The following is a 72,089-nucleotide window of genomic DNA, read 5'->3' as shown; positions in this document are numbered from 1 at the left end:
CAAGAGTAAACACTTCTTAATGCAAATAAACTTAAAAATGATTTAGTTATATTGTGTAGATAAGGACACTTGGCAAAGAGAGTAATATTTCAGGGAGTAGAATGAGTTGGCAATTTGTGTGTGTGTGTGTGAGTGTGTCCATGTGTCTGTGTTTGGTCAGTTTCCAGATGACATTTGATCTTTCCTGTCTGAGGTACTTGGTTAGGATAGGAATAGCAATTAAAAAAAGTATTCTGGGCTCTGCTCTCAATGTATTAATCAGCAGATAAATAATCAGAATGAAGTTGGGAAGTTAAAACAATATATATCTGGAAAGTAGTAGCTTAGGATGCAGGCCAAACAGCCATCCTGACAGTGAAGATTTTGGGAATTCCGAGCAGGGGCTGTCACTTCTCAGTAGGTCACCTCTGGTCACACTGGCCTCCTTACTGGGCTCAGCACCCATCCAGGCAAGCTTCTACCTAAGGGCTCTTTGGACTTGCTTTTCTCAATGCCTGTAAGACTCCCCCCTCAAGTGTCTGCCTGCCTGTTTCCTCACCTCTGCAGGTCTCTGCTCATAAATCCCCTTCTCAATGAGGCCTTTGCTGACTCCTCTGTTTAAGATGACAGCACTATCCACCATCCACTCCCTATTCTTCTTTCCTATTGACTTTATTTTTCCTACAGCTCTTATTACCATCAGTGGTATGGTACGTGTTCTCTCATTAATCTGTTAATTTTCTGTCTTTCCCACTGGAATGTAGGTTCACCAGGGCTGGATTTTCATTTGTTTTGTCCCATGTTCTACCTCTAGTCCTAAGCATAATTCTTATCTCACAGCAGAGACTCTGTACATATGTGCTGAGTAAATCGTTACTTTACATGCTCTTTCTCTTATTTTAGTAGAACACTGCAAGCTGGTTATTTTTTGCATTTTGGGGGTGGAGAAGCTAAAGCATGGACAGGCCAAGTACCTGTCCACAGAAGCTAATAAGTGACAGACACAGTATTTGAAGCTGACCTCCCTGAGTTCCAGGTTTTTATGTGACTACCTGCTTGGTGAAATGGTAGTGATACTATCAGAAACGGTACTTGTGGCATCAGAAAGATCTATGCTCCTGAAACCTTTGAAGTTTGCTGAGTGATAATGGTAATAAAATAGTCTTTGACTGTAATGAGGCAACTCTGCCCCAACCTCCAGCAAGGGGAGAAGGACTAGAGGTTGAGTTGATCATCAGCGATCAATGATTTAATCAGCCCAGCCTATGTTATAAAGCCTGCGCAAAAACTCCTCAGCAAGGTCATGGAGTTTCTGAGTTGCTGAACATGTGCTGGGAGAATGGTGTATCCCAACTCCATGAGGACAGAGGCTCCTGGGTTTGGAACCCTTCTGAATCTTGCCCCGTGTACCTCCTTGTCTGGCTGCTTATTTGTATCCTTTGTAATAAGTTGTAAATGTAAGAAGAGTGGCTTCCTGAGTCCTGTGAGGAGCTATTCTAGAAAATTATGGAAACTGAGGAGGGGGTTATTAGGAATCCCTGATTTATAGCTGGTTGACTGGAAGTATGGTGACTTGACATTTGTGATCGGCCCCTGAAATGAAAGCAGTCCTGTGGGACTGAGTCCTTAAACCTGTGATGTCTGATACTAACTCCAGGTAGCTTGTGTCAGAATTAAATTGAATTGTACGACACCTAATTGATGTGGGAATGCTGGAGAAGCAGTATTGGAAAAGATAACACATGTTTAGTGTCAGAAGTGAAAAAAAACATTCAATGCCCAAGACTGAACTGTGGATTCTCAGTCATACCCCTTTGATTCTTCTCTGTTTCAGAAAATGCCACTTCTACACACCCAGTTGCTCTAGCCAAACACATTGGAGCCTTTCTCAATTCCTTCCATTCATGCATTTGATCCATCAATAAATTTGGCTGATTAAATTTCCAAAGTTATTCCCAATCCATACACCTCTCCCAAAACTGCCCTGGTGCAAACTCCCATCATCTTGTCTATGGGTTTTTCCAATAGTCTCCTTAATCAGTCTCTCTGCCTCCTCAGTTGTCCTACATCACAGAAAAAATATTACAAGAAGCTGTTCATTGCCCATGATGGCAAAATGAACAGGAGTTTTACTTTCACAGTGCAGTTTCTTGAATGCTCAGCACATCTTTTGTGGTGTTGCTTTCTCTGCAAGGACACCATTATTCCAGCTTCTAACTTTTCATGGTATCTTACTCTAGGCTTCTAAGTAAATAAACCTCTAGAACTTTTAGCCAAATTTTTCTTTTTAGATGAACCTCATGTCTTGTTAACTTTGGAGGAGGATCCCATCTATCCAGAGCACCTTGATTGCTCTTGTGTCATCATAAAATGCAAAATAAAATGATATCAAACTTGTTACTCAGAAGCTAATTGTTTAATGTGTTGTAAGTTGTTTTCTTTAGCTACAACTGTGGTTATAGTTTATGTTTCTGTTACAAAACCCTAAGGACTGAGTGGCTAAACCCTGAGTGGACAGGGCCAGCACCTTTACTGGATTAGGGAATATTTTGATGAGTAATTAAACAGTTTTTTTCTTTAGCTTTATGACTTTGGTATTGTCGGACTAGAAGTAAGTGTGTGTGGTGTAATGGAGACTAGGGAATGATGTGGAAAAGAGAATAAAATAAATTCCCCTTTATAAAGAAGGGCAGGATTTGGGGTGAGCTAGAGGCTTGATTGGGCTGCCGTCTGTGGGATCGCACAGAGTCAGACACGACTGAAGCGACTTAGCAGCAGCAGCAGCAGCAGCAGCAGAGGCTTGATTGGGCATGACTTTATTCTTCGATGCAGAGTGCTCATGAGTGGCTGGAGAATGTCATTTGTGCACGGGCTCTCATGGCTGGGCTGGGAACTCCTGTGGGGCTGATTTTCCAAAGCACTTTCATAATTGCCTAGTGCTTCACAGGCATGGTCCATCATGTGAAGAGGGACCCTTAAGCAAATCTTCTGAAAAGGGCAGTAGCGCAGAGAGTCTTTCGTCTAATGGGTGGCTTACCTCAGTCTGTTAAATCACCTCTAACTCACTTAACTGGCTCTGGAGAGGTAAAATCAGTGGTCCTCAAGCCTGGCTGCACATTAGAATCATCTAGGGAGCTTTGCAAAATATCCACCTCAGGAGAATCAGATTGAATTGATCTGGGTGGACCTGGGACTCAGCATTTTAAAAAAATTTCCCCAGATGATTGTAATGTGCAGTGAGGGATGAGAACTGCTGGTCTAAGTAGTGTTTCTCAAATGTGTCTGATGGTTAGAATTACCAGTAGAATTACCAGGATTCCTGTTAAAATCCAGACTCTCAGACCCTTTTTGCTGACTTGGACCTTGCAGGTGAAACATAGAAATCTGAATATGTGATAGGAGCCCATGTGGGTAAGCGCTATGTTTGTGACTTCATAATAGAAGGAAATTTCAGAGTCTTTGGAGCATGCTCATGGAGCACTCTTTGAAATTTTAATGCTTCTTTGCTGAAAATAGGTTTTGAAGGACAGCCCTTTGTTAAATGTATTAGATTTATGTTTGGAGATAGCATTTATATGGATCACATATGTGATTTTGTTGTATACCAATTAGCATGTGGAAATAAACCTTTGTAGATGACAGGCATGAGAATGGCTCACTAAAGGATTGTCATTGTTGTTGTTCGGCTGCTAAGTCACATCTGACTGTTTGCAACCGCATAGACTGTAACCTTCCAGGCTCCTCTGTCCATGGCGTTTCCCAGGCAAGAATACTGCTGCTTGTGCTTATGCTTAGTCGCTCAGTTGTGTCCAACTCTTTGCAACCCCATGGACTGTAGCCTGCCAGAATCTTCTGTCCATGGGACTCTCCTGTCCATGGGTCTCTCCAGGCTAGAATACTGGAGTGAGTTGCCATGCCCTCCTCCAGGGGATCTTCCTGAACCAGGGATAGATCCCACATCTCCTGCATTGGCAAGCAGATTGCCACTGAGCCACCAGGGAATTATATCCAGGTGCTAATCCCCAGAGTCTGAAGTGTTTACTTTATCTGGAAAGAGTCTTCACAGGTGCAATTTAAATTAAGGGTCTTGAGACAAGGAGATTATTTTAAATTATATCACAGCTATCCTTATAAGAGACAGAGCAGAGAGAGATCTGACATGCCTCTTGTGAAGATGGAGGCAGAGAGTGGTTACAGATGAAGAAGCCAGCAGCCACGAGAAGCTAGAAGAGGCAAGGGACAGATTCTTCCCTCAAGCATCTGGAGTGGGGGTGGTCCTGCCAGTACCTTGATTTCAGTCCAATGAAACAGATTTTGGACACCTGCCCTCCAGAAGTGTGAGAAATTAAATTTCTATCATTTTCAGCAATGAAATTTGTGATAATTTGTTATAACAGCGACAGGAAACTAACATAGTAGGGCTTCTTAAATTTTATAGTGCATGTGAAAATCCTAGGAAATGGTGTATAACTGGAAATCTTATTCAGTGGGTCTAGGGTTTTGCTTTCGAAGTGGTAGCATTTCTTAGAAACCTCCCAGATGGCGCTGATGCTGCAGGTCTTTGGCTCACACTTTGAAGAGCAGGTTTAAGAGGCTAAATGCCAAAGAATTGATGCTTTTGAACTGTGGTGTTGAAGAAGATTCTTGAGAGTCCCTTGGACAGCAAGAAGATTAAACCAGTCAATCCTAAAGGAAATCAGTCCTGAATATTCATTGGAAGGACTGAGGCTGAAGTTGAAGCTTTAATACTTTGGCCACCTGGTGTAAAGAACTGACTCATTGGAAAAGACCCTGATGCAGGAAAGATTGAAGACAGGAGGAGAAGGGGACGACAGAGGATGAGATGGTTGGATGGCTTCACCGACTCGATGGATATGAGTTTGAGCAAGCTCCAGGAGTGATGGACAAGGAAGCCTGGCATGCTGCAGTCCATGAGGTCAGAAAAAGTCAGACATGACTGAGTGATTGAGCAACTGAACTGAACTGAAATGATAGTGAGAGACGGACATGAATGTGTTCATAGAGGAGAGAAATCAGGAAGTTTTATGAAAGTTTTCTAAGCCCATTCTTGTCATGTTTAACTTCTCCAATCATGTTTTATTTTCACTGACAAAAGGGAGATCAGAATTCAGGCAGTTTCCCAGATAATTGGGATAAAATGAATTAGACCATCACCTCATTTCCCACTCTGGCAGTGAAGACCTGGCTAAAAATGGTGTGTGACCATCTTAAAGTAACAAGGAATAATTGCTTCAGCAATCACATCTGTAGAGTGTCATCATTTTCTGAGTGCCAGTACCAATTTCTGTATCTATTAGGCATGAATGTGGGTGCAGAGGGTTCTTTTAATTTAAAAATTCATGAAAACTGAAAATTAAAAAGAACCTCCTTCCCATGAGTAATTCTTGGTAGGTGTTTGTGAAGTTTTAACTCTGTAGTCTAGGACTGATTTAGCAGCAATGTTGAGTTTAGCATTAGCCTTGGGGTGGTTTTTAATTTGGTGTATATCTTCAGTTATTGCGGTACAGAGCAGTGAAGGAGGAAGAATCAATCAATTTATTTAAATTGCAGGCTCCTATGATAAGGGACAAGGTACAAATGAAGAGGGAAAAGAATAATTATGACACTTGGATGATGCTGAAATATACAGCTTCCCTTAGAGAACTATTCCTAGTCTTTTTGGAGGTGGCACTGTTTTTGGAAACTTGATTTTGGGCTTTCTCGTCTTTCTTCTTTAACATTCCTCTCCAGAAAACCTTGAGGATGTACAGTAGCATTTTATCTTTTTAAATAATTGTGGCAAAATATACATAACATAGTATTTACTATTTTAAATATGCATAGTTCATTAGCATTAAGTACATAATCACTGTTATACAACCACCATCACTATCTTTTTCTAGAACTTTTTCATCATCCCAAGTGGAAACCTGCCCATTAAACAATAACTTTCCATTCCCCCTCCTCCTAACCCATGGTAACCACTATTCTACTTTCTGTCTTTATGAATTTTCTATTGTAGGTAAATCACATAAACAGAATTATACAATATTTGTCCTTTTTTTCTGTCTCATTTCACTTAGCATAATGTCCTCCAGCTTCATCCATGTTATAGCATATATTAGAATTTCGTTTTATGGCTAAATAATACTCCATCATATTCATAAACCACATTTTGTTTACACATTCATCCATTGGTAGACATTTGGGTCATTTCTACTTTTCGGTAATTGTGGATAAGCATTCTATCTTTTAAGATTAATATTAATCATGGTAAAATGATTTTTGAGAATTCCTGTCTTTCTTTTCAAGATAATGAAAGAATTTCCATGAAAACAGGGTTGAGAATCATTAAAATAGGACATGTGCATTCTTTATCAGCATTGCAGGTGAAGAAGTCTTAATGAATAGGCTTTGTCAGCTGGGAGTTGATACTTGGAGGTAGAAAAGAACAAATATTCATGGGGAAAACTGCCCTTAGACCTGAGCTATGGGGTCGCTGTCCCGGGCCTACGCTTTAGGCCCCACTCTGACCCTCTTGCAACATTTTCCCCTGCAGGGATAAATGCCTATGCCCATGTAGAGTGTGCCCCTTTTTTAGAGACCCCAAATTCCCTGCCCCTAGAGGTCCTGAGCTCACTTCCAGGCTCTCTTCTCTATGCTTGACACATGTGCACCTGGTTCTAGAACTGAGAGTAGCCAAGGGGCACTTGTTTACTCTTAGTAGGGGGGGTGGGTGGTACCTGCAGACAGACCATCTCATTGCGATGACTTCTCTTGGTGGACCCTAGAGCACATGGGCTTCAGTAGTTGCAGCATGTGGGCTTGATAGTTGCAGCTCATGGGCCCTAGAGCTTGGCTCAGTAATTTTGGCACCCAGGCTTTGTTGTTCCACAGCATGTGGCATCTTCCTGGACTAGGGATCAAACCTGTGTCCCCTGCATTGGCTGGCAGGTTCTTATCCACTGCACCATCAGGGAAGTCCCTAGAAGGCAGAGTTTGATATTTGCAGCTTTCCCATTCTTGCCTACAGCCTCACACAGTGGAGACCTCCCACTCTGGTGTGAGAGTGATTTAAAAGCCTAGTGTAAAACTTGAGAACTGACTCATTTCTTGGAACACAGAGTCAAGAGATTTTGGTCTGAAGCAGCATATTTCCTAATGAGTGGTTGGAATCTGAGAAAGGACCAACATTTTTAGACCATGGTCTCCTTGTGTTTTTAAATACAAGGTAGGGATATTCCTACCTGCTCTGCTTACAATCTATTTACACATCTATTATGAAAATAAAATGGTTTGGAAACATCTGAAATGGCATATACAGGAAAGATGTTAAGGAGAATATGAGCAATAGTTAGTTCAGTTGCTTAGTCGTGTCTGACTCTTTGTGACCCAGTAGATTGCAGCACACTGTCCATTGCCAACTCCCGGGGCTTGCTCAAACTCATATCCATCGAGTCGGTGATGCCATCCAACCATCTTATCCTCTGTCATCCCCTTCTCCTCCTGTCTTCAATCTTTCCTGCATCAGGGTCTTTGCAGATGAGTCAGCTCTTTACACCAGGTGGTCAAAATATTGGAGCTTCAGCTTTAGCCTCAGTCTTTCCAATGAATAATCAGAACTGATTTCCTTTAGGACTGACTGATTTGATCTACTTGTGATCCAAGGGACTCTCAAGACTCTTTCCCAGCACCACAGTTCAAAAGCATCAATAGACCAACTCTCACATCCTTACATGACTACCGGAAAAACCATAGGTTTGACTATACAGACTTTGTTGGCAAAGTAATGTCTCTGCTTTTTAATATGCTGTCTAGGTTTGTCATAGCTTTTCTTCCAAGGAGGAAGCATCTTTTAATTTCATGGTTGCAGTCGCCATCTGCAGTGATTTTGGAGCCCAGGAAACTAAAGTCTGTCACTGTTTCCATTGTTTCCCCATCTATTTGCCGTGAAGTGCTGGGACTGGATGACATGATCTTTGTTTTTGCTGAGCAATGGTGGGGGATAAATTCTTGCAGTTCTTTGGTTTGGAAGTATTGTACTGCTTATGCAGGAACAGTAGGGAGACGGTAAGATTCTGATTTACGTTTATGTATGCTCATCTTTCTCCATCCTTTCCCTCATTTCTCTTTCCATCCTTTCTTTGTCATATCAGTAGGCGAGAGGGAAGGGTTTTGTATGGGAGCTACCTGTGCTGGACTGGAGCAGCAAGAACCTCTGCTAAGAAGTCTGCCTGAACTGGGGCAGGCTGACAAGGCAGCCTGACAAATGCATCCTGATGTCTCAATCCACTGTCAGTATGCCAAAGGCAGAAGTTTGGGTGATTGTCAGCGACATTCCAGCTGCCACCAGAGTTGAAGGCACAATGACAAAGTGGGACAAGTGTGTATGTAATGGCCTTCTGTTTCCCTCTCAGGATCCTTATCCTATTCTCTTTTATTCTCTGGTTTTCCTTTCCCCCATCCCAACTCTGTTCTTTAGTCATCCATTTGCTGTGTTATGAATGTCCAAAGTTTTTGCTTGCCATCAGCTTCATTCCTAAAAATAGTGAAGTCGCTCAGTCATGTCTGACTCTTTGCTACCCTGTGGGCTGTAGTCCACAGGCTCCTCCATCCATGGGATTCTCTAGGCAAGAATACTGGAGTGGGTTGCCATTTCCTTCTCCAGGGGATCTTCCTGACCCAGGGATCAAACCTGTGTCTCCTGCATTACAGGCGGATTCTTTACTTTATGGTTTTTAGTGTTAGTTGCTCAGTCATGTTCAACTCTTTGTGACCCCATGGACTGTAGACATCCAGACTCCTCTATCCATGGAATTCTCCAGGCAAGAATACTGGAGAGGGTAGCCACTCCCTTCTCCAGGGGATCTTCCTGACCCAGGTATCAAACCTAGGTCTCCCACATTGCAGGCAGACGCTTTAACCTCTGAGCCACCAGGAAAAAGTCTTTTAAAATAACCCAGGTTGGATGCATGAGACAAGTGCTCGGGCCTGGTGCACTGGGAAGACCCAGAGGGATCAGGTAGAGAGGGGGAGGTGGGAGGGGAGATCGGGATGGGGAATACGTGTAAATCCATGGCTGATTCATGTCAATGTATGACAAAAACTGCTACAATATTGTAAAGTAATTAGCCTCCAACTAATAAGAATAAATGAAAAAAAATATATTATCTACACATAATTAAAAAAAAACAAATAAAAAATAAAATAACCTTGCTCCTCTATATTGAAATCATAACACTAAAATTTCAAACTCTGAAAGGTACTGTCATAATTTAAATAGATTGTACAAAGGTGGAAATTGATAAGCTTAACGTACACAGAGGTGACTTGCTTTTATAATAAGATTGTTGAAACAACAGAATCTCTTATTGGTATATGACTATAGAAGAAAAAAGTGTTTTACAGGTAACTTCCTTCTTCCTCCTTTGTTTCTACCCACATCTAACATAGTGGGGAGAGATGGGCATCTAGCGGGAGCTTTCTATCATTCACACATCAAGCACTTGTCATGTGTCATCTTGTTTAATCTTCATGTGATCCTATGAAAAAAATTATCATTCACATTTTATAAATAGGGAAACTGAGGTCTGGAGAAGTTAAGGGATTTGCCTAAGTCACATAGTTTGTAAGTGGTAGTGTTGGACTTAAACTTAGCATTCTCTTAGGTTTTCAGATGTATCATAGCTCCGTGTAAAGTACTAGGACCTGGAGTTAGTTCTGGGTCCTAGTCTGCATTGTAGGAGCAGAAGCGTTGGAAGATGGGGCTGGAAGTGAGGGTTGGAGGTAGACTGTGGGAACCTTATATTCTGTTAAGTAATGACTTTTACCTGGTTAAGTAAGTAGATGGCAAGTACCTAATGGACATCAGTATCTTTTTCTTCAACATGTAGGATAACGCCCTGCACATGGCAAAAGCTGATGTCATTTTTGTGTGCCTGTGGGTCCTAGCCCTGCTGCTTTTCCACAGAATCCTGATAGGTGACATAACTGTCTGGGAGGAGAGTAGGTAACATGACTGGAAGGAGAGAGAAGATACAGGGAGTAGACAAACAAAGAAGAAATATTATTCATTGAGAACAGAGCTTCCTGGGACTCTGGTTGGAGTATGAAAGCAAAATCAAGCCTCCTTGTTACCATTGGCACTGATGCCTTCCTATGTGCAACTCCAGGGGAAAAGAGAACTTGGAAATGGAGTTCAATAATGAACAATTAATAAATTTCACGTATTCTTAGTGCTTTAGATTGTCACTGGTTGCAAAGGCCCAAAAGTCAGGGAAGGGAAATTGAAAAGCTAAAAGTAACCTGGTCACCAAAGAAAGAGTAACAGTTCCTTTTCTTCTGATATTTTAATTGTTGTCATCGCTTTATGCAATGGAGGGATTTTCCCTTCCAAGTCTTTTGGTGAACGGTGATGTTCGCAGGAAGGGCTGGGACTGGCTCATCGTGCAATGTGACTGTGATAAGACACTAGAAATGAGATCTATAATTGGCCTCCTGTACATGTCACTTCTCATCTTGTGCTCTGTGCTATGTTCATGAACAACTCATTTTTGTAGTACTTAGAATTACCTTCTAATCATCCCTACATTGTCATTTACTTCACAGCGGCACTGAACAAGCTGAAATTCCTGCAGCAATCAGGTCTCTCATTTTGATTTCCTGCTTTTTCTTGTACCTTGATTTCTCTCACCTCCTCTATTTTTGGACACCGTACTCCTCTTCAACTCTTGTGGTTCATACTATACAGTGATACTTGCTGTTTATTGAATATATAGTGTAGGCCAGGTGCTTTCTCTATAGAATCTCCAGTACTTGCAGTGGTGATGTGTTCTCTATTTTATGGTTGAGGAAAATTGAGGCTTAGAAACAAATTCTTTTGTTGATGTCTATCCAGGTGGTAAGTGACTGAGCTGGGGCATAAATCCAGGCCTACCTGACTCCAAGGCCACTCTTGTCTGGAGAATGAATTGTTTCTCCCAGCACTTTGGGTTTAGGGGAAGGTGGGGAGATGGTGGTTATAATTGGGGAATGCACACAGTACCGAGACTGGCCTCTGAGAACCTGTCTCTATTTATACTCTCCTGTCTTCTGCATGGACATCATTTAAAAATCCCTGGGTTACAGGACAGCTCAGAGGGAGTCCCATTGCTCATGGGTGTTCCTAGCCACACCTAAGAGCAATCTGAATTTCCTATTTCTCCCATAAAGCAAAGTCAATCTTCCATTGTTCTATTGCCAGTAGCACAATCTGACCCTCATGTTGGAAGCCGATTATGATAGTTGGGATAGGTTCACAGGGCTTATTATTTTCTTATTGGGAACTCTCAAGTTTTTCTAATACAGGTGTTTAGTTGGATGCTTGTGACTAGGAAACCTGAAAATCAGAGAAATAGAATTGATGAACATAAAATGAACTTTTGGTGGCAAAGCCTATTTTTTCATCCTACTTCCTTTTTCAACAATTTTTGCTCTACCTGAATGCCCCTCATAGTAATTAATTTCCATTTTAAAAAAATCCGAGGAAAGACAACTAACATTTATTAAATGAAACTGCATTCACTTAATCCTTATTTTGTCTCTGAGAGGGAGATCTACTTATCATGTTAACGTGCAGCCCTGAAGAATAATGTAACTTGATTAGGCTCACCTATCCATAGACCTTGAGGATTCCAGGTCAAACCTAGATAATTCCAGTCCCTTTGCATCAGAGCACACAGCCTGATAAGAGCCAATAAAGGAGGCTGACCTATGTACAGAGTAAAGATGGCCAGTGGTGCCAATTAGACCAACTCAGAAACTTGAGTGTGGAGGGCCTGCCGGACACTGGAGCTTTTATTAGAGGAAGGGGATAAGACAGACATGGGCCAATGGAAACAGCAGTGCAGGATATATCCACTGAGTTCACATGTGGTGCCTGGCTTTTGGTAAGTAAGTTTATTATCATGTTTCACCTTGCTGTCCATCCTGTGAGTAGAAAATCTTACTTCATCTTATGGATGAAGCAACTAAAATTCAAAGAGGCTAATATTTGCCTTTGGTTGCAAAGTTAGGTCGTGAGAGAGCCAGCCAGTGAGAGTCTAATGTTCATGCTTCTGACTAGTGTGTATGATACTTGGACAGAATATATTTTTAATGCATTAGCCTCCATCTCACCCCTTCATCCTCTACGCCCAACCACTAAACTTCAGTAGAAAAGGAACATTGAGACATTTTGTCACTATCTTCTCAAATTCTTCACTCAAAGGAAAAGAAGGACCAAGTTGAAAAACTGAATTTTCACACTAAATTGGAGGGTCTTGGAGTCCAAGGATACCAAAAATTGAATATTTATTTTTGGCCACACTGCATGGAATGTGGGATCATAGTTCCCTGACCAGGGATCAATGCCCCCTGCATTGGGAGTGTGGAGTCTTAACCACTGGACCACCAGGGAAATCTCACAAAGAAGTAACAGAATTCAAAATTGGGTGGGAAAGAAAATTCATCTATTTTCCCTAACTGGAATGCATTTCCTTCAGTTAGGAATAGAATAATATTACACATTGTTACCCACAAGAATTATAAATGGTTTCACTTTCACATTCAAACATTTCAGTGTTTGACGAATCTCTCAATACTATGTATACTTATGGCTACTTCAAAATCAAGAAAGTTATTAGACTCGCTGTTATATTTTGTTATTTAGTACATTAATAAAAAGTGCTATATTACCATACACAATGTTAAGAAAAAATTGCCAACTTTAATTGCATATAATCAATTTTTTTTGTAATTCTGTGGATTTTATTTTATGTATTTAAAAACTTTATTTTTTATTATTTATTTATTGGAGGATAATTGCTTTACAATATTGCATTGGTTTTTGCCACATACATCAACATGAATCAAAAATTTTGTTTTGAAAAAAGACCTAGGGGTGTCACAAGTGTTCATGGGTTCATGGCCCCAGAATAATTAAGACCTTGAACAAAAGTATGGTTCACACTCTCTACAGGAGTGCTAGAGTAGGGTGGGTCTCTGCCCTCTAGGATACCATGGTGCAAAGGAAAGAAGGAATGAGAGCTAATGAATTCATTTGTTCATTCATTCATTCCTGATTTCATTCATTCATAAATACTCATTGGGGGCCTAGGATATACCAGGCACTGTGCTAGGCTCTAGGGATACAATAAGGTCCTTGCCTCATAGGAATCATGTTCTAATGTTGAGTGACAGCTATTAAACAATAGGCAATAAATGATATAGCTTGGTGATCTGAATGAGAGAGTACCTACTGGGGAAGGAGCGAAAGTTCCAGGCAGAGGGATCAGCAAATGCAGAAAGGGAGAGTGCTTTCCTGAGATAGTAGAGAGGAACAGAGAGGCTCTTGAGTGTTTTAAGGTGCTAGAGTTGGACTGTCCACTATGTCAGCCACTGGTTACATTGAACACATGAAATGTGGCTAGTCCAAGTTGAGAGGGTCCATGAAGATTGCATGTACACTGTATTTTGAAGACAGTAACAACAACAAAAGATTAGAAGATCTCATTAATAACTTTTAAATATTGGTTATATGTTGATAATATTTGGATTAGATTATTAGAGCCTTTTGCTTGATTCCTTTTACTTTTTAAAATGTGGCTACTAGAAAATTTAAAATTTCAAAGGTGGCTATTACTAGTATGTTTCTGTTAGATAGCACTATGCTAGAGTGTAGGAGAGGAAAGAATTTTTGTAGTGATTGCTGTGAATTGTACATTTAGACACCCTTCGATGTTTTTCTAATGCTTCCCTGATAGCTCAGTTGGTAAAGAATCCACCTACAATGCAGGAGACCCCAGTTCGATCCCTGGGTCAGGAAGATCCCCTGGAGAAGGGATAGGGTGCTCACTCCAGTATTCTTGGGCTTCCCTTATGGCTCAGCTGGTAATGAATCCATCTGCAATGTGACCTGGGTTCGATCCCTTAGTTGGGAAGATCCCCTGGAGAAGGGAAGGGCTACCCACTCCAGTATCCTGGTCTGGAGAATTCCATGGACTGTATAGTCCGTGGGGTCGCAAAGAGTCAGGCACGACTGAGCGACTTTCACTTTCAGTGTTTTTCAGAGATGAGATGTGAATAGAGACTGGATTTTATATCTCTTTTATCCAACAATTACTTATTGACCATCTAGTAGGTGCTGGGTTTTTTTTTTTTTTTTTAACGGAGATGTGTGTGATAAGAAACAAACAAGTTACATGAGATAATTAGGGATTGCACTGCATGATGCTGAAAAATAGGGTGAGTGGGCGCACCTGCTTTAAATGGGATTGTAGAGAAGGCCCCTCTGACATGGTGTCATTAGGTTTTGAGGAGGAGCCCACTGTAGGAAGAGGATCAAAACCCCACTCACAGCTTCACAGTCCTTACTGCTTCTGATTGAGTTCAGCTCTAAAGCTGGCTTCTCACTGCAATGTAAGCCTTTTCTAATTAGTTTTTATTTTCTTCTTCTTTCTGAAAGGATGTGGCAACTTCTCAAGTTTGTCACATAGGGCGGCAGAGATGGCAAGGATGAGTACACTACCAATCCCCTGCTGACTATGTTCCAAATGGATCTGGGGGTTGTTAAAGGGGAATTCCTGCAGTGGTTGGTTTGCAGTGCTATTCAGCTCCCTTGGCATTTATTGAACTGCTTGCGTCAATGGGATGCTTAAAAAAGCGCCATCCGTCTAAGATGGGTTTTAAGATCCTGTCTTGCAAATAGGCCTCCTCTTTTCATAAGACAATTCTGAAAATGTCAGACGTCTGCTCTCTGGAGTTGTGCTGTTATGGCTCAGTTTTAAATGTTATCTTCTGCTTTAATTTTTAAATGATGTTGATGATTACAATAAAAATAATGGGCTAGCATTAACTAAGTGCTTACTGTGTACCAGGCTCTATGCCAAAAATGCTTTATGTGCCTCATCTCATGTAATCCTTAAAACATGAAGAAGTTTTATGAATTGGTAGTGAGACACTCACTGATGGCTTGCTTTCAAGTCTCAGTTCTGTTGTGTGAAACTGGACAAGTTACTCAACTCTCTGTGCCTCATTTACTCTTCCACAGATGGGGAGAATGACAGGTCCTCCTCAGCCTCTCCCATGGAGCTGTGGAAAGGATTAAATGAGTTAATACATGTCAGATGCTTAGATTGGTGTCTGGTCTGTGTTAAGTCTTATATAATGGTTAGCCATTACTGTTATAAAGTAATACCACTATTAGCCTGGTTGAGCACATGAAAAATGTAGTTTAAATTAAGTCACTTGCCCAAGGTTATCTATCAAGGAAGTAACACTGTATCCCACTGCTGTATCTGTCAGTGTACAGTTCCCCTAGATGTGAGGGGTTCTGAATAATAAGTGATACAGACTTGTTTTTGGCCCTGGGCTTCATAGGACCATATGCTATAGTGGGCTGGGGAACTTTGATTTTTGGCAATTCCAGCCTGAAACTGTAAAATAGACCTTTTTCTGTTAATGGCATCTTTCCAGGCCCCATTTTTCAGTATGAAATGACAGTGTGGACAGGATAATCAGAGGCTTAACAAAGAGATTAGTTCTTTGGCCTTGGAAATTGTTTCCTAAGCCTCAGAGAAAGAAAAAGACCATCTGTTAGGTTAATTTTCTGGAAACTTGTTGCCTGGATTAGGATAAGGGCTTTGGGATAAGCCAAGCCTGATTTTTCATCAGGTATTTGCATTCTCTTGTCGAATGATCTTAAGTGAGTCCTTCAATTTTCTGAAACTTAGTTTCTTTGTGTGTAAAATAGGCACAGTCATCATGACTGGCTCACAGTGTCCTTGAGGACTGACTGAGAACTTGTATAACAAGATAGGTAATACCAACTGAGGCCTGTATTAGCATAGGCCTCTGTTAACAAAGATTACTTCCAGATTGCAGATGTGTAGGGCTTATCACATAGTGTTGTGTCAGGTCAATAAACAGAAGCCGCCGTACTTCAACTCTACCGTGACCTGTGTACCTTTGGTTTAATAAGGCAGTATCTCTGCTGTTAGAGAGCCCATAATAGATCAGTGGTTGCCTGTCACTAGGTGCATGGGAAGGCCTATTAAGAACTTTAAGCCTCTCTGCTTTTAGGATATTATGGCACTTCTTATCATGCGCTTTGCACGCTGCCCACCATGCTGGCAGCAGTCTTTCCCCAACCTTCTTCCATGATCGCCACTTCAAGTCTCAGTCCACATATTTAAAATATCTCTTTCAAAGGGAAGTTTTCCACAACCATATCTGCCTCCCAACCCAACTAAAGTTTATGTTATATGTTTATAAGCCCCATGCAAATATTCACCACACATATGATCATTAGCTTACTGTCAGTCTTCTTTGCTAGAGTAGTAGATCCATGAGGGTTTTAAACGTTTTGTTTAAACCAGAAGAGCCTGTCATTCCATGTCTACTTCAGTTACTATAATTTACTTTTACAGAGAATGGAGCCCATGGAGGGGGAGCTTTCAATTTCCTAGTATGTAAATTTGCTATGAATATAACTGGGCAATTTAGTTCTCCTAAAAATGTATTCATTTATATGCAGCAACTTCTTTCAGAAGGTCAATTTGTTCAGCTGCTCAGGTCTTTTCCCTTTAACCATTCATTCATTCATCTTTTATGTATTGAACATTTTAACATGCCCAGAACTATTCTGGATGCCAAGGCTATGGATGTAAACAAGACAGGCAGGACCTCTGCCCCCAGGAAGCTCCCATTCTAAGGTTAGGATACAGATTGTAAATCTGTAAGTAAACAAATAAGATAATCCAGATACTAAGTGCTAAAAAGAGAATAAAATAATGTATGCGGCTATGCTAGGTATTTTAAACTGGGCATGGCTGGCAAGACCTCTTAGAGGAAGTGACATTTGAATTAGGACCTGAGTGATGAGGCAGTCACATGAAGTCATTCATTAAGCACCTTCTATATCCTAGATACTGAGAATAAATAGTAAACAAAATAGGCAATAAAAAGATTAATAAGTCAAGTATACAATGTGTCAGTCAGTAATAAATACCTTATGGAAAAATAAAGAGTGAAAAAAAAAATCAAGAGTGGAGGGGGGTTAGGAAGTGCGTGCATGTGTGTGTATGTGTGTGTATGTATATGTGTGTATGGGAGCTGATATTTTAGAAAGGGTAGTGAGGAAAGTCTTCACAGGGGAGGTGACATTTGATTGAACACCTGACCAAAGGAAAGTAGAAGCCACACAGAAATCTGGGGGAAGAACATTCTAGGCAGAGGGAACAGCAAGTCCAAAGGCCCTAAGGCAGCATATGCCTGGGTATCACAGGAACAGCAAGGAGGCTGGAGCGTTTGAACAAAGTGAATGGGGGTGGGGGGAAGAGAACAAAAGAAGATAGACTCAGCCAGTTAATAGACACCCCCCTTATGGAAAGGATTTGGATTTTATTCTAATTCTGTGGCAGGCCACTGGCAGGTTTTACGTAGGAGAATAACACAGTCTGTTCTCTAGTTACTTGGGGAAGATGACTGGTAGGAAGGCAAGTCAGGGAAACAGGGAGCCAGACGTAACTTAAATCTCTGTTTTGGAACAACTTAATTATACTCTCTCGGATCTGAGGAAACATTATGAAGTCTATTGTCAGGAATTAGCCATTAGAGGATTTTTATTTGCCCAATTCTGTCAATATGCAAAACCTTATGTTACATTAACTGATAGTGATAATGTTAGCCTCAATAAAATAAATAGTGGATCTCAAACATCTTAGTGGACAGACACTATGTCCTCTTTCAAATGCATGCTATAAGCACTCCTGACAACTAGCTCTTTTATAGGTAGCTGAGGTACGCCAGAAGGAACCTCCCCTCCTCCTCTGTGCCCTCCTCCCCCCTGTCCTCTGAGTACATGTCGCCTTCTCCTTGCCTGAGCAGCCAAGTCCTCCAACGGCCCACCACAAAGCAGTTCTTCAGCAAATATTAACTTGACACCAGGATGGGAGAGAAAGTCTGTAGTTTTGCTCTGATGAGGAACTGGGTGTGGTGTTTGCCCAGCCTCTGTTCTGTTGATGTATGATCTTGCACAGTCACTTTCAGAAAAAGACAGTTTGTTTACAATACTGAGTCTATGGTCTTATGTTCCACAACACCTAGGCCAGGAGTCTCCCTGAGTCTACACAGAAAAGAAATCCAGCACAAAGCTGGAGGGCTAGGACTTGACTGAAGCTTCAGGCAGCAGAAGCCTCCTCAGACTGAGGCTACGACCTTTGCATTGGGTGTCCTACTAGTTGGAGTATCTTGTAGGATCCCCAAAAGTAGGGCATGGTTATTATGACCAAGGCTGAATTCCTGCCAGCACCCGGGGGTGAGTGTACAGAGCAGTTTATGTTTGTTTAGAGAGCTGTAGAAATGTGACATTTAGAATATCTCAAGTGTTGCGTGGAGTTACATCGATGCCTACTATGGTGGCGTGGCTTCTCTGGCAGAACTGGCTGAGTTTCTATTTACAATCCACAAAGTTCAGCAGTCACCTCAGGGGTGTGACTGGACGGCTGTGCCTTGCCAGGTTCCTGGGGCTCAACACACATCATGGGGTTGAAATGCTGCCAAAGTCATTGCTTTGTTTTGACAGTAATGAGAGGAGATGAAGGTTCTGGGCCTCCTTGCTTCCCTAAAAGTTCAAACAGCACAATCTTATTTTAGGTTCTATACAGTAACAGGGGGAGTGAATGGAACAGATCTGGCAGAATGAAATAGAACTTTTGTAAAAAAAAAAAAATACTAGCTGACATGTGCACTGTCCTTTAGAGCTGTTCTAGACTGTCTCAGTTGGTACTCACACTGAGGTGAGAGGGGTAGGTTTGTTATTGTCATCCCACTCTGACTGATGGGACATCCATAGAGAGGCTGAGACATGCCAGATTACACAGATCTTGAATGGTAGAATAGGGCTGAAACCCACTAAACTCAATGAAAGTCATCTCTAACCCCTGTATAGCTTTTCTTCTCAACCCCACTTTATACTTTAGGAAAGTGTATACTTTCCTAAAAGTGTATACTTTTGTCTCCAGAATCCATGTTCTCAGTGAATGTTTGGGCTTCAGAATGAGGCAATCTTATTGAAAAATATATTTGAAATGTGCTTTTTTTTTCTTTTTGCTTTATGTGCGTCTATAGTCAGAGAACTGGAGAATCCTGTGCTCCCAAATCTGTTTGTTTGAGAGAATCCTGAAGTGTTTGAGAAACAAATTCCAGAGCTCCATGCTCAGTTCTACGGAATTCCATGTGCAGTCACGTCTGGCAGCATATGCTTTACGAGCCCAAAGAAACAAAATTGGAGTGGTGAAGTGGTGGGAAATACCTGAATATAAAAGTCATGTAGAAGATGCAAAACTTTTAATGAAAGATTATTTTTACATTTGATATTTCTTCCCCAAATGCTCAGTCCTTCCCTATAACACTCATTTATGTAAAAGACAGAAAACATGATATATGAAAACAGAAGGAAATGTAATTCACCTAAAATCCTAAAACTCAGAGAAAATCATGGTGCCTGTTCTTCCCTATCTCTCTTTTATGCATGTATAATGTCTACAGGCATTGTTAAAGCTCTTGATGCACGCTTGCATGCTAAGTCGCTTCAGTCATGTCCACTCCTTGCGACCCTGTGGACCGCAGCCTGCCAGTCTCCTCTGTCCATGGGATTCTCCAGGCAAGGATACTGGAGTGTGTTGTCATGCTCTCTTCCATGGGATCTTCCCAGTCCAGGGTTGAACCCGAGTCTCTTGCATCTCCTGCATTGGCAGGAGGGTTCTTTACCACTAGTGCCACCTGGGAAACCCAAAGCTCTTGATATATGTTGGCAGTTCTCCTTCTGCAAAGATTGTAGAGTTTGACTTCAACCTGAAATAAATGAAAGGACCCTCAGCCCTGTTTTCTCACCAACGCCAATGGGTAGAATCATACAACATTGTCATTTTGGTAGGCAAACAATATCTCAATTAATTAACATTTCTTGCCATACTTGTTAAGATTTTTGGAAGGAAGGAAAATCAGAGTTCTGGACAGTGAACCTCTCATTCAAGACCAGATTAGCTTCCAGCCTCATTGCATCCTCTCCCCTTTCAGCTGCTGGATCCTCTTGGATGAGACATTCTCTTTGAAGTTCTGAAGGCCACTCTTGTCCTTGACAAAGGAATCTGAAAAACTTCTTGTGTTTTTCACCCATGGCTGCACATTAGAACCACTGGGGAGCTTTAAAACACACTCACCACACCCTGAACCAATTAAATTAGAATCACAGTGGGTGCAGGCAGACTTCAGCATTTTTAAAACTTCCCAAGTCATCTAGAGAAAGTTCTAAGTCAGCACAGGGCAATTCAAGGAAGTTGGCCTTTCTGTTAAGTATTTTGTTTGTGGAATGTGAACTTCTCTGGCTTCTTCTAAAGACTAAGTCTCATGTTGATTCTCTGTGGAAGTGAGCCTGGAGTCCTGGGCTGTATTGCTTGAATATTGTAGAATTCTCTCAGACAAGCAGATGTAGGGATACAGGATTCTCTATTTCTTTGTCTATATATATATATAGAGAGAGAGAACACACCCCCAACACACACCCCCAACTCAAAAAAGTTAGTACCTCAAGTTCAGAGTTATGGCCATTTCTTATCTATGTGAACTTAGGGTATACCCCTATCTGGGGATAACAATACTTTGCAGGGATGTTGAAATGATTAAATAAGAGAATATATGCTAAATGCTCTCCCCAGCACCTGGGACACTCACCTAACTCCCGGCCGTGGTTTCCTGAGGAGGATTTCACACCTCCGGGAGCTGCCATGCCTGTCTCTGGGGTAGTGTGGGGGTGTACATGTCTGGTGTGAAGTTTCCCTGGCCAGTCTGGGGGCATCTGCCTGTACCCACTTCCACTATAGTGTCTGAGTGCCATATTGGTGTTCCTAACTGGTCATAGATCTAGGACTGGGCAATCTCTCCCCTGCATAACACTGGCTACAATACTGATGATTTTAAAACTTTTTAAAAGACATATATCTTTATTATTTTATTTTATTGGCCAGGTTGCACAGCATGTGGGATCTTAGTTCCTGGATGAAGGATTGAACTGACGCCCCCTGCAGCGGAAGCATGGTGCCTTAATATCTGGACCAAGAGGGAAATGATGTTTTATATTAGAATTCTTTTTATATCTAAGAAGCAGATGTAACAATCCTCTTTTTGTCAGCCTATACTTTCTTCACAAAGCACAACAAAACTACTGAGTTTCAGCTTCTTTGTCCATTTACTGTCCAGTCACACATCCTTTGGGTCACTTTGATGGATGTTGTTTTGGATGTTTGGACAACCTCTAAGCTTATGTCAATAGCTGGTCGATCTGATCACTTAAACATCTTACCTTCCCCAATCATAGTATTCAAGCCAAAAGTAAAGAATGCTGCCTTTGGTATCACTGCCTGGGTTTGGATTTGGGCTTCACTACCCTGGGAAAATAAATTCCCTTTATTGAGTCCTCAGTCACTTGTTATAGAATGATGATAATAATATTTCTCCTATTGGTTTTTTTATAGTGCTTAAGTGAGGTAAATATTATAATTTACCTGAATTATCAAAATAAGGAAAAGCTTAGGAAAATCAGAATGAAGATTTTTCATATTTCAGATAGATAGGACAGTTGTTCCTGTTAAAAATTGTGTATATATATATATATATACACACACACACACACATCTTGTTTCACTGACAAGATATGTATTGGATGGCACACCTTTGAGAAGAAAAATGACTTACTGGAGAGAACAAGGGACAGAGATTCTTAGAAACCTAGAAACCGAGTGTGGACATATCTGCTAAGAAAAGCCATTCAACTTAGAGAAGGACTTGTCAGGATGCTTGGGAAATGAGATAAGAATTCAATCCAATCCAAGTGGGTGATGAGATACACTGTTAGAGTGACAGTTTGCAGAGATATTTCTCCCTTTGCTGCTGCCATTCTCTATGACAGTGATGATGAAACTGCAAAGTAGTAGAAAATCAATAGGCAAACAAAGGGAATGTATAAACAAAAGTATAAACAGAAAGTATAAACCAGTAAAAAGGTATTTCAAGGTACTTAAGTCTATCTAAGTTAAGTGTTCTCAGAGCACTAATTTCCAAGAAGACTAAAGAAGAAAGCATGTTTCTTCACAGAAAAATTCTACAAGGGATTTCCACTTTAAGGAAAACTTGTATATGGAAGCCACTCTCAAAGTTGGCAAATGGAGCACATATATTGATACTTTGTGTGTGTGTGTGAATATGCATAGCATAAAATGACCTTTAGGGTAATTTTAGGGTAATCTTCAAGGATCCTTGATATAGGGCCTCTTTGATGCATTCAAAGGTTCATTTTTCTCTTGTATAAGGGATGCCTAGTAATATGGAGTCCAGTAATTGAAAATTAAAGTTTAGAAATGAAAACAAATTGAAGATTTCTTTAATTAAAATTTTTTTTTCCTTTAAAAATTTTATTTTATTGAAGTATAATTGTGACATATTGAAGACTGATCAAAATTAAATAATACTATTTAACACTATGGTGGAAATCCAAAGAAATGTGAGGAAATAAATTATAGAACAAAATGAGGCCATCTTATGCTTTAATATAATTTAATATTGAAAACTAATCAGTGGAAATTCTTTAAAGAAGTCATTGGCAGGAAATTGGCTCAACTGTGAACCTGGTGAATTCTTTATCTTGGGAACTGTAGCATCAAAGAAGTTCATTCTGGGAAGTCAGGGAGCTTTTGTGAAAATATGATGAAGAAATACTTTGGGATATCAAATATTGTAATGACTTTGATGAGCTGTGTGTGCTTTGTTTAGGAACACACAGGGATGGTATAGGACCATTCTCCAGCCTTACCCAACACTCTGCCCCCATCCTCAATATCTCTCCCTCCTCATCCCCACTCTGCCACTGGAGCAGAGGCTGGGAGAACTTTCATTTGACTTGTGGATATTTTCTGGTTAATAGATAATAGACAAGTTTGAGTTAGATGGCACCTCTTACTACTTGTAGCTTTGCCCTGCAAGATTATTAACTTTGTAAGAATTTTGTATTATTTTGTAAGAAACTTGTAGTGTTTCAGAAGTGACTTCAGGGTCTGGGTGGACTTGTATGCAGCAGGTCTCCAACAGATTTCTCCTTTAGGACCCCTAATCTTGTGTGTGCTAGAGGCCAGTCCTCACAGTATTGAACTGCAGTTGCTCACTCCTGCAGCTGTCCTGGACTTCCAGGGATGACAAGACTCTTCTGAGGGCACTTTACCTTCAAGCATCTCAGAAACAATTGACTCTACATCACTCTCCCCAGCCCCCTAGTAACCCGAAAGTCGTATTGCCCTGATCTGTGAAATAGCTGTCACTTTCATAATTGAATTTGAATCCTTCAAGCTCTAGCAAACACCCAGGAGCCACTTTCCAAGGCTGGCAGGAATTCCTTACTATATTTATGAGCAGGTATGGCTCAAGAGGTCACTCTGGGAATATCAGCTCTCCTCACAGCTGATATTCAACACTCCTTCAATTCTCTTGAAGTTTCTTCTTGGTTTAGATGCCAGAGTTCAATGCTGTCTGCATAGTACAAGTGGCCAGGTAGAGAGGATTCACTCAGTCTTCCTTGACAACAAAAAAGACTACTCTCTGATTTGAATGTCAATATAAGGTTCAATTACCTCAATAGAAGGCCACTGTAGTAGTTTTCTAGGGCTGCCATAACAAAATACCACTGGAAGGATTAAATAGCAGAAATTAATTTTCTTACAGTTCTGGAGCCTGGAAGTCCAAGCTCAAGGTATCCACAGGTTTGGTTTCTCCTATGCTTCTCTCCTTGGCTTTCAAGTGGCAGTCTTCTCGTTGTGTCTGCACACAGCTTTTCTTCTGTGTGCATAGATCCCTGGTGTCTCTTTTATGCGCCCAGATTTCCTTTTCCTATAAGAATACCAGTCAGATAGGATTCAGACCCACTCTAATGGCCTCACTTTAATGAAATCACTTCTTTAAAGACCCTATCTCTTCATTTAGCCTGAGGGACTAGGATTAGGGCTTCAACATATAAATTTGAGGGGAACATACTTCAGCTCATCACAGCCATCCTATTTTATTTCACTCACAACATGACAAGTTAGGCTCATGCTTTGGAGCAGAAACAGAACCAGGCCCATCCTAAGTCAGTCCGAGGAGGAAAGAGTTCCCAGGTGAGGTTCGGAAGTTTGACTGGTTAGGACTGGAGGGGCAAGTGGCAAGAACCAATTGAAATTGCTCAGTTAGGGAATACCCTTTCATCTGTGTCTTTTAGAGATCTAAATCAAACAACAATCTAAATCAAATGCCAGTTTTTATGTGTCCCGAAACTGTTTAATTTAACACCTTGCTTTATAGTCTGTTTGGGTCCCAGGTGTAGCTGCTCTGCCTGGCATTGCCTGGGGCACCTTCTAACATTCAGCATCTGCCTTGGGCGATTTACACTTTGTTGGCAGTTGAGCTGTCTGTCAGCAGCTCCCAAAGCCCAGAAAAGCATATATCTCTTAATTACAGTGGAAAACACATGGAGGGGCACATAGGTTGGGGCAGTGGATCCCCAAAGACACATCTTTTGGGAAAATATGTGTGCAATCTATTTTCTGACCTTGAATGCTTTGTCTTTGAAAAAGAAAATAGAATAGTGGTACATTTTTCTTTCTAAATTTATCTGACCCTCATCACCCCCTGCCTCTCATAGTATTTTGTTTGACAACTAAAAGCCAATGGATTGCATTAAAATTCTTGCACTTTTTGTTTAATTGCTGGCTGGGGTTTGATTTCAGTAAAAGGGGCATGGTGATTGTCCTGGATGTTCATGTGGTGTCGTTCACGTTACTCCCAGGGTCTAAGTCTATCTAACAGCAGGGGGAAGTGATACTTAATTGGATTTTTTGCAGTCTTAGAGGCAACAACTGCTCTTTTCTTTAGAAGCTGTATATTGAGTTCAGAGTTGAACTAGCTCAACTCCAGCATTGCATCTGCCTTTTAACTTCACAGGCTGTTAAATAGAGGAATATAAAACTCTGTGACTAACTGCTCATAGCAGCTGAAAACCAGATAGGGCAATCTCAGAATCCTTTATTTCAGCACATTGTGTGTACCAAATATATTTTCAATAATAAATAATAATGCAATATTTCCCTTTGTCCATAGCATCTCACTGTTCCCCACTCCCTGTGAAAAATCTCATAATTTTTAGTTGGAAAGAATCTTGAAAAGGCAATTTTGGATGGCTTTTGTGGAAGGAATTGTCAGAGGGTGCTTGAGAGAATAGGCTCCAGAAGAGGCAAAAGAGAGAGAGAGAGAGTAGGAGCATTCCTGAGTTCAGTAATGGCAGTCATGGGCCAAGAATGAATGTAGGCCAGTTGTTCTCAGCCCTGAGTAACCATAAGAATTACCTAAGGGGCTTTTAACTAGCACTAAGGACTGACTAAATCAGAATCTCTTGGGAACTGAACATCTGTATTTGTTAAAAGCTTCTCAACTGGTCTTCACGTGCAGCCCAGTTTGTGAGCTTTTGCTGTAGAGAGATAATAATGACAAGTTAAGGATTTGGGGCATCTGCTGGGAGTCTAAGTCCTTGAAACTGTGAATGTTTGGGCACTTCCCAAGGTGAGCACCTGGGAAGTGTTGGAACCAAATTGTATAGGCTACCAGAGCATTATCAACAATTTGGAACTTCATGAACTGAAGGGCAGCTCACGCCTTCCCTCTTTACTTCCTAAATTACTCACCTTCATGTGTCTTATTTTTTAAAATTGAGTCAGTATTGATAAAAAAAAGAATCATAAATTTGATGCTCTGTGAGCATTTATATCATTGATGGAGTTGGATGAAGGTAGGTACTTACCCTGACCCCCAATTTCACATCTATAAAATGTACATAATAATTCATCTAAGTAAACTTCTTGAAGCAGGTTATGAATCATGCCCTTTCCCCCCCACCCTAGTCCTCACCCCTCTGATATTTTTTTCACCAGGTTACAGTAGATATCAACTTGTATGTGAACTACTTGTCTTTGAAGTTTTCTGTTTGGGTGTTATCATTATTCTAGGAGGTTCTAGCTCTAATCTTTACATTGACAGGCCTGTCTACTGCTTCTGGAGAATCTGAGTTCATACTGGGATTGTCTGGTTGTGTAAGATAAAAGTTCATCCCAGTTATCATAGGCCTAAGAAAGTCAGAGGTGAGAAGTGAATAGTGATGAGGCTAGAAATAGAATATGGTAATAATAGAGGATTTATCAGGGTACTCTGTTAAGGACACTGATACATGTCTCATTGGAATAATGGTGACTATAATTCATCCACTGGAGATGTGAGCAGCACAATTATCTAAAAATGGATTCAATTGTCTAGCAAGACTGAAAGAATGGGACCCAGAAGACAATTCAGTTTTGGTAGAGAAATGGGAATGGGGAAATCATAGTGAGGCATCTAGCTTTGCTTAAAAAATGGTGTTGGATGAATGAAGAGCTACGTGTAGGTTTCCAAGTTATTCAGTTACTCTTTCTTATGAATATGAACTCAAGTAAGAGAAATTAAAAGTACACAATAGGATGTTTACAAATAATCTGGAAAAAAATGTTGGCAGCATATGTTATATCATAGTCATTGTTCATTAAATCACATTCATTGGGTGTGAACCAAGATAGGTAGTCTTCATACTACGTGGAGAGGTGTAGCTGCTTAAAGTGCTTTTATGGGTCTTCTTTTCTGCCTTTTGTGCCCTCTCTACTTCCTACCTTCTTCCTCTCCTACCTCGATTAGGTATCATAGTTGCTAAACAAAACCTGGAAACCAAACCATCCCTCCCCACCCTTCAAACCAGTAGCTACAGCTGTTTATTAAGAATCTTATCACTGACAGCTAAGTGAAGTCCAAATCTCAGTCTTCTGAGATGGACAGGACATGACAGAAAGGTGCAGCCTCCAAGGGAGGTGCGCCTCCATTAACAACCAACTTCCTGGGCTTGTCATCCAAATTTCTTTATTTTAAATGAATTAGGTGCATGGAAATAGAGTCACGGGACTGGCCAATTTTCTTCTCGAAGAGTGGCAGCAAAGAAAAACTGGAATGCATTAATCATAACTGAGTTAATTAATTACAGTTCTCCTGGCAATGGTAGGCCCCGAGTTATTTAGGGAATTAGACACTGAAGATGCCCTTTCTGGAGCCAATTATGTGGAAATAAATTACTCTTTCAGATGACAATATGCTATTCTCTTGGAACACGTAGGGAGGGGTGTCATTTTGTCTCTGGACAGTCTGCGTGTAGCTTTCCGTGATAATTAATGCCCTTAAACCATTCATGGAAAAGCTAAGTTTTCTTGTGGCTCCAGTTCTCTGGATATAACGATACTTCAGGCTTAGAAAATGTGGGGGTTTGTTTTGCTGAGTGATGTGTTGACATTTGAGTAGGTTTCAAAGAGGTGTGACAGAAGCTCCCAGCAGCTCCAGGAGAGGCCTGGAAGGCGGGCAAGTGGTGTAAATTACTCCCTGAGCTTTTTACTCACCCAGTGAGAATAGCAGGGTAGAAAGTCTAACAAACAGGTTTCAGAATTCACACTGCTTTGCTGTAAATGCTCCTGCCATGAAATGGCCACTGCTGTGCAAGGAAATAAGCAGTTATGTGAGCTGGTGGCAACTAGTCCTCAAGGAGGACCAAGGGAGGAAGCAGAGTCAGGGACAGTGTGACTCTGCCCTCCCTCACAGCCCAGCCCGTTCCCATCTTGTTCTGTGACCCCATCCTCAGCCCCACCTGAGACCTAATTTATGAGTTAATGTGGAGAGAAGGAATGGTTCGGGATGTTCATTGCAGCATAGTTATAAGAGTGAAGAACTGAAAATATCCAACACTTATCAAGGGTGTGATTAAAGGACCACAAGGAGCTTCTCGACAATAAATATCTACAGCAGCTAGAAAGAAATCCAGATAGAACTCTGGTTCCTGACTTGGAAAAATTTCTAGGCATATTGTTAAAGGGGAAAAAAAGCTTGAATAATAAGGCATATAGTCTAATTGTTGCTGTTCAATCGCTCAGTCATGTTCAACTCGACCCTATGGACTGCAGCACGCCAGGCTTCCCCATCCTTTACCACCTCCCAGAGCTCGCTCAAACTCATGTCCATTGAGTCAGTGATGCCATCCAACCATCTCATCATCCATCATCCCCTTCTGCTCCTGCCTTCAGTCTTTCCAAGTTATCAGGATCTTTTCTAATGAGTCAACTCTTCGCATCAGGTGGCCAAAGTATTGGAGCTTCAGCATCAGTTCTTCCAATGAATATTCAGGATTGATTTCTTTTAGGATTGACTGGTTTGATCTCCTTGCAGTCCTGGAGACTCTCAAGAGTCTTCTCCAACACCACAGTTTAAAAGCATCAATTCTTTGTCACTCAGTCTTCTTTATGGTCCAACTCTCACATCCATACATGACTACTGGAAAAACCATTGCTTTGACTAGACAAACCTTTGTTGACAAAGTAATGTCTCTGCTTCTTAATATGCTCTCTAAGTTGTCATTTGTCATAGCTTTTCTTGCAAGGAGCAAGCATCTAATGCATTCATGTAAAACAGAACTACATATTTCCATGTCTGTATGTGTGTATATATGTGTGTGTGCCAAGTCACTTCAGTTGTGTCTGACTCTTTGCTACCCTATGGATTGTAGCCTGCCAGACTCCTCTGTCCTTGGGATACTATAACCAAGAACACTGGAGTGGGTTGCCATGCCCTCCTCCAGGGGATCTTCCCAATTCAGGGATCCAGCCTGCATCTCTTATGTCTCCTGCATTGGCAGGCAGGTTCTCTACCACTAGCACCACCTGGGAAACCCATATATGTGTATCTCTCTTTTTCTTTCTCTCTCTCTCTATATGTGTGTGTGTGTGTGTGTGTGTGTGTGTGCATGCATGTGTGTGTGTGGTTATACCACACTAAATTGTTTTTTTGAAGGTCAATATTTGTTGGACATTGGCAGTTTCATGTAGTTTAACTCCATTTCTCAATCATGACACTTGCCATTTTGGGCAGATAATTCTTTGCTGTGGAGGTTGTCCTGCATTATGAGATGTTTATCACCATCTACTGACCTTTACTCACTTGATGCTACTATCAGTTATCAGTTGTGACAACCAAAAATGTTTCCAGATATTGTCAAATGTGCCCTGGGGTGAAAAATCCTTTCCCTACCTTGAAACCCACTTATTTAACTTTATATAAATGGAAAAATACATGCTGAACTGATTTGTTATCAGTTATTTGGTGACTGAAAAATGGGGTGCTGAAGATTTAGTTTATCTGTGTTGTTTTAAATTATTTTACAGTGAGATTATATTCATATATTACTTGTGCAATGAAAAAAATAAAATTGTGATTGTGTTTAAATTACTAGAGTGGTGAATGGGGCCCCTTGGGTCTCATATGAAGTAGCAGGTGGGAGCAAGTTTTCTGCTCATTTCAGGGTTGTTTATGGTCCTGTGCTTTGCCCTGGAGTTTTGATAAGGACATTAATTGACTCTTCCTTTCCTTGGGGTGGAGGAGGAGTATTTGGGACCTGTGTTGCTTTAGAGATCCAAGAAGGCAGAATGAAGAGCTTCTAAGCCCCTGGGGGAAGAACAGAGGAGTGAGAAAAGCTACCAAATGTGCAGATTTCCCCAGTTCCAGCAAGCCAGGACTGGCAGAAGAATGACCCAAACCAACTGGGTCAAGGATGAGTATCAAAATTGAGGCAGAAAGGAATATGAGGCCAGAGAGGGGGATATAAGCATAATCAAATCAGAAGGAAACTGTGTCTGTATGTGAGTGTATGTGTGTCTGTGTTACTGCAATTGTGGTCACCCAGAACCAATGTTTGCTATTTGGGACAGTAGTTCTTAAACCTGACCCCACATCAGAATCACCTGGGAAGAATAAAGAGAAATTGTTTTCTCGGTCTCTCTTCTGACAGACTCAGAACCACCGAATAAGGGACTAAGAAATCTATAATTTTCAATGGGACTGCACTTTGAAAGACAGTGCTCTGGGATTGGTCTGTGGACAGGATGATTCAATTTAAAAAATCTAGGGGGAAAGTAATATGCAGATCATGGTATCTCCCAGCAGATGCCATGTTCTTTTTTCTCAATTCCCCCAGATGGTTCCAAAAGTCGAGGATCGGTATGATAATGATCTGAGTGGAATATTGGGTCTTGTCTTTAATCCATTCAGGTTGTTATAACAAAACTACTCAGGCTAGGTGACTTAAAGAACAAACATTTATTTCTCACAGTTCTGGAGGCTGAGAAGTCTAAGATCAGTTTGCTGGTTGTCTGGTTAGGATCTGCTTCCTGGTTCATAGAAGGCTGTGACCTCACATAGCAGAAGGGGAGAGGTATCTCTCTAGGGTACCTTTTATAACGGCACTAATCCCAGTCATGAGGTCATCACTGTCATAACCTAATCACCTCTCAAAGTCCCCACCTCCAAATACTCACACTGAGGTTTAGGATCACAACATATGAATATGGGTCACACAGACATTCAGTCTATAACATATTGGTGGTGAGGTGAGGAGGATCTTCATAGATTTCAGTTTTAAAAGTTTGAAAATGGGCCAAATTTATGCTGCAAAGTCATAATGAGCCACTTTCTTGTTTCAAATTGGTGTTTCATGATATTGGAAGAAGGGAGAAGCATATCTTGACTCATCTGACAGCTATTACTGAGCATTTCTGACTATGGACTAAGGGATGAAAATCGAAGATGAAGGAGATATTCACCATTCAGAAGGCAACTGGAGGTTCTCTGAGGAGACAGATGTGCAAACATCTCCTTGTACAAGGCAGGATCATATTTGGGTTGTGAAGGAGATAGAAACTCTGTGCTGTGGACCCAGCAGGAGGGGCAGTGAGGTCCCTGGGTGAAATTTCAGGAAGACTAGAGTATAGAAGCTCTATGCAGTTATATCATTACTACTCACTACCCTGCTCAACTCTGTTTTGTTTCAATTTAGTATGTAGGAGACCAAAAGATTCTGACAAAAACTGGGCTCCTTCTAAGTAATTTTTCAACTAAAAAGTTTCAAACATAGAGAACTTTAAAGAATGCTATAGTATTTAGAAGAGAACTTGCATGCAGATTCTACAGCTGTTAAGTAATATTTTACCATATTTGTTTTATATATATATTTAAATACCATTTGAATGTAATTTTTAAACATTGTAACACTTCAACCCTACCTAATTTTGCATACTTCTCCTAAGAATGAGGACTGTTTACAATTATCTTACTTTAGGAAGTTAACAATATTTCTTAATGTCATTTAATTTATAGTTCATACTCAAGTCATTGCTGTTGTTTCAAATTTACACCTATAAAAGAACCTATAGCTTTTTTTTTGACCGAGGTTCAGTGGCTAAATTCAAACATGACATTTAGTTTATATGTCTTGTTAGTTTTTCTTTGACGAGTTCAGCCTGATTGTCTTATAGATTCTTAATTTTACTGTTTCCTCATGAACATTTAACTTGTTCTCTAGTCCTGGTTATTTCTTGCAAGATGGCAGTAAGTTCAGAGGCTTAACTAATAGATTCAGATTAAAAACATTTGATTACAATGTTTAATATAGAGATGATGTATATATATTTTATTTTATCAGTTTTTCTAAAGCTTTTTGTTTTGAAGAAAAATAGGAATATATATTGAGTGCCTGAAACCACAGAGATAATTTGTGGTATTGGACTCATTTAGTATAGAAAATTACCCAATGGGGAACCAGTGTCTGTCGTTACACTCTCAAGTTTAGAAAGCAAGATAGTCGCTGATGGACTATGGAACACCACTAGATATGTATGTATGTCATTGTTTTTGTTTTTTGTTTATTTGTTTGTTTTGTTTTTTATACTCAGACAACCTGCATAAAATGTAACTGGATTCATACTGGGGGCCACAGAGCCATTGGCAGATTCAAAGTGTGCTGGAAACCAAAACAAAAAATTAGAGGGAACAGGGCAGCCTGTCTTGAGCCCTCCAGTCAGAAAATGGGAAGGAAGGACCAGAAAAAAATTAGGGAAAAAAAAAAAGAAAAGTACGAAGAGCTATCATATAAAACTGACATTGGGGATTTGATTATTTTTAAAACACTTTTTTAGAATAGAGTTGATTTGCAATGTTCTGTTACTTTCTGCTGTACAGCGATGTGAATCAGTTATACATAAACCTGTAATAAAGCATGGCTGTATGCAGCACTTAGCATGCGGCCCTAGCCTTGTGCCATTACCCCCACCACCACCACCAAGAAAAATAACCCTAACCGGGAGAACATTAATTGTCCTGCTCACTCATTGGTTGGCACCACAGTGGGCCCCGCCTCCAAACAACCGACCGTCAGTTAATGCTCCTGCTTAGCCATTGGTTGGTGCCACAGTGAGCCCCTCCCCCAAGAAAGCAGCTGTATGTGAGCTACCATTCGTGGGGCTATTCAGTCAACATTCCAGAGAAGTGTTGGTCCTCAGGTGGAGAATGAGGTAAGACGTGGCCCTCTCCCTGGGGCCCTCGATTTCACCCGGTCTCAGCCAGCAGCTGAGCCCAGGGGCACAGGGAACAAGCTGGGACTGTGTCCTGCCGGGCTCTGGAACCGTGGCCAAGGCTGCTCCCTGGTGGGGCCCAAGCCTTGAGGTGACGGTGACTCTCTCCCCTCTGTGACTTAATCGCCATGGCAGTCTGCATGGGACGCAGTCTGCGTGGGATGCAGTCTGCGAGACCTGGTCCCCGCTGTCCAGGTGGCCTGAGGACCTTGAGGCCAGTTGGGTCTCCTGGGAGCCTGGCTCCCTCAGGGATGACAGCTGGGCTGTCTGGGGACCTGGCCCTGAGGGAGCCGTCAGTTGAGATCTGCCTCCTCTCAGCCAGGGCCTGGACCTCAGAGGGTGACAGCAGTGTCTGGGAACCTCACCCTTTCTTGTTAGAACAGAGAATACCATTTGTTTGGTGGAGGCTTGCAGGAACATCATTACCTGCCCATGACCTGACCTCCGGGGCAAAGGATCTGATACCAAGAAGTTTGTAACAGCTAACCATGCCTCTCCCTCACCTTTCCAAGAAAAGGGCTTTGCTGAACGCTTTCTGGGAGGTTGGGCTTTTTAAGAGATGAGCCACCTATCTCCTTACAGGGCCCTGTAATAAACCTTTCTCTGCTCCAAACTCACATTTTGGTACTATTTGGCCTTGCTGTGCAATGGGCATAGGGACTTGCATTTCGATAACATATCAACTCTTTTTTGGTTTCTTTTCCTATATAAGTCATTACAGAGTTTTGAGTAGAGAGTTCCCTGTGCTATAGAGTAGGTTCTTATTATCTATTTTATATACAGTACTGTGTATATGTCAATCCCAATCTCCCAATTTTTTCCTTTTCTCCACCCCCGACCCTGGTAACCTTGAAATTTTCTACATCTATGACTCTTATTTCCATTTTGTAAAGAAGTTTGTTTGTAGAATGCTTTAAGATTCTACATATATGCAATATCATGATATTTATCCTCTGTCTGATTTATTTTACTCAGTATGACAATCTCTAGGGCCATCCTTGTTGCTGCAAATAGCGTTATTTCACTCCTTTTTATAGCTGACTAATATTTCATTGTATATATGTACCACATATTCTTTATCCATCTATCTGTCCATGGGTATTTAGGTTGCTTCCATGTCCTGGCTCTTGTAAACAGTGCTGTAATGAACATTTGGGTGCATGTATTTTTTCAAATTATGGTTTTCTCTGGGTATATGACCAGGAGAGGGATCGCTGAGTCATGTGGTAGCTCTGTTTTCAGTTTTTTAAGAAACCTCCACACTGTTCTCCATGGCAGTGTACCAATTTACATTCCAACCAACAGTGTAGAAGACTTGATAATTAAGGAAACTTTCCTACACGATATTTTTTTTTAGTAGAAAAGACAATCAAAAATATTTATTTGAGACCCTTACTCAGCATTTACAAATCCTCAACTTTGAGGTAGGTTAAATATTAACATTGTGTTTTTTAAACTAAAACTTAGCCAGAGATCACATCACTTTTAGAAAAACACAGCAGGGGTCATATGTATCATGGTCAAGAATAATGTAGTTTCTTTCAGATTAATATTTGCTTATGTGTAAGTTTAATGGTGACAGCTTACAAATATTCATAAAAAAGATTAGCTACTACAGAATTTCTACTCTGGAATATTTTAAAATTCTTAATTCCATCCTACAATGTTTATACATATTGCAGAATAACCTACTTACTCCCATTACAAATCTATCTGTATATAACTGATCCTTATAATAACAAATTAGCATGTTACTGATTCTGTTGTTTTCTGACTTTTGGAGTGACTGAAGCAGGAAGACAACCCGAAAATTTTTCTCAGCACTAGGCAGCCTTTAGGTGCAGGGGCTATGCTCAAGGCACCATCTATAGTGATTTGGGGTCATAGGAAAGCACATATACAAATGATCCAAATCCAGAAAAGATTCCTGGGTCCACAAGAGGGGAGTCTCTGGGCAGGTCAAGGATGAAGGAAAAATATACTGTCATCTCAGGCTTAGGATCCTCATTGTCATGATACAGGAACTCAGCAGCGTGTGGGAAGAGCTCCTAAAAGAGCAGCAAATTTGTCCCAGCGGTCTATAATTAAGGCCCTTGCTAACCAGATAAACCACAAGAAAAATTAAATTCATATTTTATTAAAGTGACATCAATAGAAGCAAAAATTTAAATATTTAATAGGAATATATTCCATCTATCATGTAAATTACTCTAATTATCATAAGCGTAATTCATTTAGCTCATTATAATTACTTAAAATTTAGCTCATCTTGACTTAAGTTCCTGGACCAGTCTTCTCAAGTATTTGTTTAATTATAAAGTTCCTTTTAAAAAATGTCAAATATTAATAATAATGTAAAATTGAGTGGTTAATTAACAGCTGTAAAATTCTGAAAGAGATGGGAATACCAGACCACCTGACCTGCCTCTTGAGAAACCTATATGCAGGTCAGGAAGCAACAGTTAGAACTGGACATGGAACAACACAGTGGTTCCAAATAGGAAAAGGAGTACATCAAGGCTATATATTGTCACCCTGCTTATTTAACTTATATGCAGAATACATCATGAGAAACACTGGGCTGGAAGAAGCACAAGCTGGAATCAAGATTGCCAGGAGAAATATCAGTAACCTCAGATATGCAGATGACACCACCCTTATGGCAGAAAGTGAAGAGGAACTAAAAAGCCTCTTGATGAAAGTGAAAGAGGAAAGTGAAAAAGTTGGCTTAAAGCTCAACATTCAGAAAACTAAGATCATAGCATCCAGTCCCATCACTTCATGGGAAATAGATGGGGAAACAGTGGAAACAGTGTCAGACTTTATTTTGGGGGGCTCCAAAATCACTGCAGATGGTGACTGCAGCCATGAAATTAAAAGACGCTTACTCCTTGGAAGGAAAGTTATGACCAACCTGGATAGCATATTAAAAAGCAGAGATATTACTTTGCCAATAGGTCTGTCTAATCAAGGCTATGGTGTTTCCAGTGGTCATATATGGATGTGAAAGTTGGACTATGAAGAAGGCTGATCACTGAAGAATTGATGCTTTTGAACTGTGGTGTTAGAGAAGACTCTTGAGAGTCCCTTAGAATGCAAGGAGATCCAACCAGTCCATCCTAAAGGAGATAAGTCCTGGGTGTTCATTGGAAGGACTAATACTGAAGCTCAAACTCCAATACTTTGGCCACCTGATGGGAAGAGCTGACTCATTGGAAAAGACCCTGCTGCTGGGAGGGATTGGGGGCAGGAGGAGAAGGGGAGGACAGAGGATGAGATGGCTGGATGGCATCACCGACATGATGGACATGAATTTGAGTAAACTCCGGGAGTTGATGATGGACAGGGAGGCCTGGCATGCTGCAATTCATGGGGTTGCAGAGTCAGACATGACTGAGTGACTGAACTGAACTGAATTAACAGCTGAGAAATTATAAGGAAAATATCATTCAATTCAGTTCTGTTCAGTCGCTCAGTCGTGTCCAACCCTTTGCGACACCATGAACTGAAGCACACCAGGCCTCCCTGTCCATCACCAACTTCCGGAGTTTACTCAAACTCATGTCCATCGAGTCAGTGATGCCATCCAACCATCTCATCCTCTGTTGTCCCCTTCTCCTCCTGCCCTCAATCTTTCCCAGCTTTAGGGTCTTTTCAAATGAGTCAGCTCTTCGCATCAGGTGGCCAAAGTATTAGAGTTTCAGCTTTAGCATCAGTCCTTCCAATGAACACCCAGGACTGATCTCCTTTAGGATGGACTGGTTGGGTCTCCTTGCAGTCCAAGGGACTCTCAAGAGTCTTCTCCAACACCATAGTTCAAAAGCATCAATTCTTTGGCACTCAGCTTTGTTTATAGTCCAACTCTCACATCCATACATGACCACTGGAAAAACCATAGCCTTGATTGTGTTATAAAATGCAGCACTCAGCAGCACAAATTTTAAGAGTAAGAATATAGACACCTGCATTTCTAAATAGACTGAATAGCACAGCCCAACATGGTTTGAGTCAAAGAATCAAGAAAAAGAGGAAGGAAGGGTCATAGACAAAGTGTTTTATTTTAGTGTTCCCTTAAATGACTGGCCAAGTAAAAAGCTTGACATTTAAAAAGTTTATGTAAATTACATGAATTGTAATTTTCATAAAAATCAAAATGAAATGCTCTACAAGGACAAAAAATATACCTATGCAACATATCATATTTGCACAAGGTCACACTGAATGTCATGGATATTAGTAACAACCAAAAAGGCTTAAGTCTATTGGAGACTGAGCGAAGATTTCACTTTGGTATTCTATAAGCCCAAGTACATCATGTGAAATGCCGGGCTGGATGAAGCACAAGCTGGAATCAAGATTTACAGAAGAAATATCAATAACCTCAGATATGCAGATGACACCACCCTTATGGCAGAAAGCAAAGAACTAAAGAGACTCTTGATGAAAGTGAAAAAGTGAAAAAGTTGGCTTAAAACTCAACCTTTGGAAAAGGCAATGGCACACCACTCCAGTACTCTTTCCTGGAAAATCCCATGGATGGAGGAGCCTGGTGGGCTGTAGTTCATGGCGTTGCTAAGAGTTGGACACGACTGAGTGACTTCATTTTTCACTTTCATGCACTGGAGAAGGAAATGGCAACCTACTCCAGTGTTCTTGCCTGGAGAATTCCAGGGACGGTGGAGCCTGGTGGGCTGCCGTCTATGGGGTCGCACAGAGTTGGACACGACTGAAGCGACTTAGCAGCAGAAAACTAAGATCATGACATCCGGTCCCATCACTTCATGGCAAATAGATGGGAAAACAGTGGAAACAGTGACAGACTTTATTTTTGGGGACTCCAAAATAATTGCAGATGGTGACTGCATCCATGAAATTAAAAGACACTTGCTCCTTGGAAGAAAAGTTATGACCAACCTAGACTTCATATTAAAAAGCAGAGACATTACTTTGCCGACATAGGTCCCTCTAGTCAAAGCTATGGTTTTTCCATTAGTCATGTATGAATGGGAGAGTTGGACTAAAAAGAAAGCTGAGTGCAGAAGAATTGGTGCTTTTGAACTGTGGTGTTGGAGAAGACTCTTGAGAGTCCCTTGGACTGCGAGGAGATCCAACCTGTCCATCCTAAAGGAAATCAGTTGTGAATATTCATTGGAAGGACTGAGGTTGAAGCTGAAACTCCAGTACTTTGGCCACCTGATGCAAAGAATAGACTCATTGGAAAAGACCCTGATACTTGGAAAGATTGAAGGTGGGAGGAGAAGGGGCTGACAGAGAATGAGATGGTTGGATGGCATTACTGACTCAATGGACATGAGATTGAGCAAACTTCAGGAGTTGGTGATGGTCAGGGAGGCCTGGTGTGTTGCAGTCCATGGGGTTGCAGGGAGTTGGGCACGACTGAGCGATTGAACTGAACCGAACTGATGAAAGAACATAAAATAAGTTACCTGAGAAGAAAACAATTTCAGATTGTTCTCAGATTTTTGGCCACCCAGAACACAAAAAAAATTGGAGGAATGCCTATGACCGTGCTTCTCAACATTGTCTTATCACTGAATTCTTATGCAGAGTCACTTTGGAGCTTTATAAAAATCACAGATGAGTAATATTCATCCTAGACTGATCAAATATGGAAGTAGGATTACATAGCCAGTGTTGAGATCTGTTCCTCTACAGAATTTGTCAGGAAAAGAAAAAGATTGTGACACAAAAATTCTAAGCCCATCTACATTTGTGTGTAGAAGCAATAGAACAGAATTTACATATCTTTAAGATTTTTAGAAAATATTCTATGTAAGTGCTCTTCCTGAAAATACATCTTTGTAGGCATCTATTAATTCAATGAGAAATGAATTCATATTAAATTGTGAAGAGTACTTAGTAGAAAAAAGATGTATGGAGAGCAGCGAAACTTGTAACATATGCAGAAATAGGTGTTGTAACTGGTCTGAATATTGTTGCAAGGTTGAATGTATGATTCAAAATATTCATAAAAGATTATGTTAGTAATGGTGATGGGGTTTGAAACCCCAGATTAATAGTTAATAAAAACCTAGAAGTTGCAAAGAACCCAGAGAAAGAGAAAGGACGCAGTTCTTTGCCTTCCATGGTAGGAAACAGAAAGTTGTTTGATTCTTGATCTTTGATATCTAGATAAATACAGGCTTAGAAATACTTTCGAAAAGTGTAAAACAAATCACTAATGGAATTTAAATCAGTCTATATTATGTCAGCGCAGAAAACCAGAATCAAAGTGGGTATAGGAGAGAATGGGATGAAAGTAATTGAAGACTAGTAGTAGTAGTGTCAGTCACTCAGCCGTGTCCGACTCTTTGCCACCCCACGGACTGTAGCCCACCAGACTCCTTTGTCCCTGGAATTCTCCAGGCAAGAATACTGGAGTGGATTGCCATTTCTTTCTCCAGGGGATTTTCCCAACCCAGGAATCAAACCCTAGTCTCCTGTTCTGCAGGCAGATTCTTTACCTTCTGAACCACCAGGGAAGCCTAATGATGGACTAAGTTAAACTGGTGTCTATTCAGGCTGCTATCACAAAACACCAGAGACTGGGTGACTTATAAACAGACACTTACAAACAGCAGACATTTATTTCTTACAGTTCCAAAGGCTGGATGTCCACGTTCAGGGTGCCAGCATGGGCAGGTGAGGGCCCTCTTCTGGCCTGCAGACTTCTGCTTGTGTCCTCACATGGAGGAAAGGGAAAGGGAGCTCTGTGGGGGCATCTCTTTTAAAAGAATGTTAATCCCTTTCATGGGTTAACACCTCCCAAAGTCTCACCTCCTAATATCACTATATTGGGCATAAAGATTTCAACATATGAAGTTTCGGGGGACACAAAGATATTCAGACAATAGTACTGGGTGTGGACAGCGTAGAAGATGCTAGGATATAGAGAAAAAGATCAATGCATGGTCCAGAGGACTTGAAACATTATTGGAACTATGTTACCTCGTGACTAGGAAAGGTAGGTGGTGATGGTCAGAGAAGGGGATTGCTGAGACTTAGATAATGGAGAGGATTCTGTTACTGGATTGCCAAGGCCCACGCAATGACCTTGGGAGTGGATGACTAAGGTGGGGGAGAACAAGAAAGGTCACTGAGGTGATGAAGTGGTAAAGCACTAGGTGTTAAAACATCATTCATGTGGAAAATGAAAATAAAATGAATTGCAGTAAGACTGTGTCAGAGGGAGTGACAGAAAGCCAGGAACTAGAATCTTACAGACAGAGAAAGAAAGTTGTAGCCGATTGTGTTAAAGAGGGGGTGGAAAGTGATGGTCTGTTGAGAAAAGATCAACAGATTAAAAGATGTTTTGTTTTAGTTTTCATTTTCATTTTAGGGAAAAGGGAGGAGACTTGCTATATCGAAGTAGCAATTGGATAAAAGAGAACTCCACCCTATGTCCATGCCGAGCATGGCGGGCCCGGGAGCTAGAAAGCAGCCACCACTTGAGAGGGCTGCAGAGGAAGCAGATCTTCAGTGGGGAGCCAGGTTCAGTAGAGCAAGTGGTGAAGAAAATGTTGGGACTTTGATGAAGATTGAACATGGGTGAAAGGTCAATGCAGGTGAAACTTTTCAGGAGTTGGAGAGGGCTTGGAGATGGAGTCAGAGCAGGGAGGTTGAGAGCCATATGGGATACGAGAGTTCAGAGCTTGAGGAATGACTTGGGTGACCTGGCTGGACTTTTGTGGCACCTGATGCATTCAGGCAAAGAGGGCGTCATTGCCAGTCAGGGTTGTGCATTTGCGAGCATGGTCTTAGCTGGAGCTTTGAGATTTTTAACAATTTAGTGTTTTTCTCTTGCTGTTTCCCCCTTCTAATCTACTTGTCATGGCCTTCTACTCTTGGCCAGTTCCTGTTCATCTTTAGCTGCAGGAAGTCTCTACTGACCTCTTCAGTGCTCCTGTAACCCCTCGTAAATAACTCTGTTAAACTCTTACCACTTTAATTGCTATTATTTATTTATATGTCTTCACAAACAGACTGCATTTTTCCTGGGGTCAGGACCAGTCATATTTGTCTTTATGTCCTCTCTACCTATTAGCACAGTGTGTAGAACATGGTATGTGAAAACAAACAAACAAACAAAAACCTGCTGTTGAACTGCACTCTGTGTCTGAGAGAAGAGGTAGGCTTAGAGAGGAAAAAGGAAGAAGAATGGAGGGAGCGTGAGGTGCACATGTGATGAGGAAAAAGATGAAAATAAATGAGGAACTGTGGGCCAGATGATGAATCACTTTAATATTATCACTAAACCAGGAGACAAGGCTATCTGTTTAGGACCTAACAGGGGGCATTGGAAGAAAGAAGAAATTCTGAAGTAGCCACTGTGGAAAGTTGGTTTGGCGGTTAGAGAAAATAAATAACAGGAGAACTAGATGTGCATAAGTGGCATTTTATGTTCTGAAAGAGGAGCAGAGAGATCTTTGCCTACAGATGGGGGTAGGAGTTATAGACATAGTAAGACTCACGAGATATAGTATGATCAGGGCATCATGGAATCAAATTAAAGACTGTTAGAGCTGTTGAAAAATAGAGGTCCTTCTGACTTGATTGCCTAGCTCAGGCAATTAAGGCCCTGAAGGGATCGTCCAGAGTCACATAGCTATTTGGTGGTTGACCAGGGACTGATGATGGTGGTATGTCAGAATCTGGTTGTGAGCAATAGAAATGGACTTGACTTGCTTAAGAAAAAAGAAATATCCTGGATGTGGGGAAATGTTAGAGTCAAAGGGAAAGCTGAAGAACCAGGCCCAGAAATTTGGGGACCAGGTTGCTCTGAAGATTCAAGTTGGAGGAATAAATACAGTCCTTTCAGGGTCCTGTGGGATAAATGACCCAATTATTTCCCCATCTTTTTTTGCCTCCACTCAAGATTCAAATTCTTAGGAGATAAGAGCAGATTAAGCAAACTTTAAGTTTTCCTTTAAAACTGTGTGGTCTTACCTAGACTACATACAAAAGTATATGTATACAGTATATACCTACAGTATAAAAGAGGCATTTCCCGCCGCACCCCCCCTCCCCAGAATGGTGCTGTTACCAGAAAGTGAATGAATGAAGAGACAAGAAAATGACAGATATACTATCTATTACAGTGACGGTCATGTAATATACCATAGTAGCTAAGATGAAGGACTCTGGAGTCAGACTCCTTATTCTTCCTTAAGGATTTAAGCAAAGTACCTAAAAACCTTCCATGCCTCAGTTTCTCCATCTGTAAAATGGCTATCATAGAATCTTACCCCATAGGGTTGCTGAGATGATTAAATGAGAATATATGTGAATAGGGAGCCTCCCAATTGAATGCTATCTAAGGGTCGACTGTTACAGTCATTTATAAATGAATGCATGGCTTGCCCACCTTACCATGCAGTTGCCATAGTGTGCAGATTGTAGAGGCTGCTGTTTTTGCTACTGCCCTTTCCAGCTACCTATACCCACGCAACGTTTTATCAATCATCTACCTCCTTCCCCTAGTCTCTCACTCCACTGTGAGCAAGCTGGTTGGTGCAGGCTAAAGCTCAGTCTTTGACTAATGATAATATTTTCTTCCTTCCTTCTTCATCCCCTCCCTATCTTCATTTCTCCTTCCTTCCTTTCTCTCTCACCCTCCCTCTCCTCTTCCTAATCCTCCCCCTTCTTCCTTCCTTCCTTCTCCCTTCCAGTTGTTAACCTAATAGCAAAGGATATCACTTATGCAACTGTCATTTACAGGTGTAATGAGAACATATATATATTTAGAGTTTGACATTCTAGGTTTGAGTCCCAGCTCTGGCATGTGTTTATTCATTAACTTGGGGAGATTAGTTAACATTTCTGAGATTCGGTTTCTTCATATGTAAAATGGGGATAATAATGTCCTCCTCACAAGATTGTTGTGAGGTTTAAATGAAGTAATGTACAAGAGAGGCGTGTAAACTGTAAATCAGTTTACAGATAATAGGTGTTCCACTCCCAGCCATGACAGACACAGTCAGGCTGTAAACTATCCTTCCATAATGAGTTTACTTCCACAGAAGGAGCCAGTTCTGATCAGGCATGGTAGACTGCAGACAGTTGGTGCATACTAACTACATATATCCCTGGAGGCTGGTATTTTTGATGGACTCTATAGAGGAGAAAGCCCAGTTAATGAACAGCAGTTTGGAATCACCCACTGGCTAGATAAATGAACAGTACCCAGGACCCTGACTGTTTTCCTTGTTGTGGGAAATTAGAAAAGAATTACGTTAGAATGTCATTGTGACATTCACAAGAACATCTGCATAATATGTTTGAATCAAGACTATGAGTAATTAGGTTTATGATAAAATTCTGTATCAGGATGAAATGTAGGTTTTTTTAAATGGAATACAGTTGATTTACCATATTCTATTAGTTTCAGGTATACAGCATAGTGATTCAGTATTTTTTATAAATTATACTCCATTAAAAGTTACTAAAAGACAATGACTATGATTCCCTGTGCTATACAGTATAGATTCTTTACCATCTGAACCACCAGGGAAGTGCATACAATATACTCTAGTTGCTTATCTATTTTATACATAGTAGATATATTTGTATTTCTTAATCTCATACCCTTGATCTCATATCCCTTAATCTCATACCCTTGATTTGATTTTCTCATTCCCGCCTTCCTTTGGTAATTACTAGTTTATTTTCTATATCTGAGATTCTTTTTGTTTTGGACATACATTCTTCTGTAATATTTTTTTTTTAAATTCCACATATAAGTGATATAATGCAGTATTTGTTTTTGCGCTGTCTGACTTATTTCATTAAACATAATATTTTCTGTGTCCATCCATGTTGCAGCAAATGGTGGGATTTCATTCTTTTTTATGGCTGAGTAATATTTAATTTTATTTATATATATATATATACACATATATATGTGTGTGTATGTGTGTGTGTGTGTATATATTTATTTATTTATTTATTTATTTATTGCTGTTGTTTAGTCGCTAAGTCATGTCTGACTCTTTGTGACCCTCATGGACTGTAACCCACCAGGCTCCTCTGTCCATGAGATTTCCCAACCAAAAACACTGGGGTGGATTGCCATCCTTCTCCAGGGGATTTTCTTGACCTGGGGATTGAATCAGCATCTACTACTCTGGCGGGTGGATTATTTACCCCGAGCCACCAAGGAAGCCCATGTATGTATACACACCACATCTTATTAATTCAGTCATTTGTTGATGGGTACTTGGGTTGCTTCCATATCTTGGCCATTGTAAGCAGTGCTTCTATGAACATTGAGGTACATGTATCTTTTCCAGTTATACTAAGGAGTGGGATTGCTGAATCATAGGGTAGTTCTATTTTTAGTTTTTTAAGGAACCTCACATGGAGGGCTTGTTAAACCACAGATTGCTGGCCAACCTCAGAGTTTCTGGCTCAGCAGGTATGGGTTAGGGCTGAAAATCTGCATTTCTCACAGGTCCTCAGGTATTGCTGCTTCTCCTAGCCTGGGGATCACATTTTGTCTAGTGCAGTTGCTGGCAAATGGTAAGTGAACAGTAAATGCTTTGACTACATGAATTCATGAGTGAAGATGAGAAAAATTATTTTTATATGATATTAGGAGACTGGGGATTAAAAAAAAAGATTGCTTATCTGCCCCTTCTGCTTTCCTAGAGTGATGAGAATTAAATGAGAACATTTACTGAAATCACTTTGAAAACTGCTCCGCCTTTGGCTTGACTTATCAATGTCTATTCCTCAGTCCTGAGGTTGTTGGGAAGTGAGTTCACTTAATGGAGGAGCAGAGGAGACAAACCTTGAGTTTCTCTATTTGCTATCTGGGGGCAAAGATAGTAAAAACTCTGCACTTCCTTTTTCAAGGAGAGCTGCAAAACTGTTTTTCTGTTATCTTTCACTGGCACAGGTCTTTAAGTTTAGTCTAGCCTTTTTAAGAGGATAACTGACTTCTCATATTTTTCTAGTCTAACAAAATGAATCATAAATTAATAAAACCATAAGCCAAGGAAAATAAATTAGTAGTTGTTTGGACAAATTTTAACCTATTAGCTTAAAGGGAAATTGAATTTAAAAATTGCATTCAAGCAATCAGGTGTTCCATAAAGGTTTCCATGAAAGTTTCTGATTAATTTCATGGAACAAATAGAAATATAACTTTCAAGCAAGTTACTAAATATATATCAATTGCTGTAACTGTAACATTGTTGTATTAGCAATTCATTTGCAACACATATTCTTTTAAAAATAAAATGATTCCTGTGTTTGTACTGAGCCATCCGATCTCTCATATATGTTTTCCAAATCACTTGAAAATTGGGGTGATTTAAAGTGAATTAGCAGCAAAGGAAGAAGCATGGAATCAGCAGGAAATCTACTAATTGAATTGTGGAGAAAGAAACCATAGAAGTCATGAGTTAGTTCTTAACAGTGAATTGGTGGTTAGGCTTTTGGTAGAAAAAGGGCAGAAATTAATGGGAAAAAAAAGGGGGGGTCAAAGATTCAAGAGAAAGAATATTTTGATATCCTGATCAATGCTAAGAGGGGTGGACTCAGAATCTCAAATGGAAGGAAGAGTCTTAGGATGAATAAGGTGCTCCACTTTTTTGGAGTCATGAGGAAGTAAAGGTGAGCAAGGAGGATGGTGACAGTTTTACCTTGTAAAAGTTTGGAGACCTCATCTTAACCTCATTTGATGATGGAAGAAACTGAAGTCCAGAGAGATGCAGTGACCTGTCCAAGGTCATCTCACATAAGGTCAGTCCCAGGTCTGGTCCAGATTATAGTTGTCCTGTTTCACCACTCATCTTTTCTTTACAAGTCAGTCTAAAAGTTTATCAATTTTCTTTGTCTTTTCAAAGAACCAAGTCTTAATTTTATTAATCTTTTCTATTGTTTTTTAGTCTCTATTTCATTTATTTTTTTCCTCTGATTTTTATGATTTATTCCCTTCCAGTAACTTTGGGTTTTTATTTATTCTTTTTTTTCTAGTTCCTTTAGATATAAGGTTAGGTTTTTTGAAATTGTTTCTTGTTTCCTGAAGTAAGCTTATATTTCTATAAAGCTTGCTTTTAGAGCTGCTCTTGCTCTTTTCTGTAGATTTGGATCACTATGTTTCTCTGATGTGTGTTTGATCTTCTTATCTCTCTCCTCCCCTCCTGGAATCCCTACAATGCAAATGTCGGAACGCTTAATGTTGTTGTAGAGATCTCTTAAATTGCTTCGTTTAAAAAAAACTGTTTTTCTTTCTGCTGCTCTGATTGGATGATATCCATTATTCTGGCTTCTAGATCACTGTTATGTTCTTCTGTATCAGTCTGCTATTCATTCCTTCTACTGTGTTTTATATTTCTGCTATTGAATTATTCACTTTTGACTGGGTCTTTTAAAAAATTATTTTCTAGTTCCTTGCTAAAATTGTTCAGTGGTTAGATGAGTTCTTTTCCTCTAATTCAGCTAACATTTTTATTACCAATGTTTTGAATTCTTTATTTAGTACATTGTTTATTTCTGCTTTGTTATTTATTTTCTCAGTGGTTTTCTCTTACTCTTTCAATTGATAATAGTTCTTCTGCCTTTTCATTTTGCTTTACTTTCTATGCCTCTATGAATTTAGGTAAAATAGCTACCTTTCATGGTCATGAAGAGCTGTCCTTATGTGGGAGTGTCCATATACAGTCTATACGTACCCTGTGTTTTTGGTGGAAGACAGGGTTTTGATGTGGACACAAGTCACATCTTTCCTCAAGGTGTATTTTCTGGAGGTTGCTGGGTTTATGATTCTATTATATGTATATATAAGAGAAGGGGACAACAGAGGATGAGATGGTTGGATGGACCAACTCTGGACATGAGTTTGAGTAAGCTCCAAGAGTTGGTGATGAACAGGGAAGCCTGGTGTGCTATAGTCCACGGGGTCGTGAAGAGTCAGACATGACTGAGTGACTGAACTGAACTGAACTGACATGTATATATGTTACTGATGTTTTCTGGTACACATCACACTGCTTAGCAGTGATATTAACTTTATGTCTTCAAAAAAGTACTCAGCCGTGAGTCCATGAATATATATACCATGATTCAGTGGTACATTTCAGAAGGTTCATATTAAAGGTAAGAAAGTTGAAATACTCATGTCTTAGCCTGGGTACACTTCACTGAGCACTCCTGGGTTAGAGCACTTGTCTTCTGTTCTCGCCTTTAACCACTAATACTCGAGAATGTTGCATTCTGCTTTTACATCTGGCATTTGCTATATGTGTGAGCACTTGAGTTTGTGCCATTGTGTGGTCTGTAAAAAGGAAATAAATACATTGACTTTGACCTTGAGATAATCAATTAAGCCCAAACAGGTTTACAAAAGAAGCTTTTAGTTTCTTAAAGATATTAAGATTGCTTAAAGCACTAGAACAGCAGAGGCCCAGACCAATTACATCTCATTTTATGAGCCCTGGCAAGGATATGTATTTGATTCTTGTTGTTTGTCCTCTCAGAGTCCCTCTTTTCTCATAAATTAAGACCAATCAGTCATAGGAACATGAAATTCCATTTATATTCTCAAATGACTAATGGTTTGGCTTTTGGTCTTTTAGTTCAAGTTCTGATGAAATAGAATAGTAGCTATCTATAATTAGCAAATGGACCCTGTCAGGTCTGGTCACGTGCACATTCACAGAGGCTGAACCTGAGCACCAGCAACCACTTTATTTTTTTAAAGGGAATAATAATAAGCATGGCCATGACTGGGAAGAGACTTGAACCCTGTCCCTGACTTCCTAAGATCCACTCCCAAACCAGCAGCATAAGAATCTCTGATTCAGAGTCACTGTTGTGGGACTTTGCTAGCCTATACTTTGTGAGATACACTTTTTCCAAAGGAGGAAAAATGTCTATTGACGCTCTTGTCTGATGTCTTCAAATGTATATCCTTCTTTTCGATACCCCCTTATTCCAATGTCCACGTTTGTGTAATGGCTTTCCTAATATAATTGTGTAGGTTGATTCCAAACCTGGAATATTCCAGCTATACCTTTTGAGCACAGGGTGGCAAAACAGGAAATAACGTAGTAAGATAAAAAGAGAAGTAGGGTGGAAGACAATTTAAGGTTAACATTAGAAAATAATCATCTAGAAGTAAACCCATACTTAATTGTTGTTGAGTATTTAAGGCAACAGAATTGCATTTCTTTGTGTGCAACACAGTAATAGCAGCTTTCTAAATTGTCACAGTCTGGGAACCTCCAATTCCAGCTCTATTTCTTCTGTTCTCTCTCAGCAGGAGGCTTTCTTTAGGATGAGAACAGAAAGCCCTTGGCTCACCAGGTTGAAAACTGACTATAAAGAGCTGGCCAGTGACATGTGGTAGGAGAAGAGATTTAAAACATTCCTTCTGGTACTTTATAACCCAGTACCTACACTGACAACTTAGAATCTAAATACTCTCTTTTCACTTGTTTGTGAGGGATAGCTCAAGCTAATTCATCGTATTTGTTGAACACCTTCTAGGATAAAACCATTTTGGGGAGAGGGTGGTGACACAAGGAAGCACTCTAGAAGTTATCAATATTGTTGAGCAAAACCAATATCTAAGCAATGGACAGCCAGTGAGGGTTTTCTAACAACAGAGCCCACGACTAGATTTGCATTTCAAAAAGGTCATCCTGGAATAGAGGTGAGCTAAGAAGCATGAAGTTTATGTCAGATGTTAGAATTTAGATGATCTGCATTAACTAAACAGCAGAAGGAATGGGTGGTGGAATAGCCTGATGATACACTTTGGAGATAGACTCAACAGATGCAGTGATTCACTGAAAGTGATGACAAAAGAAAGGAGGAGTCAACTGAGCTTCCTAGCCATGGAGCCATAACTCCAAGATGATAAGCAAGGGGAATAGAGTCAGTTTAAGAGGGGGAATTTTGATTTTGATGTGACAATGGGACATCCAGTCAATGCCCAATAGACAGATGAAATTAAGTATCAAGAGCACAGAAAAAAGTTGAGTAGAATAGAGGTTAGGCTTCCCAAGTTGTTCAGTGAGTCAAGAAACTGCCAGCAGTGCAGGAGATGCAGGAGACACAGGTTCAATCCCTGGGTTGGGAGGATTCCTCTGGAGAAGGGCATGGCAACCCTCTCTAGTATTCTTGCCTGAAGAATCCCATAGTCATAGGAGCCTGGCAGGTTATAGTCCATAGGGTTGCAAAGAGTCAGACATGACTGAAGTAGTTGAGCACACACAGAGTAGAGGTCATGAAATCAATGAAATAATCAGTGTTCAAAACCATGTCATCAGAGAGTCTTTCCAAAATGGTTCAGTTCAGTTCAGTTCAGTTACTCAGTCGTGTCTGACTCTTTGCAACCCCATGAATCGCAGCACGCCAGGCCTCCATGTCTATCACCAACTCCTGGAGTTTACTCAAACTCATGTCCGTCGAGTCGGTGATGCCATCCAGCCATCTAATTTTCTGTCGTCCCCTTCTCCTCCTGCCCCCTATCCCTCCCAGCATCAAGGTCTTTTCCAATGAGTCAACTCTTCCCATGAGGTGGCCAAAGTACTGGAGTTTCAACTTCAGCATCAGTCCTTCCAATGAACACCCAGGACTGATCATGTTGACCCTGCTTATAATTATTTTTTCCTTTGTCACTAGCTAGTTGTCTCTACAGAGATTCTGAAAAAGAAAAAACAGAGAAATGAATAAGCCAAAACAATCAATAGCAGAGTTTGGAAGAATGATTATTACCCATGCAGGATGTCAGTGGAACTGATTCGGCCAGTATGGCCTCAGGCTGGTGAGGACACTGCAAAGTACACATTACACTGGAATCTGCTCTACATTAAAGCCGCATCTGTGGAATGTGTCTTATAAAAATGCTGCTGCTCTGACCAGAGTCTCCATTATTCCAGAAGGCTAGGCCATTGGGAGTTCAGTTGCTGAGAGCAACTTCCCTCCTTCTCCTTGGGGCTGTATTGGCCTTATTATGAATGCAAACAGGTGCTGAGATTGAATGCTTATGTGCTTGTGGGGCATTTGTGCATAGAGTGTTAAAGCATTTCTGCATTCATCAATTTTCTGGAGATAAGAATGGTGTCATATTTTAAACAGCCCTCAAAACTGGACCATGGTTGAAATAAAAATAAATAAATAAATATTGAAATAAAAAATCCTCCCCAAAGTACCAGTGACAAACAACTAAATTCTGTCTCCATCTTAGACTTGAAGTATTCTCAATATTTTTTCAAAAGAAAATAGAAAATAGAAAATTGCTGTGTGGTCTGTTAAGACTGTTAGGTCTACAAACCTTTTTCTGTAATTCATATGATGCAAGGTTGTCTGGAAGTAGACTTGACAAAAGCATCCTGTGATCCTGACCATATATAGTGCCCTCAAGCTTGCCATACAAAGATCCCTCATTGCTGTTCTTCCACTTGAGAAAGACTTTAAATGATTTATAGGTATATGAAAAAATGAATCCATTAAGATCTCAAACAGTTTGGAATTTAAGTTGCTGCCTTGAAAGATTCATTGATGCCAGATAGAATACCAGTTATAGTTCCTGAAGCATTTCTCTAATACTATCGAACAAACCACTTAGGAAGGGCCTCCCAAATGACACTGCTCTCCTTAACATAACAGCATCTCTATGTATTGTAGAAATTCAAGGGCACTTCTCATACTAAGGCTGTCCACTCTATCAGTTCAGTTCAGTTCAGTCACTCAGTCATGTCTGACTCTGCAACCCCATGGACTGCAGCACGCCAGGTCTCCCTGTCCATCACCAACTCCCGGAGTTTACCCAAACTCATGTCGGTTGAGTCAGTGATGCTGTCCAATCATTTCATCTCTGTCTTGTCCCCTTCTCCTCCTGCCCTCAATCTTTCCCAGCATCAGGGTCTTTTCAGATGAGTCAACTCTTCGCATCAAGTGGCCATAGTGTTGGAGTTTCAGCTTCAACATCAGTCCTTGCAATGAACACCCAGGACTAATCTCCTTTAGGATGGACTGGTTGGATCTCCTTGCAGTCCAATGGACTCTCAAGAGTCTTCTCCAACACCACAGTTCAAAAGCATCAGTTCTTCTCCACTCAGTTTTCTTTTTAGTCCAACTCTCACATCCATACATGACTACTGAAAAACCATAGCGTTGACTAGATGGACCTTTGTTGACTAAGTAATGTCTCTGCTTTCTAATATGCTGTCTAGGTTGGTCATAACTTTCCTTCCAAGGAGTAAGCGTCTTTTAATTTCATGGCTGCAGTCACCATCTGCAGTGATTTTGGAGTCCCCCAAAATAAAGTCTGCCACTGTTTCCACTGTTTCCCCATCTATTTGCCATGAAGTGATGGGACCGGATGCCATGATCTTAGTTTTCTGAATGTTGAGCTTTAAGCCAACTTTTCCACTCTCCTCCTTCACTTTCATCAACAGGCTCTTTAGTTCTTCTTCACTTTCTGCCATAAGGGTGGTGTCATCTGCATATCTGAGGTTATTGATATTTTTCCCAGCAATCTTGATTCCAACTTGTGCTTCTTCCAGCCCAGCATTTCTCATGATGTATTCTGCATATAAGTTAAATAAGCAGGGTGACTATATACAGCCTTGACGTACTTCTTTCCCTATCTGGAACCAGTGTTGTTCCATGTCCCATTCTAACTGTTGCTTCCTGACCTGCATACAGATTTCTCAAGAGGCAGGTCAGGTGGTCTGGTATTTCCATCTCTTTCAGAATTTTCCAGTTTATTGTGATCCACACAGTCAAAGGCTTTGGCATAGTCAATAAAGCAGAAATAGATGTTTTTCTGGAGCTCTCTTTTTCAATGATCCAGTGGATGTTGGCAATTTGATCTCTGGTTCCTCTGCCTTTTCTAAAACTAGCTTGAACATCTGCAAGTTCACGATTCATGTATTGCTGAAGCCTGGCTTGGAGAATTTTGAGCATTGCATTGCTACTCTATACAGGTTACAGAGCTAGAGGACATTGGAAATGGTACTGCAGATCATGTGACAATGGAGTACATTTGGTGGATTACTGGAGTTGTCTCTTCTGGCTCTGGGTAAAGCTGACTTGGTTCTAGGGAACTGAGTCAGAGGAGAAAATTTCAGGGTTGTTTCTTCTGAGGGACCTAGGCAAGGTTGCCTCAAGGGTAACCTTTTTGAGACTGCAGACTGTAGAAAACTTACATGACTACTATACCCTGAAAGGTATGGGGCTCTCTTAAAAGGTTAAGGAGGAAACAGGAGTCCTGGATCAATCTTTATATGATAGAGAATGTCCTGTTTAGAAAGGACACTAGAAATCACCTTGTCCTAACCTTTTCATTAACCAGAGAGATGAAGTGACTTTCTCAATACTGTCTAGACAGTAGCAGACCTGAGACTAGAAATGAAAGTAGCTTCTTTGTAAGCCAGGACAGTCCTGCTCTTCTAGACTCGGTTATAGCAAGGAGGTAGAAAGGAATAAGCATAGAATTAAAACTGGGAAATTTACAAAAGGTTCTAACTCAGTTACTTATAAATTTGGTGTGAAGGTGGTGGGCCCTGTTTGACTTTCTTCCTCCATAGATTAGTCAAATGGGGACAGGGAGCTTATTTTGAAGGTTAATCTCTCTCAAATCACTCCTTTTCAGAGGCATTATAACAAAGTGTTACAAATAGCATTAAGTTGTGGCAGTCAAACTTCTTGCTGCCAAGAGCCAGGGTACAGTTGCCCAAGCAGCTTCCCAGAGCATGGCAGGGATAGGGTGACAGAATCTGCTTGGAGTCTTCTGTTGGATGTACGCGGCTGTCACTGGGAGAACAAAACAATCAAATAATTGTTCCGTTTCAGTCAGTCATGATACAATTTTTTTTTTTTTTTAGTAATTTACTGTGGGAAATGCTCAAAAAGATTCAAGAAATAAAACCAAATGTTTTCCTCTTTCACACAGTTAATTTAGATTATCTGGAGACACTGCATCAATTGTAAAAATCAGAGTCATGTGCGGTGTCTGCAGGGACGCTCCAGAATACCTTGGAACGTGATATCAATGATTCTGTGTGTTTTATGACTCCAAATGCTCTACTTTCACTCCCTCAAGCAGGATTCGTGCTAGGCTGCCCTTCGTTGCATGTGCCAAACGCTTGTTCCCGAATGTTCTCTTTCCCCCTCACTCATCCATGGTGATCACTGCTATGCTTTCAATATAGGAAAGCCCAACGTTTGGGCTATACCAAGTCCAAATGTCCTACATACTAACCTACTTGTGGAAACACAAGTTATGTCTAGAGAAATATAGAATCCTTTAAAAGCCTAGAGTTGTGCTACTTGCTGCAAGACCCTTGTCCAGATTCGCGGTGCTTATAACCATTTATGCGTGCTCAGTTTTGTCAGACTCTTTGCAACCCCAGACTGTAGCCCACCTGGTTCCTCTGTCCATGGGATTCTCTAGGCAAGAATACTGGAATGGGTTGCCATGCCCTACTCCAGGAGATCTTCCTGACCCACGAATTGAACACACATATCCTGTGTCTTCTGCATTGGCAGGCAGATTCTTTGCCACTGCGCCACCTGGAAGTCCTTCTGCTTACAATGGGGTGCTAATGATTGTTATATAGTCATGCCATCCCACAGCAGGAGAGAGGCTGGTTGTTAAGATACAAAGACTTTGTCTTCAATTGTACCTGGACTTTTATGAATTCACATTATTGGAATCTAAGTAATTCTACCTCTGTTTTAGAAGTTATGTTTTCTTTCTGGCCAAATGTAACAAACCCTCAATAGCCATTATTTTTTAACTTTAGGTTTTGAGGTGTTTTATGGTAATCTTTATTTAAGGTTTATTTATAATTTATAGCAGCAAAGAAGGAAGGAAGCTAATAATCATTGTCTGTCATTTGCAAATTCACAATTGGTAAATATAGGGCATGGTTCCTACCAGTTTTCTTCAATTTGTTCTTGGCAGACATTGCTATTCATAGCACATTTTGCACTGAACCTAAAGAAGACCTCGTGATCCTTTTTGGTGTACACTCCAGGAAACCACTATCAGTTGGTCTGAATTGGACATTTGAAACCATTTTGTTATTCCAGTGATAGGCACTTAGTGTTTATTTCACTTTATAACAAAGATTCAAGCAGTCCATATTCCATGCAGTTGTACAAACAAGCTGAGTTATTTGTGTTGCCCAAGCACATTCAACCAGTCTGCATCTAAATTTCTTAGACATAACTTCCATGTTGTTTGTAATTCACTATACAGTTTTTCATCTACAAAGTTTATATATTTGGATCAAAACACATTGTCAAATATAGACAGCTTCTAACTTTAAAGGAGGCTTTGTTCCAAAAGTTCAGATAAAGTAGTAATAATAATAATCAACATCTGCACAGCACTTAGAATCTGTTTTCTTTGGGGCTCAGAAACAGACAATTGCAATTGCAGAAGAAATCAAACATAACACAATCTCATTCCTTCAGTTCAGGTCAGTTCAGTCGCTCAGTCGTGTCCGACTCTTTGAGACCCAATGAATCGCAGCACGCCAGGCCTCCCTGTCCATCACAAACTCCCGTAGTTTACTCAAACTCATGCCCATCGAGTCGTTGATGCCATCCAGCCATCTCATCCTCTGTCGTCCCCCTTCTCCTCCTGCCCCCAGTCCCTCCCAGCAGCAGGGTCTTTTCCAACGAGTCAGCTCTTCACGTGAGGTGGCCAAAGTATTGGAGTATCAGCTTCAACATCAGTCCTTCCAATGAACACCCAGGACCGATCTCCTTCAGGATGAACTGGTTGGATCTCCTTGCATTCTAAGGGACTCTCAAGAGTCTTCTCCAACACCACAGTTCAAAAGCATCAATTTTTCAGACTAGGCTTTCTTTACAGTTCAACTCTCACATCCATACATGACCAGTGGAAAAACCATAGCCTTGACCAGACAGACTTTGTTGGCAAAGTAATATCTCTGCTTTTTAATATGCTATCCAGGTTGGTCATAACTTTCCTTCCAAGGAGTAACCGTTTTTTAATTTCATGGCTGCAGTCACCATCTGCAGTGATTTTGGAGCCCCCCAAAATAAAGTCTGACACTGTTTCCACTGTCTCCCCATCTGCTTGAGGTCCCATGAGGTGATGGGACCGGATGCCATGATCTTAGTTTTCTGAATGTTGAGCTTTAAGCCAACTTTTTCACTTTCCTCTTTCACTTTCATCAAGAGGCTTTTGAGTTCCTCTTCACTTTTTGTCATAAGGGTGGTGTCATCTGCATATCTGAGGTTATTGATATTTCTCCCAACAATCTTGATTCCAACTTGTGCTTCTTCCAGCCCAGTGTTTCTCATGATATACTCTGCATATAAGTTAAATAAGCAGGGTGACAACATACAGCCTTGATGTACTCCTTTTCCTATTTGGAACCACTGTGTTGTTCCATGTCCAGTTTTAACTGTTGCTTCCTGACCTGCATATAGGTTTCTCAAGAGGCAGGTCAGGTGGTCTGGTGTTCCCATCTCCTTCAGAATTTTCCACAGTTTATTGTGATCCACACAATCAAAGGCTTTGGCGTAGTCAATAAAGAAGAAATAGATGTTTTTCTGGAACTCTCTTGCTTTTTCGATGATCCAGCGGATATTGGCAATTTGATCTCTGGTTCCTTTGCCTTTTCTAAAACCAGCTTGAACATCTGGAAGTTCTCAGTTCACGTATTGCTGAAGCCTGGCTATGAGAATTTTGATCATTACTTTACTAGCGTGTGAGATGAGTGCAATTGTGTGGTAGTTTGAGCATTCTTTGGGATTGCCTTTCTTAGGGATTGGAATGAAAACTGACTTTTCCAGTCCTGTGGCCACTGCTGAGTTTTCCAAATTTGCTGGCATCTTGAGTGCAGCACTTTCACAGCATCATCCTTCAGGATTTGAAATAGCTCAACTGGAATTCCATCACATCCACTAGCTTTGTTCATAGTGATGCTTTCTAAGGCCCACTTGACTTCACATTCCAGGATGTCTGGCTCTAGGTGAGTGATCACACCATTGTGATTATCTGGGTCATGAAGATCTTTTTTGTACAGTTCTTCTGTGTATTCTTGCCACCTCTTCTTAATGTCTTCTGCTTCTGTTAGGTCCATACCATTTCTGTCCTTTATTGAGCCCATCTTTGCATGAAATGTTCCCTTGGTATCTCTAATTTTCTTGAAGAGATCTCTAGTATTTCCCATTCTGTTGTTTTCCTCTATTTCTTTGCATTGATAGCTGAGGAAGGCTTTCTTATCTCTCCTGGCTACTCTTTGGAACTCTGCATTCAAATGGGAATATCTTTCCTTTTCTCCTTTGTTTTTTACTTCTTTTCTTTTCACAGCTATTTGTAAGGCCTCCTCAGACAACCATTTTGCCTTTTTGCCTCTTTTCCATGGGGATGGTCTTGATTGCTGTCTCCTGTACAATGTCAGGAACCTCCATCCATAGTTCATCGGGCTGTCTGTCTATCAGATCTAGTCCCTTAAATCTATTTCTCACTTCCACTGTATATTCATAAGGGATTTGATTTAGGTCATACCTGGATGGTCTAGTGGTTATCCCTACTCTCTTCAGTTTAAGTCTGAATTTGGCAATAAGGAGTTCATGATCTGAGCCACAGTCAGCTCCCAGTCTTGTTTTTGCTGACTGTATAGAGCTTCTCCATCTTTGGTTGCAAAGAATATAATCAATCTGATTTCGGTGTTGACCATCTGGTGATGTCCATGTGTAGAGTCTTCTCTTGTGTTGTTGGAAGAGGGTATTTGCTATGACCAGTGTGTTCTCTTGGCAAAACTCTATTAGCCTTTGCCCTGCTTCATTCCATACTCCAAGGCCAAATTTGCCTGTTACTCCAGGTGTTTCTTGACTTCCTACTTTTGCATTCCAGTCCCCTATAATGAAAAGGACATCTTTTTTGGGTGTTAGTCCTAAAAGGTCTTGTAGGTCTTCATAGAACCGTTCAACTTCACCTTCTTCAGCGTTACTGGTTGGGGCATAGGCTTGGATTACCATGATATTGAATGGTTTGCCTTGGAAATGAACAGAGATCATTCTGTCGTTTTTGAGATTGCATCCAAGTACTGCATTTCAGATTCTTTTGTTGATTATGATGGCTACTCCATTTCTTCTAAGGGATTCCTGCCCACAGTAGTAGATATAATGGTCATCTGAGTTAAATTCACCCATTCCAGTCCATTTTAGCTCACTGATTCCTAGAATGTTGACATTCACTCTTGCCATTTCCTGTTTAACCACTTCCAATTTGCCTTGATTCATGGACCTAACATTCCAAGTTCCTATGCAATATTGCTCTTTACAGCATCAGACCATGCTTCTATCACCAGTCCCATCCACAGCTGGGTATTGTTTTTGCTCTGGCTCCATCCCTTCATTCTTCCTGGAGTTATTTCTCCACTGCTCTCCAGTAGCATATTGGGCACCTACTGACCTGGGGAGTTCTTCTTTCAGTATCCTATCATTTTGCCTCCTCATACTGTTCATGGGGTTCTCAAGGCAAGAATACTGAAGTGGTTTGCCATTCCCTTCTCCAGTGGACCACATTCTATCAGACCTCTCCACCATGACCTGACCGTCTTGGTTGGCCGCACACGGCATGGCTTAGTTTCATTGAGTTAGACAAGACTGTGGTCTTGTGATCAACTTGGCTGGTTTTCTGTGATTATGGTTTTAGTGTGTCTGCCCTCTGATGCCCTCTCACAACACCTACTGTCTTACTTGGGTTTCTCTTACCTTGGACATGGGATATCTCTTCATGGCTGCTCCAGCAAAGCACAGCCACTGCTCCTTACCTTGGACGAGGGGTATCTTCTCACGGCCGCCCCTCCTGACCTTGAACGTGGAGTAGCTCCTCTCGGCCCTCCTGGGCCCATGTAGCAGCCACTCCTTGGAGGTGGGGTAGCTTCTCATTCCTTAGCTTGTCTGTTAATTAATTCCATAAGTATTTACTGAGCACTTAGCACTGTGACCAGCATTAGACAGACAGTGGTAAACTAAATAGACATGACCTGTACTTTCATAGAACTTACAGGCTATTAGGACAGACTGATGTTAGAAAAAAACCAAATAAATATATAGTTACAAACTGTGATACATTCCAAGAAGAACAGACTTCTGACAGAGTACAGTGAAGAGAAACTTAAATTTCAAGGAATGACTGGTGACTGCCTCTCTGAGACAAAGGCAGTTAAGCTGATCACCAAAGGCCCAGTGGGGGTTAGCAAAAAGAAAAACTAGGGACAAGTGTTTAGGAAGAGGAAACAGCATGTGGCAAAGAATTGGCTTGGTCAAGAAGATCTTGTTTATTTCTCTATGAATCTTGTCTTCACTTTGCCAGTCCTTGATTGGAGATAAAGTGCTAAATCTGCTCATTTTCACAGATGCTGGCAAATATCAGCAAAGCTTATCATGCTTAGAAGGCACATATGACTTTGCAAAACATTATACTCATAGCCTATAAGGTTATTCTATAATGAATTCTCAGGAATATGATCAGGTAATCCAAACTGGGGAAGACATCTTGAGACAGACTGCAGTCCCCTTTTTGCCCCTTTGCAAATGACAGGGTACTCCACTCCAAATTTGCAGGAGCTGATCCTGGACAGTGGTTTGACAAAAACAGAAGGAAAAATAAGTAACGTTGGTTGTCCAGAGCCTTAGCTCTCTGTCCATTCTACTTTGTGTACTGAATTGATCAAGGAAACAAACCCTCTCTAACCCTCCAACTTAAGGACCAAAGGGGCTGGATGGTTGCCCAGAGTTAAGAGAAGAAAACTATATAGTCAACCAATGCCATTTCGGGGAGGCAAGTGTTAATTATAGAACTTATTTTGAGCAAGTATTAATTAAAAGAGGGCAGATGACAAAATAATTTTGAAGAAGCCTCATGCTATTAAACAGGAAAATGAAATCAGAGGGAGAAACTAGGAATCGTCTCACAGGCAATGAAGTAAGGTGATTAAATAAGAAGTAAACTAAATAAATAATTTACCTAAGTAATTAAGAGATTTTAAAAAAGGTTGACAAAATTGGAGATACAGACACAAAGGGTGACTTCAGAGCTTAGAAAATAACTGGAAGGATGCAGTGCTATTTGTAGAATTTACAGTGGCAACAGAAGCAATGGAAAAAGCAAAACTGATATCCTAGAAAACTAAATCTTGAAACAATGCTTATACTGTTTAATTAGATTTATGCCCAGGGATGTATTTGTCACCAGGAGGCTGCCAATTAAGGAATGGGGCTTCGGGCAGTACTAGGTATCTGTAGAGGGGATTACCCTCTCTAAACATGGAAACATCCAGAGCTTCATAGACTCTGGCTCATAAAGTGAAGGATTGTCCAATTTCTGTGTATTAGCAAGCAGTATATGATGAATGTTATACTAATAACCATGTCGGTAATGTGGGTTTTATTAAGTTAAAACTTTTTCTTAGATGACCCATATGCAATTGTAAAATAAAAAATAATACAGAGAGACTTTGTATACCCAGTTTTCCCCATTGGTAATAATTTGTATATTACAACCAAATATTGATTTTGCTACAAGGTACTGGTCTTACTCAGATTTGTCCTATTTTACCTGTGATAATGTGGATTTAAAAGCACTGGGACCAACACATATAAATGAGACTCACCTCCTTGGACTGATTTCAGATCTAATTACCTTCACTAAGTTGATCATCAAACAATCCTGTCAATATACTGATTCTTGATTATGAAAGTGCTTTGGAAAGCAGTGGCTTGGAGGAGGAACTTAATGTATATTAGCTCAATCTTGATCTGAAATTCCCCCTTGGGTAGGCATGATAAATGTGCTTGATAAACCGTTGTCAGGAAACTGTACACTTTGTCCAAAACACTGTGAAATCAGTGTGTTCTATTGAAAATTCAAAGCATCACATAAGATGGAAAACAGGGCAACATTTTTTTCCCTCAGAGGAGTAACTAGCTGTTTAATGTGGCCCAAAGCAGGGTGTAAACACTGAGCCAAGAATGATTACCCTCACCTTTGTGTGACATTAAATTGTTGTAATCAAAGGGCAGAAGAACAGAGTGGTCAGCTGTTCATTTACATTGTGTAAATATGGTTAAGTGGTAACTCGAGAAAAAATGCACAGACTTCAGGAGACAAGCTCTTTACAATGTTCTACTGTGACCAGCCAAGAAGAGAGATGGAAATTTAATGTTTACAAATGGCCTTTATTCAGGTGCTCAGTATGACTTGTTCTGAACAGTGAAAGTAAGGGAACATTGAAAATAAATTTACAACACAGGAAATCTCAAATATGCTGGGGAACTCATGGACTCTGGATACAGGACTGCATTGTTAGCAATCAAGCCCTTGATTCATGTTCTTGTGAATTGACTTGTTAGTTTCCAAGTGAATCTATTTTTGTTTTGAGGTGCCATTCTTGGGTGCTGTACATATTGATTATGAGCTCTTTCTTTGAAAGAATTAGTGAGTGAATGGATATGGCAGCTTTGATCAAAGAAACCAGAAAGCAAAGCTGAGATGCAGAATGTACAAGGAAAAGTAACTATAGACAGGACAGTATAAGATAATAAAAGAGAATTATGGACAAAAAATCAATAGGAAAAGGATGGATTGTTTAATAAATCATGTGAGGAAACTTGGCTTACTATAGAGAGAAAAATAAAACGATCTCCACTAATACCATATGTTTGAACTCCATATTTCTCTAATTGCTTATAAAGATAAAACTGTGAGGATAATATAGATTACATTTTTATAACCTAGGGGTGGGATAAGGACTTCTTAAACCCCCAGAAGATAATTTATAAAGCAAAAAGCCCTAAGATTTGTTATAGTAAAAAATTGAATACTTCTGTTCTAAGGAGGAAACTATGGACAATGTTAACAAAGGACAGATTTGGAGAATCAATTTGGAAACATGAATAGGCTTTCTGTTTAACTTTCTCTGCAATGTATAAAACTGATGAGAAATGAATAATTAAACAGTTTTACAAATCAAGAAGAAAATACAGCAACCTCAATGGAAAAATGGCAAATGTTGTAAATATACAGCTCATAGAAGATGAATGGCAAACGTCTGAAATGCTTACAAGGAGATGTTCAAACTTACTAGTGTTTAGGTAAATGCAAATAAAAATACAATGAAGCACTGCTTTACTTGTATCATATTGGCAATACCTAACTAGAAAGTTAGACAGTGTTAAACATTTGTAGGAATGTAGAGCTGTAGGAATTCTTGTACACTGCTGGTGGTTGTGCAAATCAGTAGGAGTTATTCAAGAATGCAATCAGGAAGAAACGAGCCAAGTTATGTACATGTATCCTCTATGATCCAATAGTGCTATTTCTGATTAGATATCACTCTAGAAAATGATAGTTGATCTAGGCGTCCCTCACTGGGGTAATGGGCATATAAAATGTGGGAGATGCACAGTATCTGTGCCATGTAGAGACCAGAAATAAGCTTGGAAACATGAATAGACTTTCTGCTTAACCTGCTCTTTAGTGTTATTTTCATTGTTGGTACTTCTCATGGTTAAGATTGCAGTATAAAATGTCCTCCTCAGAGATGCTTCCTGTGGTGGATTTAAAAATGGCCATGAATACTTACTTGGCTTCTTCTCTCATTAAAAGAGGGGAGCTGCCATATGGGAAGTCCAAATCCTTTGGAACACCATGGTGTGAGGAAGCCCAGACCACATGGAAAGACAGTGAATGCACTCAGTTCACCACATCAGATGAGCCCCCACCTTCAATGTCCAGCCTCAGGGGCTCTCTGACTACAACTACATGAAAGACCCCACACAAGGAGGCTAGCTGAGCTCAGTCAACCTTGCTGACAACGTTAAAATGGAGCAAACTGTTCTTTTAAGCTGCTGACTTCAGGGTAGTTTGTAATGCAGTATTATTTAACTGCAATACACCCAGTGCCTAGTAGAGTATCTGCTTTTGATATAGCATTGGTTCAATAATTGAAAAAGTTTAATTGGCCAAAATAGTTCTGAACCTTTTTATCAGATCTTCTAGTCCTGATTTCTGGTGCATACCTATAGTACATTCCATTTCGGACACAGAGGGATCACTACTTACACTTATTTTTTAAACCAGGTATTTTCCACAGTATGGTCACATCAATGCAACCATCCGTTCTACTAGTAACTTTTCATTTCCCTGCTTATCCCCACTCTACCTCTTCCCAAGTTCTATCCTTTTGTTGCCAGAAGATGAGAAGAGGCTTCTATTGTTTTAAGTTTTTAATGGATCCCCTTCATTGTCTCTGATTGCAGGATTGCACACAGTGGTATTTACAGCCTATCAATGCATGCTACCTTAGCTATGGGTGTTTAAATGAATAATTGTCAGGAGGAGCTAGTGATTATGGTTATGCCTCACAATGTTGGTGGACAACTCCCTTATTTGAAGTGTATGTTAGTGAGTAAAGTTCCTCGTATTTGTTGTTGTTCAGTCGCTAAGTCGTGTTTGACTCTTGGTGACCCCATGGACTGCAGCACACCAGTCTTCCCTGTCCTTCACTGTCTCCCGGAGTTTGCTCAAACTCATGTCCTTTGAGTCGGTGATGCCATCCAACCATCTCATCCTCTGTCACCCCCTTCTTTTGCCCTCAATCTTTCCCAGCGTCAGGGTCTTTTCCAATGAGTGGACTCTTCACATCAGGTGGCCACAGTATTGGAGCTTCAGCTTCAGCATCAGTCCTTTCAGTGAATAACCAGAGTTGGTTTTCTTCTGACTGGTTTGATCTGGCTTTTCAAGGGACTCTCAAGAGCCTTCTCCAGCACCACAATTCCTTGTATTAATTGAAACAAATGTAAATTTTGTTGTTTTTATCATTTGGTGATAAGCAGTTTTCTCAACTGCCTAACTGAAGAGTTATTTAAAAGACTTGGAATTTCTTTAGTCTAAGTGTAACTAGCTGGGTTTTGAGTGTCTCTGTCATGCACTATGCTCATTTGTGCACATTTATCTCCTACTAGATGATAGAACCTGAGGGTAGGCACCAGGTTTTTTTTTTTTTTTCTTTTTTCCTTTTGACAACCCCAGAGGATTAGCTAGCCCAGTCAGCATAGTGGGTACTTTCTCAAATATTTTTGGATTTGAAAACTGTGCCTTTAACATTTCATCTTTTGATGTCCTTCATATCTGTGAACTGTAGAGAGTAGTTTTCTGTGTTTTTTTTTTTTTTTCCCTTTCTTTTTTTAATGAGATTTTTGAAGACAGGGAGTTATGGAGGCATTTCTGGTCTATAAGAGAAGGTGACTGGAGAGGAAGGAGGAGCTAAGGGCTCTGCATTCCCTCCAATTAAAAAGTAAACTCAGAGTAAATAAAAGTTATTCTGAAATTACCCTTTTCTCACAGTAGAATTTCTCTTAACCCATTTAAGATGGGTCAAGTTATAGTTTATAAATTTTTCATAAGGTTTGGTTTTGAGGGGATTCTGTAAAACCATACAATGCTTGAAGTCATGTGAAAAAGTCCTGTGAAAATGTTCATTGACTTTTAGACTTCCATGACAGCTTTTAAATAAAGCTTACACCCAACTTCTGAGTGGTGTTCTATATGAGTTGCTGGGTAAAGACTTACAGAAAAGTTGTTGTATCATAGTGTTCCATTGTTTCTGAGAGGAAATTCTATTCTGGAAAAGTGAGACTTTTTTTTCACATGGAACTGCTGGCATAGTCCTCAGTGAGTAACAAGGTTGGCCCTGCTGTTGGCAGCTGGGGAAGGCTTTTTCTTCCACTTCTAATTGGCCCAGTCATGTAGTGTGGAGGGAATTGAAGTCACAGAGTTGAGAGCTGACTCTTACTCCTGTAACATCATATGTAAGTTGTGTTTAGGGAACCACTATGTCATCCCTAGATGGTTTATTTATTTGTAGAAAGGATGGATGATACAGAAACTTTGCAATTGTCATCAAGAGAACATATAATGTAAGGGTCTTAAGTCTCTCTTTATAGGAAACTGTCGACTTTAAAATTAGTCACAACCTGAAGGAAAAGAGTGTTTTATTTGGTGGGAACATATTAGAAACTTCAAGTCCAGAGAAAGCATCTGAGATAGCCCTGAGAAATGTGGGGAAAGGAAGGCAGGCTAGATACAAATTTACAACAAAAGGGACAGGTGGTCTGAACCTCAAAGATTATCATTAAGTAAGGAAAATCAGATAACAAGTTAAAGAATTTAGCGTTCTTCTATGTATGGGAAGATGCAAAAGTCTGGGATTATTGAAGTCATTCCTTTCATATACATCTCAGTTATTTGGGACCAGCATCCTGCATTTTTGCAGATGTATTCTTCTTTTTCTTGAATTCCCTCCCTTAGGGCTCAGCTCACCATCAGAGGGAGGGCTATACTCCCTGACTAGTGTGACATCCTTAAATTCAGAAATTCCTCCTGTAGAAAGTGGCACCACTTCTGGGCATGGCTCAGAAATTCACATTTACAGGTCTGGAATCACGTGGGGAAAACCACTAGACCATCCAGGCATGACTTAAATCAAATCCCTTATAATTATACAGTGGAAGTGAGAAATAGGTTTAAGGGACTAGATCTGATAGATAGAGTGCCTGATGAACTATGAACAGAGGTTCGTGACATTGTATAAGAGACAGGGATCAAGATCATCCCCAAGAAAAAGAAATGCAAAAGAGCAAAATGGCCGTCTGAGGAGGCCTTACAAATAGCTGTGAAAAGAAGAGAAGTGAAAGCAAAGGAGAAAAGGAAAGATATTCCCATTTGAATGCAGAGTTCCAAAGAAGAGCAAGGAGAGATAAAAAGCCTTCCTCAGCGATAAAAAGCCACTCAGCAGTGGCCACAGGACTGGAAAAGTCAGTTTTCATTCCAATCCCTAAGAAAGGCAATGCCAAAGAATGCTCAAACTACCACACAATTGCACTCATCTCACACGCTAGCAAAGTAATGTTCAAAATTCTCCAAGCCAGGCTTCAACAATATGTGAACCATGAACTTCCAGATATTCAAGCTGGTTTTAGAAAAGGCAGAGGAACCAGAGATCAAATTGCCAATATCCGCTGGATCATCAAAAAAGAGAATTCCAGAAAACATCTATTTCTGCTTTATTGACTATGCCAAAGCCTTTGATTGTGTGGATCACAATAAACTATGGAAAATTCTGAAAGAGATGGAAATACCAGACCACCTGACCTGCCTCTTGAGAAACCTATATGCAGGTCAGGAAGCAACAGTTAGAACTGGACATGGAACAACACACTGGTTCCAAATAGGAAAAGGAGTATGTCAAGGCTGTATATTTTCACCCTGCTTATTTAACTTATATGTAGAGTACATCATGAGAAACACTGGGCTGGATGAAGCACAATCTAGAATCAAGATCGTTGGGAGAAATATCAATAACCTCAGATATGCAGATGACACCACCCTTATGGCAGAAAGTTAAGAAGAACTAAGAGCCTCTTGAGGAAAGTGAAAGAGGAAAGTGAAAAGGTTGGCTTAAAGCTCAACATTCAGGAAACTAAGATCATGGCATATAGTCCCATCACTTCATGGGAAATAGATGGGGAAACAGTGACTGACTTTATTTTCTTGGGCTCCAAAATCGCTGGAGATGGTGACTGCAGCCATGAAATTAAAGATGCTTACTCCTTGGAAGGAAAGTTATGACCAACCTAGACAGCATATTAAGAAGAAGAAACATTACTTAGTCAGCAAAGGTCCATCTAGTCAAGGCTATGATTTTTCCAGTAGTCATGTATGGATGTGAGAGTTGGACTATAAAGAAAGCTGAGTGGAGAAGAATTGATGCTTTTGAACTGTGGTGTTGGAGAAGACTCTTGAGAGTCCACTGGACTGCAAGGAGATCCAACCAGTCCATCCTAAGGGAGATTGGTCCTGGGTGTTCATTGGAAGGACTGATGTTTAAGCTGAAACTCTAACATTTTGGCCACCTGATGCGAAGAGCTGGCTCATTTGAAAAGATTCTGGTGCTGGGAAAGATTGAGGGTAGGAGGAAAAGGGGATGACAGAGGATGAGATGGTTGGATGGCATCATCGACTCAATGGACATGAGTTTGGGTAAACTCCAGGAGTTAGTGTTGGACAGGCCATGGGTAGAGGCCTGGCGTGTGGCAGTTCATGGGGTCACAAAGAGTTGGACACGACTGAGCAACTGAACTGAACTGAATCACGGATTGCTGTGACATTTCTTGCCCACTGATATGGCAGGCATATTGAAATATTTCATTTCACAGTGCTGACCAGGATACTTTATAGGATACTGATGGCCAGGCCTGATGTTGTCTATGCACATGGTGGTTTCTTCACTGGTTTGCCCTCTTCTGTGACTTAACCTCGTTCAGGCTAGGAATGGAGTTTTGTTCAGGAGTATACCCACAGTGTTTAATGCCATACCCAGGAAATAATAGACACTTGATAATTATTTAATGAATGAATGAAAGATTTGAGGACATGATGTGATAATATATGAGAAAATTTCTTTGAGGATATCAGGTATTCTAATTAAGATCCTTATTAAACTTCTGTGAGTTTCAAGTTTTGTTCTAGTTCTTTTTAACTAACCTGTCCCAGCTTTGCAAGAGTAATCACTGTCTCTTATAGCAAGATTTTATGTATATTTCACAATCAGAAAATTTTGAACTTTTATCAGGAGTATAATTTCTCTTAATAATAAAAAAACACACAGTTGAGATCAAAAGAACAAATTCTTAAATTAACAGATGGCTAGCCCTAGGGAAAAAGCCTTGTTAATTAATTCAATAAACTTTAAGTCCTGGATTATGCTAAGCATGGATAATATAACAATAAGTAGGATGCATTCTTGACCTTAAGATACTTAAGCTCTGATATTATGGGATGAACTGTGTTCCCCCAAAAAATCTTATGTTGAAGTCCTAATTCTTGGGACCTCAGAATATGGATTTATTTGGAAATAGGGTCTTTAGAGAGGTAATTAATTTAAGGTCATGAGGTTAGGCACTAACCTCCTATGACTAGTGTTGTTATAAAAAGGGGAACTTTTCAGACAGACACAAAGAGGGAAAACCATGTGAAGACACAAGGGAAAAAAAAGTCATTTATGCCAAAGAGAGAGACCTGGAGCAGATCCTCTTCTCATACCCCTCAAAAGGAACCAAACCTGCCTACCTGGGAGGAGAGATCAGTGACCTGTTTGCTCTGAGACTGGAATAATGAGAAAGAGCCCCCAAGTGGAGATCTGCAGGGGTACCCTTCCACGCACAGGAATAGTGAGTACAAAGGCCATGGGTAGAAGGTATGGTTGGAATATTGTAGGTGCAGCAGAAGGCCAGTGTGGTTGGAGCACAGTGACCAGGGGGAACTAGGGCAGGTAAAGATGAAGCTGGAGAGAAAGGAGTCATGGTAAGGCTCTTACTAATAAAACAATGTCCAGGATATTCCTGTATGTTTGTGACAAGTTCTTCTCTGGTACATACGAATTAATTTTATGAACGTAAGAAAGTGGTTCCTCTCTTGTTTCTTTGCTTTTTTCATTTTTGTAGCTATTTTTCCTTCCTTAGTTTGGATAACTTAAGACTGCAACCATTTCAAGACATGGTGGAATTGCAGAGTTATCTGGGAAAAACGCATGTGACTATGAACTTCCTCAGAGTTAAAGGAGTGAAAGGAAAGTCCACAACTAGCTGAATGCCTGAGAGGAAGCAGAGTGCACCGTGACATCATTCAGTCTACATCACTGACTCTTAAGATGTCTCTGTTGCCCTTATAACTTAATGTTCTGGGCAGCCAAGGTTCCAATTTATCAGCAAGGACAATAAATTGCTAATAACTGCTAGCCTTTCCCTGTTCTTAAGTTATCTGCTAACACAAACAGACAGATTCATTCAATTTGGAAAATGTTAATAAGATGCCAAAATGTGTTCAGGGAGAATAAAAGGAAAGCTTTTTTTAAATGATCATATCATCCTTTCCAAGATTGAATTCCAACTGTCCCTGTTTGTGCAGGTGAATTAAAAGACTATCAAAACCCTAAATGTTTCTATTAACCCAATTAAACAGGGTCTGAATTGAGAAGTGATAAAGATGAAAAGCGTTTGTGCTCTCTCAAATGAACCTCCATGACAAAAGATAATGAACAATTATTCCCCCACCCAACCCTCCTGAAAATCAGTTCTAATACTTTGATTTGACTGTTTGGCTAATACTGATTTTCTAGGATTTTAGGAAGCTCCTTTAAGTAAGCTTAGCTCATTTTTTACTTTACAAGGATGAATTTTAGTATTTTCCATAGCTAGATTCCTGGTGTTGCTTCTGTTTCTCTTACCACACTATCCCCCACAACCCCAAATTTGTGACTTTTGTCACTACTTACTGAGATCTTTCTGTGAAGAGGTGGGAAAAATTTGGTGGTGGAACAGAAATCAATACTTATTAGAAACCTGTGAGCATCTCATGTTGTTGCAAAAAGGATGCTTGATATAATTCCCTGAATCGAAGTTTGGAGGTTGTAAATATTTGAGTAATTTGCTTTATGCCCAAGTAGTAGTACTAGACTATTCTTGAAGAAAAAGTCTCCCAGACATCCAATAAGAATATTGAAGATATTGTGTTATCTTTTGGCCTTTGGTTGAGGATGTCTGTGGTAAATATCTTTTAGAATTTTATAGTATACAAGGAAAATGTTGTCCTCTCCTAAAGAACTTATTTCTGTAAAGATTTATCCATATACCAATTTAGTGCTCTTTTGGTATACTAGGAAATGAATCATTTGTAAGGCATCTTATTCGCTTTTTGACTTTCCTGCTAGTACTATATTTAATATTTAACAGTTGTTTAGCAATATATTTAATATATTAATTTATCTCCTTTTCTACACAATATTTTTGTATATATGATTCTTATAAACTCCTAGTTTTTGGAAGTAGATCATACACAAGTAGAATAAATACATACATACCTACATAGTGTTCAACTCCCCACCCTCTGGAGAGAATTTTCCATTGAATTGTATTTTTTACTTTGGTAGTGATTTGTTATGTTTGCTATACTTGCTTTCTTTGATTCCTTCTTAATGGTGGGAGAAACATTTGTGATTATGTTTCCAAGCAGATTATTTGCTACAGGCATCAGTCAGTCATAAAGAGTTTAAAAATACCATCCTTCCTTTCAATTTCATACTTAAATTTTGAAAGCAAGGAGTATTAAGAACACTTTAGTGGGCATGCCAGACATCAGGTAGTTGAATCAAGTAGTTGGGCCACTGAAAAGCTTAGTTCTTCTGTTGTTGTTCAGTCGCTAAGTCATGTCCGATTCTTTGAGACCCCATGGACTGCAGCATGCGTCTCCTCTCTCCTCCTGTATCTCCCAGAGTTTGCTCAGATTCATGTCTGTTGAGTTGGTGATGCTGTCTAACCGCCTCTGCTACCCAGTTCTCCTTTTACCTTCAATCTTTTGCCATCATCAGGGTCTTTGCCAATTCATTGGCTCTTTGCATCAGATAGTTAAAGTATTGGAGCTTTAGCTTCAGCCACAGTCCTTCCAATGAATATTCAGGGTTGATTTCCTTTAGGATTGACTGGTTTGATCTCCTTGCAGTCCCAGGGACTCTTACGAGTCTTTTCCAGCACCACAATTCAAAATCATCAATTCCTCAGCACTCAGCCTTCTTCTGACAGTCATGTAAATAACACCTGGGCTAAATGATGTAATGTCTTTCTACCAAATGATACAAAGAGTCGCTTTTCTGTACATTGGTTTTTTTTTTTTTTTTATGAAGATGTCTGGTAGTATCAGATGGTTAGCATAGTTCTAATTGCTCACGTGTTCAATGAGTCAAGTAGAAAGCCATCTCTAACAAACTACAGGAAGTGAGTCTAGAATGGAGCTGAATGCATAATGGCAGCTGCCTAACCCACTGATGACGCATTGGCTAAATTGGGATTTTATAATTTTGATGTTGATAATTCATGAGATAAGCTTACAACTCGTGACATTCCAACCAGTGGTTGTTCAACTGCTTCAAGGGTGTGGGTGAGCATAGCAGCGAATTGCAATTACTAAGAGATCAGATTTCTCACTGGACAGCTCCCTGATAAAATATGTCCTAGCCTGTGCATCATGAGACAAGAAAAATTTTGGCACATTTTTTCTAATTGGAGGTTAAGCTGAAGGTAATGGTACCTCCTTTTGGGCTTTTGCACTTCACTTCTGCAAAGCCAAAACACCTGCCATACTCTCACTTAGGTCTGTCTTAGGTTTAGTTTCTTTCTCTCTCTTTGCATATGTATATATGTGTATTTATAATATGTGTTTCTACTTTTTCTTCCTGCTTCCTCTTCCATGCTTTCTCCACACATTCCTGTGCAGGGGGATCTTCCTATCCCCCTAAATCATTTGTTAGTAATGCAACTTATCCCCTCCTGCCCATGTATCCCTGTATGTGCTGAGTCAAAAACACAAAAAAGTAGAGTCCTAAAAAGATAGAGTCCTCTATAATAATAATTCATAATTTTGAATTGCATTCTTTCCTTTATTTTTTTGTGCATTCTAGGAGGACTTTATTCCCCACCTTATCTGTAAGATTCTTTTAAAACCATCTTTCTTTAGTCAATGAGTTATCTGTTATTCACATAAAGCTCAGAAAAAAAATGTAAAACCATGTATTCATTCTTTCCCTTTTCTCTGTCCCTGACACCACTTTTTCCCCAATTCCTTGTCTTTCAGTATATATGTCTGTTTCTCATACTCTCTCTTCGTCTTCTTCATCCCTTCTTTCCATTTCATCTTCCTCTCTTTTTAATGATGTAAATTGCAAGGTTTCCTTCCTTGACAGTTATGATTAAAGGACTATGCACCTGCTAAGGTGGAATAAATGGGGGAACTGCTGAAGCAAGTATTTATGCTTCTTGCTTTCAAAAGCAATCCAGCAACTCAGAAAAGTCTCCTCTCAAATAAGCATACAGAAACTTTTTACATTCATGCTGTCTCTGATGTCAGAAGAGGCTCTTGCATCTCAGCTCCATGAGACTTGCTAGGGCACAGGTGCTGTTTCCTCAAAGATGAATGGATGCTTAGCTCACAGGAAAAGGGAGAAATCGTCTCTTCTTTGAAGATGGAAATAAGAAAAAAAGCAGAGGAGAAGGCAAAGACAAGAAAGTTCTAATAGTAAATTACTTAGAAATGCCTCCTTTCCCTGTAAGATATTAGAAACTCCAGAGTTTCTAGGTTGGATTTAAATATACTTTAAAAATAGAGTACCAAATACTCTTTAGGTTTGCATTCTCATTTTCAAAGCCTTTTCCAACTCCACTTTTCATCTCTTTTCCCTCTCTGATGAGAAGAAACTGTTCTGCTGTAATAACTAGCTAATTAGTAGGTAAATCTCATTGAATAAAGTCTTTTCTCTAAAGGACAAGTTATTTAAAAAGAGGGCAAAGATCTCATCTCTCCCCCTCTATTCTCCTCTCTTCATTTCTTCTCTCCTCCCTCTATTTCCCTTGATATAACAGATAATAAAAACTGTCATTGTTCTCGTTGCTGAATATATCTCGACTCTATTGGGTCTCCTCTATTCTTTTCTTTCTTGCAATTAAGTTTCTTTCTTTCTTTTTTTTTTTTTGGTGGAAGAATTTGGTTTGTCCTGTAGAGCTCTCAGTTTAGATTTAGCTGATTGCTTAGTAGGTTCCTTATTCCTTGCATTTCCTATGAAATGGTAATAGATCTAGAGGTTTGATCAGATTCAGCACTGAATTTGGGGGATGAAACTATGAAGGTACATCAGGATGTCCAGTTGTGACTCTGTTTTGAGACTAGAAGTCATTGATGATCATTGTCTAGATTCAATAGTTCTTTAGTGGTTGCAAATAATGATATTTAATCTAATTAAATTTAATATTTAATTAAATATCCATTTAATATAAAAAACTTTTTCCTTGTGGCTCAGCTGGTCAAGAATCTGCCTGCAATTCAGAAGACTTGTGTTCAATCCCTGGGTTGGGAAGATGCCCTGGAGAAGGGAAAAGGCTACCCACTCCTGTCTTCTGGCCTGGAGAATTCCATGGACTGTATAGTCTACGGGGTTGCAAAGAGTTGGGCATGGCTACTTTCACTTCACTTCACATACTTAAATATCAAATGTCATTATTAAATGTCAAATAATGATATTTAATTCATTTTCCTTCATATATCAGCTGAAAGACTTGTATAAAAAGACTTCTTGTCAAATATTTATTAAAGTAATTTTATCCTATATAAGATAGGCAGGATAAATGCTTCTTTCTCCAGGGTTATAAGTTTTTAAAGTAATCAGGTGGATTTTTAGCACCTTTGAGGTTGACCTTTGAAGTTGATGAGGTTGACCCTCTTAGATAGGTTTCTAGAAAAAACAGATTCAGAAACAGGGATTTGAAGGCACATGAAAAGCATAAATGAGACAGATAGAAGGCATCCCAAAGAGGGGGCATTATTGAGTCAGCCCGCAGAGTGAGTGAGTGACTGGTGTTAAA

This window comes from Muntiacus reevesi, chromosome 6, assembly GCF_963930625.1.
Source record: "Muntiacus reevesi chromosome 6, mMunRee1.1, whole genome shotgun sequence".
NCBI lineage: Eukaryota > Metazoa > Chordata > Mammalia > Artiodactyla > Cervidae > Muntiacus > Muntiacus reevesi.
This window is presented reverse-complemented; position numbering follows the sequence as displayed.